General features: G+C 38.2%; 2 protein-coding genes and 2 non-coding genes across 4 annotated transcripts; all 4 read left to right on the top strand.

Annotated features, from left to right (window-relative positions):
- Positions 1–4,627: 4,627 nt before the first annotated feature.
- On the top strand, positions 4,628–4,734 carry LOC141669730 (small nucleolar RNA R71). The gene has a single exon (XR_012553994.1). It is a non-coding gene; the product is annotated as a small nucleolar RNA R71 (small nucleolar RNA).
- A 28,877-nt stretch (positions 4,735–33,611) lies between these two features.
- On the top strand, positions 33,612–55,536 carry LOC141665510 (uncharacterized). The gene is made up of 4 exons (XM_074471497.1): positions 33,612–33,860; positions 33,942–34,241; positions 52,758–53,009; positions 55,375–55,536. Exons 1-4 carry the CDS (start codon positions 33,612–33,614, stop codon positions 55,534–55,536), a joined length of 963 nt encoding a protein of 320 aa, XP_074327598.1.
- LOC141669672 (small nucleolar RNA R71) lies at positions 43,095–43,201 on the top strand. Its single transcript, XR_012553940.1, has one exon. It is a non-coding gene; the product is annotated as a small nucleolar RNA R71 (small nucleolar RNA).
- Positions 55,537–57,047: 1,511 nt separating the features above from the next.
- On the top strand, positions 57,048–57,515 carry LOC141665509 (uncharacterized). The gene has a single exon (XM_074471496.1). It carries the CDS (start codon positions 57,048–57,050, stop codon positions 57,513–57,515), a length of 468 nt encoding a protein of 155 aa, XP_074327597.1.
- Positions 57,516–72,089: the final 14,574 nt, after the last annotated feature.

Below are 72,089 nucleotides of genomic sequence, written 5' to 3'. Positions count from 1 at the left end.
CAAAAATTTCCACCGCTCCATGTGGAAACACAGTTTTGACAATAAAAGGTCCAGACCACCTTGATTTCAACTTCCCAGGAAAAAGTCGGAGCCGAGAGTTGAATAATAGAACTTGTTTCCCTGGCACAAATAACTTAGGATGTAGCTTCCTATCGTGCCACCTATTCACCTTTTCCTTATACATTTTGTTATTCTCGTACGCTTGAAGTCGAAATTCATCAAGTTCATTAAGCTGAAGCATTCTTTTCTTACCAGCTGCATCTAAATCCAGGTTCAATTTCTTCAATGCCCAGTAGGCCTTATGCTCAAGCTCCGCCGGTAGATGACATCCCTTACCGTACACCAACTGAAACGGTGACATCCCAAGTGGAGTTTTATATGCTGTTCTGTAAGCCCAAACAGCTTCATCGAGCTTTAAAGACCAATCCTTCCTTGACGGACAAACAACCTTCTTTAGAATGCACTTTATCTCTCTGTTAGACACTTCCGCTTGACCATTTGTTTGCGGATGATAGGCAGTAGCTACTCGATGATTCACATTATAACGCTGCATCATAGAAGTGAACTTACGGTTGCAAAAATGCGATCCTTCATCACTTATGATTACCCGAGGTGTTCCAAACCTTGTGAAAATTTGCTTATGAAGAAAATTTAGCACTGCCTTTGCATCATTTGTCGGTAAAGCTTTAACTTCGACCCATTTTGAGACATAATCGACTGCCAGCAAGATGTACTAATTATTGCAAGATGAGATAAAAGGCCCCATGAAATTGATTCCCCATACATCAAAGACCTCGACTTCAAGCATCACATTTAATGGCATCTCATCCTTCCTTGACAAATTTCCCACTCTTTGGCAACGATCACACCTTAAAACAAACTGATGAGCATCCTTGAACAAAGTAGGCCAGAAAAAACCTGCTTGCAGAATACGAGCTGCCGTCTTCTCACCTCCATAGTGTCCACCATAAACCGTGGAATGGCAGTCTCGTAATATCCCCTCCGTCTCACAGAACGGGATACATCTCCTGATGATCTGGTCAGCTCCCTGTCTAAACAAATATGGTTCATCCCACATATACCACTTCACCTCATGCAGAAACTTCTTCTTTTGAGCGGATGTCAAATTAAGCGGCATTATATTGCTGACAAGATAGTTTACAATATCTGCAAACCATGGTTCTTCCTCCTGAATTGCAAACAACTGCTCATCCGGAAAAGATTCATTGATTAACGTCCTATCTTGTGAAGTAGAATCGGGATTCTCCAACCTAGAGAGATGGTCAGCTACTTGATTCTCGGTACCTTTTCTATCTTTGATCTCTAACTCAAATTCTTGAAGTAAAAGCACCCAACGAATGAGTCTCGGCTTCGAATCCTTCTTAGAAACCAGATAGCGAATAGCTGCATGATCAGTGAATACTGTCACTTTCGTACCAAGCAGATAAGATCAAAATTTCTCAAAGCCAAAGACTATAGCCAAAAGCTCCTTCTCAGTAGTGGTGTAGTTCAATTGGGCCCCATTTAAAGTCTTACTCGCATAGTAGACCACATGGAAGAGATTTTTCTTGCGATGTCCCAGAACTGCACCTACCGCATAATCACTCGCATCACACATCATCTCAAACGGTTCTGTCCAATCTGGTGCTGTAATAACTGGTGCCGTGATCAAACTCTCCTTGAGAGTCTCGAATGCTGCCAAACATTCATCATCAAATTTGAAAGGCACATCTTTCTCAAGTAAATTACACAACGGCTTAGATATCTTTGAAAAGTCCTTGATGAATCGCCGATAAAAACCCGCATGACCGAGAAAACTACGGATTCCTTTCACCGAATTAGGTGGGGGAAGATTTTCAATGACTCCCACCTTGGCCTTGTCCACCTCCAGACCTTTGCTAGAGACCTTATGCCCAAGGATAATGCCTTCACGCACCATAAAATGACATTTCTCCCAATTAAGCACCAAATTAGTTTCCACGCATCTTTTGAGTACGGCGCGCAGATTATTTAAACATTCATCATATGAGTGTCCAAAGACGGAGAAGTCATCCATGAACACTTAGACGTTATTTCCAATCATGTCAGAGAATATAGCCATCATACATCTCTGAAAGGTGGCCGGGGCGCCACATAACCCAAACGAAACTCTACGAAAAGCAAATGTGCCAAATGGACAAGTGAAGGTAGTCTTTTCCTGATCCTCTGGTGCAATACAAATCTGATTATACCCGGAATAACCATCCAGAAGACAAAAATACTCATGTCCCGCCAATCTGTCAAGCATTTGATCAATAATTGGAAGAGGAAAGTGATCCTTTCTTGTGGCTTTGTTCAATTTCCTATAATCCATGCGTACTCTCCATCCTGTAACTGTTCGAGTAGGGATGAGCTCATTCTTTTCATTTGCGACCACAGTGATACCTCCTTTCTTAGGAACACATTGTACAGGGCTCACCCACGAGCTGTCAGAAATAGGATAAATGATGCCTGCATCTAGCCATTTCAGAATTTCTTTCTTCACCACCTCCTTCATGATAGGATTCAGTCTTCGTTGCTATTCCACAGTTGGCTTACTTCCTTCCTCTAGCAGAATTTTATGCATACAATATGAAGGACTTATCCCCTTGATGTCTGCTATGGTCCATCCTATAGCCGATTTGAATTCTCTCAAAATCCTTAAGAGCTTATCTTCCTCACTACCTGAAAGGTCAGCTGAAATAATAACAGGTAACGTAGATGAATCACCTAAAAAAGCATACCTCAAGTGTTCAGGTAATGGTTTAAGCTCCAAGGTAGGTGCTTCCTCTATTGATGGTTTGAGCTTCCCTTCAGCATTCTTAAGGTCAGAAGTACCAAGAGATTCAAATGGTATGTCGAGCTTTCGCTTCCATGGAGAAGCGTTCAGATATTGTAATTGCTCGTTGCTATCTTCATCATCGCTGTCAAAATCCCCCACTAAGGCCTTTTCCAATTCATCAGACATTAGCATGTGATCGAGTTTCGAAGTAACCGCAGAATCAATCACATCCACTTTTAAGCACTCCTCATCTTCTGTAGGGAATTTCATTGCCTTGAATACGTTGAAGGTCACATCCTGATCTGGGACCCGCATAGTAAGTTCCCCTTTTTGCACATCTATCAAGGTACGGCCAGTAGCCAAGAAAGGCCTCCCCAAGATTATGGGAATCTTCTTATCTTCCTCAAAATCCAGAATAACAAAATCTGCAGGAAAGAAGAGCTTATCCACCTTGACAAGCACATCCTCAACTATGCCCCTTGGGTAAGTAATGGAACGGTCAGCCAATTGTAGCGACATGTATGTGGGTTTTAGATCAGGCAGATCCAGCTTTTTAAAGATCGACAAGGGCATCAGATTAATGCTTGCTCCCAAATCACAAAGGCACTTGTCAAAAGTTAGATTGCCAATGGTGCAAGGAATGGTGAAGCTTCCTGGATCTTTCAGTTTTGGTGGTAACTTTTGCTGCAGAACAGCGCTGCATTCTTCCGTGAGAGCAACGGTTTCGAGGTCATCCAGTTTCACCTTCCTTGAAAGAATAGTCTTCATAAACTTTGCATAACTAGGCATTTGTTCCAGAGCCTCAGCGAAAGGTATATTGATGTGAAGTTTCTTGAACACCTCCAGAAACTTCCCGAACTGTCTATCCAGCTTTTGTTGCTGCAATCTCTTAGGAAAAGGTGGTGGAGGATAGAGCTATTTCTCCCCTGTATTAGCCTCAGGCAGAGTGTGTTCAACAGTAGTCTTCCTTGGTTCCGCCGCTTTCTCCTTTTGCTCAAATTCTTCATCTCTAACTTCAGCTTCGACTTCTTTTGCCTTTTCAGCATCAGCTACTTTTCCAGACCTTAAGGTAATAGCCTTGACTTGCTCTTTAGCTTTCTTCCTGCCTGGTACTTCCGTGTCACTGGGAAGAGTGCCAGGTTGACGATTGAGCACTGCATTGGCTAATTGACCGATTTGATTTTCCAAGGTCTTGATAGAAACCGCCTGACTCTTGCACAACAGCTTAAGTTCCTCAAAATCAGCACTAGTAGGTGCAGCTGTACTTCCCTGTTGAGGATATGATTGCCTTGTAGCATACTGCTGTGGTTGCTGTAATCCAGGTGGGTTAAATGTTTACTCACTCCTTGCTGATATGTTGGCTGAATAGCATTTTGATTATTCCCCCAGCTGAAATTTGGATGATTTCTGTTGTTAGGATGATAGGTTGCTGGCACAGGCTGCTGTTGTCGCTGATAATTATTCACATACTGAACAGATTCATTGACAAGAGAACACTGATCCGTAGCATGAGAACCTGCACAAAGCTCACAAACCATAGCTATTTGATTAACTCCATACGTAGCCAAAGAATCAACCTTCATTGATAGCGCTTGGAGCTGGGCTGCAATAGCGGTGGCTGCATCAACTTCCAGAATACCTGCTACCTTGCCTGACGTCATCCTCTGAGTTGGGTTTTGATGCTCATTTGCAGCCATCGTCTCGATAAGATTATACGCCTCAGTATAGCTTTTAGCCCATAAGGCGCCTCCAGCTGCTGCATCGAGCATGGGCCGAGATTGGGCCCCCAAACCATTATAAAAACCAGTGATTACCATCCAATCCGGCATTCCATGATGTGGACATTTTCTCAACATTTCCTTGTAGCATTCTCAAGCCTCGCACATAGATTCTGTAGGTTGCTGCGCAAATTGAGTAAGAGCACTCCTCATAGCAGCAGTCTTTGCCATTGGATAAAACTTCACCAGAAACTTTTGCGTAAGATCTTGCCACGTAGTGATTGACCCAGCTGGTTCAGAATGTAACCAGTCTTTAGCTTTATCCCTCAGTGAGAATGGGAAGAGCCTCAACTTGATAGCCTCATCAGTCATGCCATTATACTTAAAAGTGCTGCAGATCTCGACAAAATTCCTTATGTGCATGTTGGGGTCTTCAGTTGCCGCTCCTCCAAAAGAAACAGAATTCTGCACCATCTGAATAGTGCCCGGCTTGATTTCAAAGGTGTTAGCTTGAATAGCCGGATGAAGGATGCTTGACTGAATGTCATCAATTTTAGGCCGAGATAAATCCATAAGAGCTGGATCAGCTTGAACAATACGATCTCCCATGTTTACTGGTTCTTTCTGCTCAGTTCCTGAATCCGAATCCTCAAAATCTAACTTCTCCGGTGTATCAAGAACTTCGTCTTTCTCCTCAGCTGTATCTAAGGTCCTCTTGCGAGCACGAGAACGAGTTTGCATAAACGTTTGCTAAAGTACCTGAAACACAACCGAAAAGAGTAATTAACTACTACGTCCTAATCACTGAGTCCTAATGACCAATGATGGTAAGTACATAAACTAAACAAATACGCCGAGTCCCCGGCAGCGGCGCCAAAAACTTGTTAGGGCGAAATCACGCACTAATATTCACGCAAGTATACGCGTTCGCAAGTAATATAGAATACTTTCTAGTTCGTTCCCTCAGAGACTCAGACTAATTTATTGTCTAATTTAACTCACTCACCAATGTATGACTACTTCTCAATGTTAAGATAATAACACTTAAAATTGTTGATTAAATATTAACTATAATTAACTACTTAATTAACCACTTAACTAACACTTCAATTTATTAATAATAAAACACTCATGAGATCACAACTTCATTATTACTTCCTTCTATAGCCATTGTTATTACCTTTAGCATGTGACAATGATGATATTAATCGAATAACACAAAACTGATAAAAGCCAACTTTCATTGTACTAATACCATTCTACCAAACATCCACAATTAAGATAGAAGTTGAATAGTCATCAATTATGTTGAGTTCCTATATGTCTACAAAAATTGACAACACAACGATTTAAGCACAAGTTATTCCTTTTTGATTACATAGGGCAAATAAAACTGTTAGAGTTGCCCACTAATCATGCACAACGTACATGAACCTATGCTAGCATGGCAAGTTCTAAATCTCAAGATCCACCGTCGCTTCACAAGAAATTAACACCCTATCTTATATGTTCGCGACGCACATAAGACGAATACGCACAACCAATACTAGATATCATGCAATCATCACATACTAAAGTATTAAACAATTAACTAAAGAATTCCATAATAAATCCGTTGCAACCCCATGATCACGATTAGCCCATAATAGAACTTATCGCCATCATGGGTTCATATGAAATCATGATAAACAAACACAAGAAAATAATAACTAAACTGATTATATTAAAACAGAGTACGTCACAAGAGTAAATAAGTCAAAGCAAGAAAACTAGCATCCAACGTTACAACGAAACAAGAATCACAAGAATATATGCTTCCTCTTCGTTGCTGTGTGCTAAATCGGTCTTCTTCCTTATCTCCTTCGCTTCTTGCAAAACACAATCTAAAACATAATCTCCTCTTAATACTCTATGAAAACGTCTCAAATATACCTATATAATAGTCCCATAAAACTCAGATTACATAGAAGTTGGAAGCCAAACAGAAGTAGAAGTCTAAAATAATATATCTTTTTCCCCGACCTTGCGCGGCCGCTCAGCATTTCTGCGCGGGCGCGCAAGGCTGCTGCGCGGCCGCTCAGCATTGCTGCGCGGGCGCGCAGGACCCTTCTGGAAAAATTCCATGTTTGCTCCGTTTCTTCGCCGTAATCTGCCCGTTCTTTTCCTCTCGCAATGGTGAACACATGCCAAGGCTTATTCTTGATGATTCCTCCTTCGAAATGCAACTAATACCCTGAAATGCATAAACACTAGAAAAACGCATCAAATACACAAAATACTTGACTTCAAGACACCAATTTAAGCCATTTTAAGACGTTCTAAGTGGTATAAAATGCCACTTATCAATGCACAAGATAATCATTTACTAGATATAAGTTTAAAAGACGAAGTTACAAGATACTCCAATATACTTATATCTTTTCCGAATACTACTTGAACTACCACCGTTCAATGTATAAATAGTTCATCCCATAGATTAAGCTACAAGACAAAACTTGTATAGAATCAATCTTTAAAATATCATCAAAATAAAATTAAGTTACGAGATACTTCATTTGATGCAAACATCATTTTGAAAACTCGACCCTACCAACACTCAACAATCGTCCAACGGTAGCCTTTCTATCGAAGTGCTCTGGGTAGTATTGCAGAAATATCCAACTGGATGATGAACTCATTACGGGAGTTTGCCGCGCTAGGAAGACCACTCGCGATGATCAGTCGCAGTAGTGCAACCCCACCATTTTCTACATGTAGAGGAGAACCTGTCGGATTTACTTGTCAACCGAACACTGGACTCCTAAGGAATGGACCGTCTTAGCGGAACTTCCACGTCATTTGGGCCAATATAATAAGGTTGGGCCGGCGCCACTCGACCACTTACGCCACTCCTAGTTCAGATGAAATCCATGACTCTGAAATATAAAGCTCGTCCCCCCTTTCCCCAAGTAGAAACTTGTTGATACGGCTCCACCAAGAAGTCGTATCTAGTTAAAAAGGATAACTCATTGATATTTCCCAGGAGATGCCTGTTAATGGATTAACTTGTTTCAAGAATTTTACTTCCCTAGTGTTGGGTAAGTAATCAAAAACTCTTTTATCAAAATAGCAACCTTGTTGCGAATATAAAATATACCACAGAGCCGGATACCTCAGGTTTTGAGCGAGTATTTAAATCCCCTTCGAAAGGAGGATCTTAAATATAAAAATGAGTTTTGGGATCCGCCCTAACCTTTAAAATCATTTTGAAGACTCGAAAACATTTTTAAGAATGTTTGGAGTGATGCTGATTTAACAAAATAAATCAGTCCCAATATATTAGAAAATATCTGAATATTATTATTTAAATAATATTCCCATAAAGAATAATCTTTATAAAAATAATTGAAGTAGAAGTTTTAATACTTATACTTGAAATGAATATTAAATAACCAAAGATATACTTATACGAAAGTATTATCTTTATTTGAATAATCAAAAGTGAGTTTGATTATCGACACATTATTCTTTAATAAAATAAAGAATAATAATTAGTAAATAATCGGAGTCATAAGTCCTCGAATGAATATTCAAATAATAATATTCATTAAATAAAATAAACGGAGTCATAAGCCCTCGAATGAATATTCAAAATAATATTCATTAATAAAAATAAAGTTATCGAATAAACCTTATTCGATTCATAGTTTTGAAAACTATATCTATATATATATAAATATATATATAATATACTCGGGAACATCGACTCCCGGTTTTAGAAAATGTTCACCTTTGGGTCCCCTATTCTAAAGGTATATGCAATTACTGCTTATCTCTAGCATAGGTATTATGCAACTAATAAGCATTTGAATCAACAGATATATATCAAGATTACGAAACAGACATGCATATATACCATATCACATGCTCCAATATATCACAATATTTGCTAATTAACCATCATGCATCTATCACAAGATAATGCATATACATATGTATACATCACAACAACAGTATAACGGGTAGAAAACTTGCCTGAGTATTTCCGGATAGACTTAAGCTTAGAGTGGGTCCGATAACCTATGAACAACAACATAAGTCAAAATTCAACCCCGGTCGCTTAAGAAACTAGACTTTAACCAATCGAACCCTAACGTTCGCTTAGGGTCACTCCTACGCTTAACGAATCACATAAGTCATTCGAGTACCCTCGGCTCCACCATTTTTAATAAATTAACCATTAAGAATTTTAAGGCGATTTTTTCGCGAGTACTCTACCAACTGCCTAATCCACTTTACATAATTGTTTCATACTCCAATTAGTCATTTAAGGGCCTTAACCAAGGTCTCAAAGTAAAGTAAGGGGTAAAGGTTCGTTCGTGAAACGCCGTTACTTAAAACGGTCGTTTCTCCTAAACCGTAAATTGGATCTAAGCGAACCACATACCAAAACGAATCTTACAACATGATCTAGCTAAACATGAAAAATTTAAAGATTTTTCAGTGAGTTATCTGGTCCGAGATTCATGTACAACAGTCTAAGGAAAACGGGCATTACAACGGCTATATTTACGAGTTTTCCAAGTTTCTCACTACACCAAAACCTCACCAAACAACCCACAATTATTAACACATCAAAACCTCAACTACATAATACTATACCAGTCCTTATTCTCCAGATTCTTCATCTCAACCAACCACAATCAAGTTTTATTAACTATAACAAGATTCATTCACCAAATCACTCCAATTTCAAATCAAACTACTAATAATCAAAGATCATGCTTCTCATTTTGAAAACCAACCATCAAACTCACTAATAATAAAAGTAAAGGCTATGGTTTGAAGTTTATACCTTCCTTGGGAGGTGTTAAGTTGCTAGGAAGCCTTAGGGAGCCTCCTACAAGCTTGATCTTTCCAAAGAAATCAAGAACACAAAGTTAGGCTTTGAAGTTTCTAAAAGTACGATTGAAATAACTGTAAAGATGAGGGTCTTACCTTGCTTATTTGGATGAGACTTGTGAACAAGAGTTGTAGGCCATCTCAATAGCTTTCCAACGAGCTATAGAAGACAACATTTGAGTGAGTATTGAAGGAGATATGACAATTTGAAGTTGCTGGGTTTGTTTTGACCGAGAGCTTCTCTTCATGGGAGCAAAGTCAAATTTTTAGTTTTTGTGTTATGATATTTTGCTTGGTTGATTTCCTTTTTGGCTTGGCAAATTTTGATCTTTTACCATGATAACTTTTGCATGGCCAAGAATCAACCAACAACACACTTCTTTTTGTCATGCTTATGTCACCATGCTTGTGTCACCTTTTTAACACATGTCCTTTCCTTGGGGTTTGATGATGTCACAATCCTTGGCTTCTTGTACAAGCTTGTCTCTTGGTCGCTTATTTGTTTTACGGTTCGCTTAACTTTTGTTCTCGTTCGTCGTTTGAGGGATCATATCTGGGATCTTATTACTTGGGTTCCCCTAAACCTTTCTCAATATTTTATATTCCTTTTATGATCCTCTCTTATAATCCTTGAATTTAAATCATTTTAATCATGTTACCTTATACTCATTTCTTTCGGTATCTGGTGGATTTTCGGGAAAAATCAAAGTGTCCGGATTCGAATTCTAACGACCTTTACATACACTCATTTACTTTATGGAATACTAATACGATCTTAGAATTTCCATAAAAGTACTCCTATATAGCGTGGTCTGATAATTTTCCTTAATCAGCATCATCAGCAAAAGTCACTATTTATCCGTGTTTCAAAAATTCCAAAAATTGGGGTTATTACATTATTTATCGGATAATTAGTTATTATTCGAATCATAATCCCACTCAACAATCAATTACTCGTATAAATACGAGTCATTCACCTTTCTCGTATAATTATTGAGTTATTACGATTATTATTACAACTTATACGATTTAATCGATTATCGGTATTTAATTATTTATTATGAATAATTAGTACGATATTATACGAATAATTCACTATCGTCTGAATAATAATAATAATAGCAATAATCGAACTTATCGTTCAATTACTCGTATAATTACGAGTTATTGGCAATTCTCGAATAACTATCGAATCGCTATTATTACTATACCTATTCGATTAATTAATCAATTAATTAACTGTATTTAATATTTCGATACGAATAATTATTACGATATTCTTCGAATAATTATCGCTCGAATAATAATTTTAATTATCGAATCACTACTCGTATAGATACGAGTTACACATAATATTCACTAATTATCGGATTATTAATCATATTATTTAATCATTATTTATTAATTAATTACCTTATTATTAATTAATTACCTAATTATTAATTAATTAGATAACTAATAAATAATTAGATAAATAATTAAATAATTAAATAAATAAATTCAAATTTATAATTTACTAAAATAATTTAGAAATTAATAATACTATTTTTCAAAATTTAAAACTGATTTTTATTAAATTTTTAGAATTACTAAAACTAATTTCTAATTTTAGAAAAATAGAATAAATATTAAAATAACCAAAAACACAAAATCAGGGTTCAGGGTTAGGTTTTCAGGATCAAACCCGGGTCGAAACCGGGTTGTAAACCGGGTCGAACCCGGGTCGCTCAAGAACACCGCCTCGACTGCCCAGAAACCGGCGTCGGCGGCAATTTCCGGCGAGTAAAAATGGCGAGCAACTCGATTACTCCCTTCCCCAACTTCCAGCCTTCAACTGCAGCACCACAGACTCAAGCCTGGCGTCCCCATCGACCTCCTGCTTCGTCTTCGTCCAGCCCGACGCCGGAGCCGCGAAGAACAGCGGCGGCAGCGCCGCTTTTCCGGCGAGCACGAAATCGAAGCCAAAAACTACGAAACCGATGTCGTTCGACGAGAAAATCGACGATCTACTCATCTATATCGTCATAATCATCTAACAATCAACTAATTAAAGAACCTGAATTCAAAAATTAAACCCGAAATAACGACTTTAAAAATCGAGTAATCTATCAACAAAATCAACCACAGAATCAAGTAGAGAATTCAATAAGCTTCACATCCATTACTTACATGCTCGATTTGATGAACAGAAACGCCTTCAAAATTGGCTTTGATTCCAGGAACTCCAAGAACCCTAATCCCCCTTTTCTGAATTTTTCTGAATTTTTGTGATTAATTAATAATTAATTAATAAAAATTAGGCTATTTATACTATGAAAAATAATACCCCTAAATAAAATTAAGGGGCTAATTACACTCCTAATAAAAATATTTGGCCCTAGTTTTCATAATTTTTGGGTATTAAAATTTAATTTATAAATATTTTATATATACAATATATATGCCAAAAATTCCTAAAAATTGTGAATAATTCAAAAATACAAAGAAATGGTATAAATAAAAGTCCTATAGTTTTATAAAAACAAAAATGTGATTTTTGTGTGGTTTTTAACACTCAATAGGGTCCGGAAAAAGTCATTTTTCGTAAAACGAGAAAATTTATAAAATATCTAGATGTTCAGAATAATGCGATTGTAAAAGCCGTTTGATGAAAAATAAGGCCCATTATTTTATTTGAAATACTGGCTTTAAAATCATTGTTTGGGTTGCAAAACGTTTGTAATGAAACCTATGAATACGATATAAAACATTTGAAAAATACCTTAAAAATACAAAAATGATACGGAATACACATAACACATAACAATTAGGGTTTAACAGATAATCACACATAAATGACATATTAATACACATATTTTATTATAAATATGATATAATACAACGTAAATTTCCCGGTCGTTACATTCTTCCCCCTTAATAGGATTCTGTCCTCAGAATCTTCTACGAAAACAAATGAGGGTATTTTTCTAACATTTCACTTTCAAGTTCCCAGGTTGATTCTTCAACCATAGGATTTCTCCACAACACTCGCACTAAATATACAGACTTATTTCTCAACACTTTCTCTCGCCGATCTAAAATTCTTATCGGCTGCTCTACAAAAGACAAATCAGGTTGGATATCTATCGGTTCATACTCTATTACATGCCTAGAATCAGGATTATATCGCTTAAGCATTGACACATGAAACACATTGTGAATATGTTGCATATGAGGCGGTAAAGCTAATTTGTATGCAAGCTTTCCTACTCTCACTTAATTCCTGATATAAATCCTAACAGCCTTAAGTTCTGATATAAGTTCTGACTTCAGTAAGTTCTGATTTCCAGTAAGTCCTGATAAGTCCTGATATTAAGTTCTGAAACTAAACACAACAAATTAGACATGACATCACAATTATATCTAACAGGATCAGACCATTCTGCATGTGGTTTTGGGACTGATGCTTCATTTCCTGTAGCATCTCTCATAGGGACATGTGGACCTTTCTCAATACAGTCCACATATGCTTCATCTTGAGATAGCAGATGCAGGTGCATCTTCACCTTGCAATGGTGATAGTTGTCTTTATTCATAAATGGAATCTTTACTCTAACATCTTTTATGTTCATCTTGTTAGTTGTTGTGGTCTTTAAACTCTTTGTTCTTCAAGAGCTTGCTCTGATACCAATTGTTATTCCCAAACAATATAAACAAGAATTACAGAAGGGGGGGTTGAATGTAATTCTGGCTTCTTTTCGAATTTAAGAATGATTCTTCTACCAATAATAACTGTGTTTGATTTGCAAAGGTGCGGAATAAGAATATAACAGAAATCAAATTATAAAGCAATTAAATACAAGTATTTAAAAACTTTCCGGTGGATTAAACTTTTCCACCAGAGATATATATTAAGTAGAGAACCCTGTGAAACAGAATTGTTCACAGCTGCTTACAAGCTGAGGTACAAGAACTACAGAGAAATTCTTTACAAATTTTGCTTTATCTATTTCTCTAGTTTTTCTTGCTAACTTGGATTTTACCAAATTAATAAAATATGGTTCAACTTACTACCCTTGGTTTATATATCACCAAGTTACATAACAATAAGACAAGATAATAAGACAATCAATTTCGAATAAGTTCTATCTTTTCTTTAGTCTGTTGAATTAATTCTGGACCCAAAATCTTGCGTTCTCCAACTTCATCCCAATATACTGGTGATCTGCATTTTCTTCCATATAATGCTTCGTACGGTGGCATTCCAATGCTTGCGTGATAGTTGTTATTATAATAAAATTCAACCAAAGGTAAATGCTCATCCCAACTGCCATCGAAGTCAATCGCACAAACTCGTAGCATGTCTTCAATTGTTTGGATAGTTCTTTCACTTTGCCCATCGGTTTGCGGATGATAAGCGGTACTCATGTTTAATTTAGTTCCAAGGCTTTCTTGAAATTGTTTCCAAAATCTTAAATTGAATCGGGGGTCTCGATCAGATACGATAGATATTGGAACTCCATGTCGCATCACAATTTCCTTAAGATACAAGTGCACTAGCTTGTTAAGAGAAAATCTTTCATTAATTGGTAGAAAATGTGCCGACTTTGTTAGTGTGTCAATGATTACCCATATCGCATCATGATTTGCTTTAGTTCTTGGAAGTCATACCATAAAATCCATCGCTAGATGTTCCCATTTCCATTCTGGAATATCTAATGGTTGTAGTAATCCACTCGGACGTTGATGTTCCGCTTTAACTCGCTGGCATGTGTAGCATTTACTTACCCATTCTGCTATTTCCTTCTTCATATTCGGCCACCAAAAGTTTTCCTTCAGATCACGGTTTATTTTTGTACTTCCTGGATGAATGGAATACTTCGAACTGTGCACATCTCACAATATTTCTTCTTTCAGTCCTGCCACGTTAGGGATCCAGATTCTTGATGCAAAGCGTATAATTCCTTCGTTATCCTTCTGAGTTGTAATTTCTTCTCCCGTTAAGTCGTCATCTTTGAAAGAGATGTGTTCTAAGTCCAATCATGTATGATGATTTAGGAATAACTTTTATGTAATCTATTTTGATTTCATTGATATTAATAAAAGACTTGTTTTGGTTTTATTGCGGGCTTTATCTATTTAAGTGTTTAAATAAGATATACCATAGTTTAGAGTAAAACTTTTTATGGATTATGATGAGATCATAATAATGAGACCTAAAAGATGATAAGTCTAAACTTAAATATTTCCTGGTCGTAGGATTACTAACTGGTAATTAGTAATCCGCAAAGATCGGTACATACTATGTTTGCTTCATTATGAAGGATGTCTGTTCTCATAGACATTTGTGTGGTGACACTATAGCTAGTATGTAGGTGCTTATTATAGAATAAGTTCACTGAACATGACTCACACAGCTGGACAAATGATGGAGTTCACTCACGGGTCAGCAGTTGTTCACATAGTGATAGTTGTACAAGTATCCTTAGACTTGAGGTCATCATAGTCATCTTGTGTACACTGAACTATGCTTTGGTTTAGTTCTTAGTCTCCAGGGACAATTATAAGGGCTCTACTGGGTATAGGAATTTGTCCACGAAGATAGTGTATGATCAATAAAGGATCTACCCCTTCCAGTGAAGGAAGAAAATGTTCAATACTGATCCACTTATGCTAGTTCAGGAATCTCTGGCCAGAGTGAATGAAATTAGAAAGTAGTTTCTAATTTACATTAAATAGAACTAAGCATAGTGAATGGGAAAGCAAATGATTAAATAAGATAGGCTTGACACAAGTTCCATGCCTTGTATTTAATCGTGACATTGCAGGGTGGAAGGAATTGATTGTACGGTAACTATTCACTAAATAGGTTCTTGGAATTCTAAGCAGTGAATTTGTATTATCCGGATAGTCGCGATATGCTGAGAAGTATCCCTCACGATGTAGAATAAATATGATTAATTTATTAATTAATCATATTTAATAAATTAGAGAATTTATATAAATAATGATAAAATAGTTTTATTATTATTTATTTCTACTACCGGCTTAATATTGAACCTACTTGGTCACACCATAAATGAGAATGATTTAATGGTGGAGGAATTAATTAATAATGGCTGGTAATTATTTATTTGTGAAATAAATAATTAATTAGCAGATTTAAGTAGAAAAGGGATTAATGATTAAAAGGTGTTTTAATTATTAGTTAATTGGTTAATAAGAATAATCAATTAAAGGGTTAATAATAATAATATTTTATGGAAAATTTTCAGCTGAAAATTTTGCCTATAAATATACTATTATAAACCCTATTTGCCTCAACCCAAATAATTAACCCTAATTCTAAAGTAGAACAAGAGGGAGGCAACTAATTCTCTCAACCTCTTCCTCCTCCATCACATTGTACTCTTGGTGGATACCGGTGGAGTGCTTCACACTTGAGGAGCAGCTGCTAGGGATCTCCGCTCATCATTCTTGGATCGCTATTAAATACCTCCATCTTTCCATTAACATAAAGCTTCTTAAGGTAAACATACTGAACTACGAATTAAATAATATTTTTCGCATGGATCCCGCAGAGGGTTTCGGTTTTTTTTAAGATTTAAATTTACGTTTTCGTTGCGTTTATGTGCTAAAAACCCTTAAATCTTGACTCATCACTTCTTCTTGACAGCGGCGAATCTTCTCTAGTAATTCCTGTTGAAAAGTTATAGCGTAAATAGCTTCAGTAGATTCATTGGGAACACGAATCTCGATTTCCAACTTATCAAATTCTTTGGCTAATTCTTCACATGAAGTTAACAGATTCAATCTCTCTTTCTGGCTCAGCGCATCTGTCACAACATTCGCTTTTCCTGGATGATAACTGATCGTAACATCGTAATCTTTAATCAATTCCATCCAGCGGCGTTGTCTCACGTTCAGTTCCTTCTGCGTAAAGATGTACTTCAGAATTTTATGATCCGTGTAGTTTTTGAATTTCTCACCGTAGAGATAGTGTCTCCAAAGTTTCAACACAAATATGGTCGCTTCTAATTCCAGGTCATGCGTAGGATATTTTTGTTCATGAGGTTTTAGCTGTCTCGAAGCATATGCAATGATATTACCGTGCTGCATCAGTACACATCCTAATCTGCGGTATGAAGCATCGCTGTAAATGACAAAATTTCCATACTCTTTTGGCAATACGAGTACTGGTGCAGTTACTAATCGATTCTTCAGCTTTGGAAACTTTCTTCACACTTGTCATCCCATACGAACTTTTCACTTTTTCGAGTTAACTTGGTCAACGGCGTTGCTATTTTGGAAAAATCTTTGACAAATCTTCTATAATATCCTGCCAATCCCAAGAAACTTCGAACATCCGTCGGTGTCTTTGGCCTTTCCCAACTCAACACAGCTTCAATCTTCGCTGGATCGACTTGAATGCCTTCTCTACTGATGATGTGCCCTAAAAATTGTACTTTCTTCAACCAGAATTCATATTTTGAGAATTTCGCGTACAGTTGCTCTTTCCTTAGAATTTCCAAAGCTATCCTCAAGTGCTCAGCATGCTCTTCTTCCGTCTTTGAGTAAATCAAGATGTCATCGATAAATACAATCACGAATTTATCCAAGTATTTCTTGAATACCCTATTCATCAGATCCATGAATATTGATGGCGCGTTGGTCAACCCGAATGCCATTACAAGAAACTCGTAATGTCCATATCTAGTACGGAATGCAGTCTTGGGAATATCTTCAGCTTTAATCTTTAATTGATGATAGCCCGATCGCAAATCTATCTTCGAAAACTATGCGGCTCCTTTTAGCTGATCGAACAAATCGTCAATTTTCAGTAAAGGATACTTATTCTTGATAGTGAGCTTATTCAATTCCCGATAGTCAATGTATAGTCGCATGCTGCCATCTTTCTTGTTCACGAACAATACCGGTGCACCCCACGGAGATACACTGGGTCTTATGATACCTCGGTCTAGAAGATCTTGCAATTGCGTTGACAATTCCTTCATCTCGACTGGAGCCATTCGGTATGGAGCTTTCGAAACTGGATCTGTACCTGACGCTAAATCAATCATAAATTCAATTTCTCGATCTGGCGTTAACCTTGGAATCTCGTCTAGAAAGACGTCAGGAAATTCACATACAACTGGAATGTCTTCTATTTTAGGACTTCCCTTCTCGGTATCTAACACGTAGGCTATATACATCTCACATCCATGTCGAAGCAATCGTTTGGTCTGCATTACTGTCAGAAATTTCTTTCGTTGTTTTTCGCCTTTGAATATTACCGTTGCATTTTTCGCAGTTTGCAATCTCACTTTCTTGTTTGCGCAATCGATATGAGCATTATGACAAGCTAACCAATTCATTCCCAAAATAACGTCAAACTCTCCTAACATAAAAGAAATTAAGTCTACGGAGAAATGATGTCCGACTATTTCTATATCGCACACAGGACATACTCGATCTACTAGAACTTGGTCGTCATTCGCTAATTTTATAATTAATGTCTCGCCCAACCATTCAATTTTGCAATGTAACTTATCAAAGAATTCTTCAGAAATAAATGAACGAGTAGCTCCAGAATCAATTAATACTTTTGAATCTATGGAATTCACCAAGAGCGTACCTGCAGTTACACTAGGACTCTGCACTGCTTCTTTCATTGTCATGTTAAAAGTTTTTACTCTTGGTTGATTAGGCGGTTGTGGAGGATGTAATGCTAACACTTTCGGAATACTAGCTGTCATTGCTGGTCCTTTGCAATTCCTAATGATATGCCCTTTCTTTTCCACACTGGAAGCAAGTAATTTCTGCTATATTTCCCGTTGGACATTCATTAGAATAGTGCACTTTCTGCTTACATTTGTAATATGTCACATCCACTTTGATACATATGCCGGTATGTTTTCGACTACATGACTTGCAATACGGCACTAGGACTCTGACAATTCCCTGCTGGCTAGGGGCTTGGAAATGATTACCTGTTTTCTGGATACCTTGTCCTATCCTTTGAAAATTCAAATTTTTCCGGGCTTGAAATCCCGGCTTCCGGCTGGAGCGGTCTTAGAAACTTCCCTGTCCTCTTTCCTTTTGAGATCTTTCGCTTTCCCCTTCAATAATCAAGGCTTTCTGGACTACGGCGGTATACATTGTTAATTCAAAAACTGCAACTTGTCCACGGATCCACGATCGTAATCCTTCTTGAAACCTTTGGACTCATTTTTCCTCAGTATCCACTTGTTCTGGGACAAACCTAGCCAATTCAGTAAATTTGGCTTCATACTCTGTCACGGACATACTTTCCTACTTCAGTTCCAAAACTTAATCTGCATTTGATTTCTCACATAGCGAGGAAAATGTTTCTCTAAGAACAGCTGTTTAAACCTATCCCATGCAATAACATATTCACCCTCTAAAGCCTTCTTAGATTCCCACCAATAATTCGCTTCTCCTTTTAACAAGTAACTAGCAAAGTCAGTCTTCTGGTCTTCACATATCTTTACTAGCGCAAATGCTTTCTCTATTTCTTTCAACCAAGTGGTAGCCTTAATAGGATCTGCTGACCCATCATACTCTAGAGGTTTAATCGACTGAAACTATTTGAAAGTAACAATAGGTATAGCTGGTGGTATCTGGGGCTCAGGACGAAGTGGTTGTTATAACATTTGTTGTTGAATCTGCTGTTGCTGTTGCTGCATCTGTAGCTGCATTTGTAGCTGTATCATTATCATATGTTGCTGCATTAGATGGAACATCTGGTTCATGGTATCATTGGTCTGTTCTTCGGAATTGCTGTTGGAAGTCTCAGTCCTAGTCTTTCTCTTGGGTGTCATTTGCTGATAATAAAACAAGTGGTGTCTTTTTAACAGTTTATTAAACAATTGACAGTAGATAAGAAAACCATTTATCCTGTATTAATAAAATTTAGATAATAGTTCGAAGGAAGAAAACAGTCTACGTAATATAAAAACAGGAAATATAAACAGTTTATAAAAACAAAAAATGTAAACAGTTAAATGAAATGTTTGTTCTTTTCTTTTCTTTTCGACAGAATTTAAAGTACGAAAAGCTGTAAAACAATAAAGTAAAGGTAAATGATGTAAAACTGTAAAGACTGAAATTTAAATAAAGAAATTTGAAAAGTTCATTTTATATATGACACCAGCCTCAGGTGTAAGTGTTTGGTACAAAAAGTCTCGCTCTGCTGGTCATAACTGCGGCTACAAGTCAAACTAACTACTACAAGTCAAACTACTGCTACACACATACACACTACTCACTATGTCATACTAGGCTGCATCTATATATATCTGACCTCTGAAGTCGATCGTCTCAGAACCCTGGCGGAATACGCCTCAACTCATCTTGAAGTATCTGGACCAATGTCTGCGCTAAACAGAAAATCTTATAAAACTCCGCAAAAGAAGGCGGCCCCACATATGTCAAATCATCCAACTCTCAGGTAGCACTCATCAAAGCAGACTGTAACATCTGCCTCATCTTATAATCTGGCTGTAAGGCGGCTAACGGTCCTCGGTCTCTCTGATCAAATAATGCATAATCTCTCTACACTGAGCTTTCCAGTACTCAACGTCCTCTCTCATAACCCTGTACTCATGGTACGGTACCATATGTGGCTGTGCAACCTGTCCCACTGACTCCTGTGACGGAACCCTCGGCATCCCTGCACCCTGCTGTGGTAACCCCAACTTTAAATCCATATCATGCTCACCCATTCCCTCAACTGGGATCATCTGAAATATGTCTGGCTTTGGGGCATATACTGGTATAGGAGGTAACACTGGTGGTGGTGGAAGCTCTAGCTCAATACCCGGTATAAACTGATGTTCTACCGGAAGTGGAAGTGAGATCATCGGCTCAAAGAACTCCAATGGATCAAACATCTCTATAGGGTCATGAACTATCACCTGCACTGGGGATGCCGGCTCTTGTGGCAATGGTGGTGGAGGAGGAAGAGGAGGAAATATGAACTCAGATACTGGTGGCACAACTGGTGTGACTGGCCCGGTAACTGTCCTCTCAGAAGAAGCTGAATAACCTGACGACGCCATCTGATAATATACCAAAGAAAAAAGAAAGGTCACTAAATCATTCCTAACACTAATACTTTCTTATCCTAATCTTATCTAAATCCTAACACTACTCTTCCTAGTTGACTATTCCTATCCTATGTGATCTCCCTATCTTATCTTAACCCTAATGTGCTTGTTTTCAGGGACCAAACCTACAGCTCTAATGCCAAACCTGTAACGCCCTCCAGACCCGGGGTATAAGTCTGGGGGTTACTAGCTAATCACTAAACCTGTACAATCTGATTAAAAATAATAACGAAATGAATCTAAACCCCTTTAACACTAACCATGATCTTTTTTAGGTTGAAGTATGAAAACAAGAGCCACTAACTACTTTATTACAAACCAAATTCAAAATCTTACAAACTCTCTTTATTACAAACCATTGTCTAACCAGTTTTAAACTAAGTTCATCTTTTATTCAAACACACTCGCTAACTATCTACACTCCACCTGTTCGGGCAACTCAAAGCTTTCTTCCTGGATTGGGATCAACACCTTGGGTATAAGAGGATCCCGAGGCTTGACCCGCTTCTTTACCACTCGAGTCCTGATGGGTTTCATATTCCTTTTTAACTGAAAACAATAAGGTGAATAACAACAAAAAGGGGTGAGCTAGAAATTGCTCAACAAGTCCGCAAAATATAAACAATGTTGAAGCAGTTTAAATGAATCGGTAACCTGGGTATATCTGCAAAGATATAACCCCGCGAGAATAGAAAGAAGGCCATTGCAGGCGAGTACAAATGAACTAAACTAGACACAAGTTCACATCTATATCCTGGTGATCAGCCAGGATACAATGCAGATCTATATCTCCCTATATATATCAAGTCGGGTACCCAAGCTCTATGACCCATCTCAAGGCACCGGTCATGTTCCGGTCCTTAGGATCAAGTAAAACTTAATCCCCAAAATATCGCTATCCAGTCCATACCATAACAACCGGAACAATCGGTATGCTTTGATATATTCTAATCACCAGAATATATCAATATAAGTGAGTAACAAATGGAATATGAATAAGGAATTCAAGGAAAAAGGAGAAATCAAGAATCGAAATGAAATATGAACAAGAGAATAACAAGTGTGTATCAGTGTTTATGAACAAGAATCAAAAGAGTGCAAGCATGACAAGAATCTGAAGAAATATCACTATTCTGAAATTAGAATAGGGGAAAAACTTGCCTTCTGCGCGACTTACTGGAAATATGTCACCTTCTTCTATCACCGACTCAACCTGCCTTGTTGGTTTAGCTTCTGTTAGAGAAATAGATTGGTTTAGTCATTTCATACTTCAATTACGTCTTGAACCGACTTCACATCGTTCCTAATATCTACCCATACGCTTATGACTGACTCGTATATTATATATTAGCAAGTAAGACTCGATTAACCACATAATACACATAAGCACATAATCATTTTTATAGTTAAAATAATTTTTAGAATTAAAATCGACTCGCTGATCGCTCAACTGATCATTATCTGATTCGTTCCCTATTTTTCGGAATTTTTTGGACTCGTCTCGGCACGCGATTCGGCTTATAATCAAACAAATAACAAATTCAAATAATTTTTAGAAAAAATTAGGTTTTAATATTATTTTTAATGAAAAGAATTCATCTTTCTGAGTCAAAAGGGCTTTCGTTTGTCAAGGATTTTGCGAAGATGGCAACGCCACTGACCAAGTTGACTCGAAAAAGTGAAAAGTTCGTATGGGATGACAAATGTGAAGAAAGTTTTCAAGAACTAAAGAATCGGTTAGTAACCGCACCGGTACTTGTATTTCCAGATGAGCATGGAGATTTTGTCATTTACAGTGACGCTTCATACTACGGACTAGGATGTGTACTGATGCAACATGGGAATGTAATTGCATATGCCTCAAGACAATTAAAACCTCATGAAAAGAAATATCCTACACATGATCTGGAATTAGCAGCGATCGTGTTTGCATTGAAACTTTGGAGACACTATCTTTACGGTGAAAAATGTGAAATCTACACGGAACATAAAAGTTTAAAGTACATCTTTATGCAGAAGGAACTTAACATGAGGCAATGACGATGGCTAGAATTGATTAAAGATTATGATGTTACGATTAGCTATCATCCAGGGAAAGTGAACGTTGTGGCAGATGCACTGAGCCGAAAATAAAGATTGAATTTGTTAACTTCATCTGAAGAATTAGCCAAGGAATTTGACAAGTTGGAAATTGAGATTCGTATTCCCAATGACTCTACTGAAGCTATTTACGCAATGACTTTCCATCCGGAATTATTGGAAAAGATTCGACGATGTCAAGAAGAAGTGATGGGTCAAGATGACAACTTAACGGGAGAAGAAATCACCACCCAGAAGGATAACGAAGGAATTTTATGCTTTGCATCAAGAGTCTGGATCCCTAATATGGTCGAGCTGAGGAAGAGATATTACGAGGTGCGCACAGTTCGAAATATTCCATACATCCGGGAAGTACAAAAATGTATCACGAACTGAAAGAAAACTTTTGGTGGCCAAATATGAAGAAGGAGATAGCAGAATGGGTAAGTAAATGCAAAACATGCCAACGAGTTAAAGCGAAATATCAATGTCCAAGTGGATTACTGCAACCATTGGATATTCCAGAATGGAAGTGGGAACATCTAGAAATGGATTTTATGGTAAGACTTCCAAGAACCAAAGCAAATCATGACGCGATATGGGTAATCATTGACAGACTAACGAAGTCAGCACACTTTCTACCGATTAATGAAAGATTTTCACTCGACAAGCTAGTGCACTTTGTTAGGCGGAAAGACACGCGCTAATAATTCACGCAAGTATACGTGTTCGCAAGTAATATAGAATAATTTCTAGTTCGTTCCCACAGAGACTTAGACCAGTTATGTTTAATTAACACTTACTCACCAATGTATGATTACTTCTGAATGTCAAGACAATAACACGTAGATTTGATTAACTAATTATTAACTATAATTAACTACGAGAATTAAACATTTAATTGACACTTAAATTAATAATATTAAACACACATGAGATCATAACTTCATTAATACTTCCGTCAATAGTTATTGTTATTACCCTTAGCATGTAACGGTGATGATATTAATCGAACAACACGAAACTGATAAAAGCCAACTTTCGTTGTACTAATACCATTCTATCAAACATCCACAATTAAGATAGAAGTTGAATAGGCATCAATCATGTTGAGACCCTATATGTCTACAGAATTTGACAATATAACGATTTAAGCACAAGTTATTCCTTATGATTACACAGGGCAAGTAAAACGGTTAGAGTTACCCACTAATCATGCATACACATACATGAACCTATGCTAGCATGGCAAGTTCTAAACATCAAGATCCACTGTCACTTCACAAGAGATTAACACCATATCTTATATGTTCGCGACGCACATAAGACGAATAAGCGCAACCTATACTAGATATCATACAATCATCACACACTAAGGTATTAAACAACTAACTAAAGAATTCCAAAGTAAATCCGTTACGACCTCATGATCACGATTAGCCCATGATAGAACTCATCGTCACCATGGGTTCATATAAAACATTATATTAACACACAAGAATAACTAATAAAAATACTTATTAAAACTAGAGTACATCACAAGAGTAATAAGGTTCAAAGTAAAGAAAACTAGCATCCACTGATACAACGAATAAAAGAATCACAAGAAAACTATACTTCCTCTTCTTCGTTGTGATGTGCTAAAACGGTCTTCTTCCTTCTCTCCTCGCTCCTTAATTGATACCACGATTTATCACACGTGAAACATCTCTGAAAACTACTTATATAGAAGCCCCACAAGTCTCAGCTATCTCAGAAGTCGGAAGTCCAACAGAAATAGAACTCTAAAAATCAGAATTTTATTTCACGACCCTGAGCGGCCACCCAACAATCTTGAGCGGGCGCCCAGCTTCCTGAGCGGCCGCCCAGCCAGGCTGAGCGGGCGCCCAGCACCTCACTGGAAAATTTATTATTTTGATCATGTTTTCTGCTGCGTTCTACTCCTAACTTCCCACTTGCAATGCCAAACACATACCTAGGCTTATTCCTGATGAAATCTCACCACGAATGCAAGTAATACCCTGAAATGCACAAACACTAGAAAAATGCATCAAATACACAAAATACTTGATTTCAAGACATCAATTCAAGCCATTATAAGATGTTCTAAGTGGTATAAAATGGCACTTTTCACACCCCCAAACTTAAATCGATGCTTGTCCTCAAGCGTCACAGACTCAAAAATAAAACAAAAACATGCATGAATGCAATCTACATGAAATGCAGCGATCCCCCTCACAACGACTAAACCAACCAACTCATGACATCTCAACAAATGCAAATAGGCAAATAAAGATCAATCAAATCATGCAAACTAACATACAACCAGAAACATGGTGTGTGCGGATGCTTAACAGATATGCTTCAAAACTAGATCAATTATCATAACTCGACTATCCTCAAGGCAATCACATGATTATACGAAGAATAAATTCTAGGCACAAAATGACTTATAACACTTCAGGATCACTGGAGCTCATTACGGAATCATGCTTTTTATTCAACACAACAACAAATGCTTATTTGACCGTGCAATGAGTGAGGTCCACAAAAGACTTATGCAATGGCATCCATTTAGTGAGCGTTAGGTTAGCGGATCCCAGACTATAAAAGCCTTAGGTCACTAGGCACAAAGTCCCCTAAGAAGTTAATAACTCGAATACCAAAGAGCCCACTCGTGATCAATTATGCATTAACTCTTTTTTTTCTTTTTTTTTCTTCTTTTTTTATCTTTTTTTTATTTTTTTTCTCTTTTTTTTCAAATTTCTGGGCAAGTGTGTTTCGCTCCATCTTGCTCAACCCTAGACTACTCGCATAAAAATACGAGCCGGCTACCAGCCATTTGACGCCTAGCCACAATTAGCAATGAATTTCAATTTTTACTCCAATTTTTTTCTTTTCATGCCTTTTATCATTAAGAGCCTATCATAAATTCTAAGCATAATCAATAGATTAACCTTAAAAACCATCAAGCCATGACAACAACCTAGTCCTTAAGCATACTCTAAGACTTAGTGAAATTACAAGTGTTTCTAGCATGCATGTCAACCTACAAGACTCAACATCACTCTAATGCTATCACTACAGTCATATCAATATCACAAATCAATCGGTAAAGCAACGCAAAAGGGATCATGGTATATGCATGAGCTAAATGACATGATAAATAAAGCTATAAAATAAAATAAAAAAACTATATGGCAAAAATATGCAATTATATGAACTAAACTATCATGAATATGCAACTACATGACACACACACAAAAATATTCCTTAACTACCACCCCCAAACTTAAAATCTTCACCGTCCCCAATGAAGGTAGTAGAAAGGAACACAGGGTATACCTACTCAGAGAAATCATCATCATCACCCTCAGAGGGTGGAGTATCAGTAGGCGGATAAGCAGAGTCCTCTCCAAAAATGGGCCACTGGATGTCAGCTCTAAGGCCTCTGAAAGCAGTCCCAAGTGCAAGGGTGAGCTCCTCAGCGAACCTACTCTACGTCTTATACATTACATCCATCCTCCTCGACAGCCTCCTATACTGGGCATCAGCCATCCCAGCACCCTCCTGAGCTCTAGAAGAGCCTGCCTCATCACGCCCCGGCCTAGCCATGGTAGTACCAGCTGTTGGAAGTCCTCCTAGAAGATGATAACCCAACCCATGCTCCTCGGGCTCTCCACCTGTCTACTCCTGCATCGCATTCAAAGTCGCTGAATCAATAAGAGCGGCCGACATCTGCAACTGCTCGTGAGAAGGCCAATGAACTCCCACTGCTCGGCATAGCTTCGTGACAATAGATGCATAAGGGATGTTAATGTGCTTCGCTCCCCTTAAAAACTTCAAAATACCTTGGTAGATGAACTCACCAAGGTCCACATAATACTCCTCATTCAAAATACCCCATAACAATCTTGCTCGGTCAACTGTAACCTCATGTGCATGTGAAGTAGGCAGAATATTAGCACAAATAAAGGCATTCTATGCACGGGCATACCTATTCATCACAATCGCCGGAAAAGAACGATACTCGTTATTTCCCGTCTTGAACTTCCACACCGTGCCCGGTTGACAGAGAGTAGCACAAATCAAATCCAAATCAAATTCCTCGGAGGGCTTCTCATTCCAATTCTCCTCCGTGGACTTCTGCCGTCGCTGTCCAATCACACGACGAATCACCTCCGGATGATAATCCACTGTAAGCCCACGAACAACAGTAAACCCATTCTTTTCAGCCTTTGCGTTCGCATAAAACTTGCGAACCACGTTCATCGGAACCGCCTCCGGTGACACATAAAAAGAAATCCACCCCATTTCAGCAATCATCGACAACAACTCACCATCCCTCCCCGATGGTAAGAATCCCCTCTCCTTCAAAATCGGCTTAGCCAGAAGCCTAGTATACCCCTCCTCAGCAGCCCTATCAAACAAATGAGGTCTCGCAGCAGTTCCCCTCGAAGAATCAGCAGTAGGAACGGTGCTGCTGCTATCAATAGTTCGGGATCTCTTGGGTGCCATTGAAGACTGAGAGAAAGTGTTTAAGAGTTGTGTTTTGAGTTTAGGAGAGAGTTTTAAAGTTGAAAGTATGTGGGAGTGTATATGGCAGAGTTGTATGTATATATAGGGTAGGAATTAGGGTTAGAAATTGAATAGGAGTAGGTTTGTGAGGAAAAAAATATGGGTTATAGGAAAAGAAATCGTGGGATTGTGTTTTTATTTTTGTTTTTCTGATTTTTTTGGATTTTTCATAAGGCAAAAATTTTTTCAGACAGTCGGGGGTTGGGGGTTGAGCGGCCGCTCAGCAAAGCTGCGCGGACGCCCAGAGGGTGTCTGGAAAAAAAATTTCTTGCCCATATATTTCTGATTTTTTTGTGTTTTTGGATAGGTTACTAACTTCTAAGGGTTCCTATAGTCACATTACTTGGGTTGCCTCCCAAGAAGCGCTTCTTTTACGTCATTAGCTTGACGTAGAGTACCTTGCTCAAGTTGACAATAAAACGGCACTAACCATTTCCCGGTTTTCTGTGTCCCCATAGTAATGCTTCAAACGCTGACCATTAACCTTGAATGCTTGGCCCAGATCATTCTCAAAAATCTCCACCACTCCATTGGAAACACAGTTTTGACAATAAAAGGTCCGGACCACCTTGATTTCAACTTTCCAGGAAAAAGTCGGAGACGAGAGTTGAATAAAAGAACTTGTTTCCCCGGCACAAATGACTTAGGAGATAACTTCCTGTCGTGCCACCTTTTCACTTTTTCCTTGTACATTTTGTAGTTCTCATAAGCTTGAAGTCGAAATTCTTCAAGTTCATTTACCTGAAGAATTCGCTTCTTCCCAGCTGCATCTAGATCAAGGTTCAACTTCTTCAACTCCCAATAAGCCTTATACTCAAGCTCCGCAGGTAAATGACATCCCTTACCATAAACAATTGGAAATGGGGACATCCCAAGTGGAGTCTTGTATGCTGTTCTATAAGCCCAAACAGCTTCATCGAGCTTTAAAGACCAATCCTTCCTTGACGGATAAATAACTTTCTCTAGAATGCGCTTGATCTCTCTATTAGACACTTCAGCTTGACCATTCGTTTGCGGATGATAGGCAGTAGCTACACGATGATTCACATTGTAGCGCTGCATCATAGAAATGAACTTACGGTTGCAGAAATGCGACCCCTCATCACTTATGATTACTCGTGGCGTTCCAAACCTTGTGAAAATCTGCTTATGAAGAAAATTCAACACTACCTTCACATCATTCGTCGGTAGAGCCTTGACTTCTACCCATTTTGAGACATAATCGACTGCCAGCAAGATGTACTGATTATTGCAGGATGAGACAAATGGTCCCATGAAATTGATTCCCTAAACATCAAAGACCTCGACTTCAAGCATCACATTTAATGGCATCTCATTCTTCCTCGTAAGATTCCCCACTCTTTGGCAACGATCACACCTTAAAACGAACTGATGTCCATCCTTAAACAAAGTAGGCCGCAAAAAACCTGCTTGCAGAATACGAGCTGCTGTCTTTTCACCACCTTAATGTCCACCATAAACAGTGAAAATGGCAGTCTCGTAATATCCCCTCCATCTCACAGAATGGGATACATCTCCTGATGATCTGGTCAGCTCCATGTCTAAACAAATACGGTTCATCCTACATGTACCACTTCACCTCATGAAGAAACTTCTTCTTTTGAGTTGTATTCATATTAGGAGGCATTATATTGCTGACAAGATAGTTCATAATATCTGTGAACCATGGCTCTTCCTCCTGAACTGCGAACAACTGCTCATCCGGAAAAGATTCGTTGATTAATGTCTTATCATGTGAAGTAGAATCGGGATTCTCCAATCTAGAGAGATGGTCAGCTACTTGATTCTTAGTACATTTTCGATCCTTGATCTCTAACTCAAATTCCTGTAGCAAGAGCACCCAACGAATAAGTCTAGGCTTCGAATCCTTCTTTGAAACCAAATAGCGAATGGCAGCATAATCAGTGAATACTGTCACCTTTGTCCCAAGCAGATAAGATCAAAATTTTTCGAAACCAAAGACTATAGCCAAGAGCTCCTTCTCAGTAGTGGTATAGTTCATTTGAGCACCATTTAGAGTCTTACTAGCATAGTAGACCACATGAAAAAGATTATTCTTGCGCTGCCTAAGAACTGCTCCCATCCCATAATCACTCGTATCACACATCATCTCAAAAGGCTCTGTCCAATCAGGTGCCGTAATAACTGGTGCAGTTATCAAACTCTTCTTGAGAGTCTCGAATGCCGCCAAGCATTCATCATCAAATTTGAAAGGCACATCCTTCTCGAGCAAGTTGCACAGCGGCTTAGATATCTTCGAGAAGTCCTTAATGAAATGCCAATAAAAACCCGCATGACCAAGACAACTACGGATTCCTTTCACAGAATTAGGTGGTGGGAGATTTTCAATGACCCCCACCTTGGCTTTGTCCACCTCAAGACCCTTGCTAGAGACTTTATGCCCAAGAATAATGCCTCCACGCACCATAAAGTGACATTTTTCCCAATTGAGCACCAAATTAGTTTCCACACACCTTTTGAGCACCGCACGAAGATTATTCAAACATTCATCATGCGAATGTCCAAAGACGGAGAAGTCGTCCATGAACACTTCGACATTATTTCCAATCATATCAGAGAATATAGCCATCATACATCTCTGAAAAGTGGCAGGTGCGCCCCATAAGCCAAACGAAACTCTGCGAAAAGCAAATATGCCAAATGGACAAGTGAAGGTAGTCTTTTCTTGATCCTCTGGTGCAATACAAATCTGATTATACCCCGAATAGCCATCCAGAAGACAATAATACTCATGACCGGCCAACCTGTCAAGCATCTGATCAATAAATGGAAGAGGGAAGTGATCTTTTCTTGTGGCCTTGTTCAACTTTCTGTAATCCATGCATACCCTCCATCCTGTGACTGTTCGAGTGGGGATGAGCTCATTCTTCTCATTAGCTACCACAGTTATACCTCCTTTCTTCGGTACACATTGCACGAGCTTCACCCAAGAACTGTCAGAAATAGGATATATGATTCCTGCATCTAGCCACTTCAGAATTTCTTTCTTCACGACTTCTTTCATGATAGGATTAATTCATCGTTGTTGCTCAACAGTCAGCTTACTACCTTCCTCTAGCAGAATTTTATGCATGCAGTACGAAGGGCTGATCCCTTTGATATCTGTGTTATGGATAAAAAGCTAAGGTTATTATTTGCTGTATTTATTACTAAGATTCGGGAGCTCAAGGCCTTTGATGGCTGCTCTCGTGTATCGTAGCTTAATTCTGCCTTTACGAGATGCCTACGTATCTCTGTGAATTAGAGAATCAAGCCAAAAAATGTAGTTCTGATTTGTGGGGTGAGGCCCCTTATATAGATGTGGGAGTCCTTGAATTGGACTTGGTATAGGAGACTTGGTGGACAAGCCTCTGAATTAGGATAGACTTAGGAGTCCTAGGAAGTAGGAAGTTGATTCCTTATCCTTTTAGGTCCCCTTGAGGCTAATCTATAAGGATTTATATCCTTATCGGGACTCTTCTCAATAGCTGATTTTTTCCTTATTAATTAATTACGAAATTAATTAATAATCAGGGCTTTTGGGCCTTTTTTATTCCACCAGGCCTGATCTGGTCCATCAGGCTTAACCTTTCTGGTCTGAATATTATACATCTTATCATTGGGCCTAGCAGCCCATTAATTATTAAATCAGGACTTATTTATCCCTATCATTTGCCCCCCAACTTTTGGGAAACATTGATTAGGTTTCACGGAAGTTAAATCTATTCGTCCCCTTATAGGGTTTCATTTTGCGTAAAGTGTGGAGCGACCTACACATTTACAATGAATCTTCCTTTTATTCAGAAATTATCTTAATTTCCAGGAATTTTTCCCTAATTTTCTGGGATTTTCCCTAATTTTCTGGGATTTTTCCCTAATTTTCTGGGATTTATCCTTAATTTCTGGATTTTTCCCTTAATTTTCTGGGATTTATCCTTAATTTCTGGATTTTTCCCTTAATTTCTGGAATTTATCCTTTATTTCTGAAAATATTAACATTTTTCAGAAAATTTTTAAGGAATTTTTCCTATTTTCCTGGATTTTTTCCCTAATTTCAGGGATTTATCCTTTAATTTTCTGGATTTATTCCTTATTTCTGAAAATATTAACATTTTTCAGAAATTATTTAAGGAATTTTCTTATTTTTCTGGATTTTTTCCCTAATTTATGGGATTTATCCTTTAATTTTCTGGATTTATTCCTTATTTCTGAAAATATTAACATTTTTCAGGAATTATTTAAGGAATTTCCTTATTTTTTTTGTAATTTTCTAGGATTTTTTCTTCTCTTTTTCTTCCTTTTTTCTTCCTTTTTTCTTCCTTCTCTTTTTTTTTTTATACAATTTTCGACCAGGAATCCATTCGACCAGGATCCTGATCGAATTAACCTCCATACTGCCCTGGTCGACAGCCTTTCGAGCAGGAGTATTTCGAGCAGAAGTCCTGGTCGAATTTCGGCCAGGATTTCCCCCCCCCCCTTTTTTTTTTTGTCGACTAGGAAGTTTTCGACTAGGATTTTCGTCCCTTTCGGTCAGGATCTCCATTTTTGACCGAATTAACCATTATCTTGTGCCTTGATCGAAGCTTTTTTGAGGAGGATTGATTCGACCAGGAATGTATATTGTCTCCTGGTCGACAGGGTCAAGGAACTAATTCTATTCTGGTATTTTGGTCGAAGGAATATCATTTTCGACCAAGAATTTTGGTCAGAATTCCTTTCTTGACCGAATTATCTTCTTTTATCAGCCCTAGTCGAGGGAAATTCGAACTCAGAACATTCGACCAGGATTTCTCTGTGCTTTCTGGTCGACAGGGCCAAGAACATATGCATGTATATAAATTTTTGTACACACTTGGATTTAGGCCCCTTATGCTGGGCTAAAACTTGGGCCCATTTTAACTGGGCTTATTCTCTTGCTGGGCTTTACAGGCCTTTCAATTGGGCCTCTAATTCTGGGCTTTCAATTTGGGCCAACGTTTTGGGTTCAGGCCAAAATTTTTTTTTTTTTTATCTTAGTGGGACTTCTTTTCCACCCCTAAAATCATTTGGGCCTCTTTCAACACTTGGGCCCTTAACTGGGCTTTTGTTTTCTAAACCCAAACTCCAAATTACTCTAGGATTGTTTCTGGATTCTTCCAGAATTTTCAAAAAAAAACTCAAGTTTTCTTTCTTGAATTTTCCAAGGATTTCATGATGCTTCCAGAACCTTCCTTTTTTGGGCCTGAATGGACTTTTCTAGGCCTAATTTCCTCCTTTTCCTCCTATATAAAGGTGGGGGGGGGAGTGTGCTCTCACTCACACTCTTCACCCTTTACTTCATTCATTTCTAAAACTCTCAAATCTTTCTCCTCTTTCAACTTTCCTCCCTTAGCTTCCAGCCTTCTTTTCCAGTCTTTACTAAATGGCTGACAAGAGTTCCGAGAGGGCGGCCAAGATAGCCTCGGCTTCAAAACGAGGTAAGGATATCGAGATCCGCTCTTCATATATGTCTTTAATTGATATGATTAACACTAGGGGGATGAATATCCCTCTACTGCACATCTCGACTCTTTTAATCATTGTAATACTTGGCACAACATAGATTTCAATAAACTAAATGCTCGCTATAACGTCCTTCCTCCTCTTAGATTAGTTCCAGTCTCTGGTGGTGACCGTACTTGCCACTGGAGACCCGACACTCTCTTCATTTACACAGATGCCCTTAATGCTGGGCTTAGGTTTCCTTTTCACCCTTTTATTCCTCATCTTTTGGCTGATTTACAAATCAACCCATGTCAGCTTCCTCCAAACGCCTGGAGGAACATTCTATGTTTTATGGTCTGCTGTCTTAGGGAGGGCTTTCCTCTTTCTGTAGCTGTTTTTAGGAAGGTCTTTCAGTGTTATAATAGTTCTTCCAGTATCTGTGGCTGGGTCTATGCCAAGCAAAGGCCCAAAAGCAAACATATCTTTAACAGCGCCTCTATTCCTGATAATAATAAAAATTGGAGGAATAGTTTCGTTGGGTTACGTTGGGAGAATGGTGACTGGGGCACACTTTTTCGATCTTCCTTCGGGAAGGTCAGTGATGGTAGCCTCAAATCCATTCACCTAACTCCTGAAGAAACTATTATCTATAATGGGCTTACTCAGGATGATGGCACTACCACCAGCTGGACTCTCTTAGAGGAGTTTTCCCTGATTCACGTGGGACTATCCTCTGTTTCTCAACAGGGTATTTTTCTTCCCTTCTTTAATTTATTTTATTTCATGCATTATTAACATCACTCATTTTGTCTTTTGCTTTGTTTTGCAGCTGCCAAAGAGACTAACGAGGACAACGTTCCTCTGGTTGAAGAGACTGCTAGGATGAAGAAAGCTCGGCTCGCAGGCCTTGACACCCGGGGAAAGGCGACAGAGCCTATCTTCTTGAGAAAGCAGAAAGAGCCTATGGGGGAGGCTCCAACTGAAGGAGTTGGGGGCCATAGTGCTCCTATCACTGCTGCTGCCCCTACTGCTACTGCCACAGGCGCCTTCCAGCCTCTCTGGGGATTCCGCCGAGGGGACACCGTGGTTGGTTCCACGAAACATGCTTGGGATTGGTCCTACCATAGCGTGACTCCAAAGGACTTTACTGATGTGGTGGCCACCCCTGACCTTGAGAGGATTAAGCTCATGGGAGCCCAATCTCTGGCTTCGGTATGCCTTCTCTCTTTTAAATTTATCTTTCATTCTTGTAGCATTTTCTTGCCTTATACTTCGTTGATTGCTTTGTTTCAGTCTAACGCCTATTTTCAAGGCGCCGTGAGGCAAGCCGAGTCATGGAAGCGGGCTTCTGATAAGGCCGACAATGCCCTCAGGAGGCAACAGAAGAAGTATGCTACCCTGGAGAAGAAACTCAAGCGCAAGGAAGAAGAACTCGGAGAGTCCAACGCCGAGCTAGTGGTACTTCGGGCGGAGAAGGATAAAGCTATAGACAACTATCTGGACTCGGAGGAGTTTGCCCAATCCATGAGGATTAGGGATGATTCAGTCTTTCCCGGGTTTTTTAGGATTGGTTGGGACACGGCCCTTGGGACCGTGAACGAGGCTTGTCCTGATATTAACCCGACGGACTATGTCTGCCCTGATGACGAGGCTTTGCTACAGAGGTTTCGATCCCGAGTAGTTGTCTTGGATCATGTTTCTCAGGATCCACTCCTTCCCCCTCCCGAGTCTTCTTCCAGACCAGCTGAGGACGATAGCTCTTCTTCCTCCTCCGAGACGACAGAGACATCCAGCGAGAGCGGAGAGGACGATGATATGGATGCCGGGGGTACTTCAGCTCCTTAGAGCTTTTTCAGCCCTGCGTGGCTTTCTGTTTTTTATCCTATTTTCGAGACTTTAGTTATCGAATTTTTGTAATATCTATCAGATCTATTTCATTTATCACCTTCTATGCTTGCATCCATGCATTTGATTTTTATTTGTTAGGCCACAAACATACTTTGAAGAACTCATGAATTTTGTAAAATTGTCTGGGATTCGTCCCTTACACAAGTAATAATAAACTTCGTAATAAAACTAAAACATATAAATCCTAAGCAAGCAAAGCTTCAAGATGCTTTTCAACCTACTCGCCATCCTGACGAGTGAGAATCGTATCCGGCTGCCCTACACATAGTAAACCTTCAGGTTTTGTGCATGCCAAGTTCTCGGGACTTCAAATCCATCCATAGTCTCTAGCTTGTAGGTTCCTCTACCTTGAACACTCTTGACTCTGTACGGCCCTTCCCAATTCGGGGCAAGCTTCCCTTTTTGTCCTACACCAGATGCTTCTATCTTCCTCAAGACTAGATCGCCTTGTTTAAAAAACCTTTCTTTAACCCTTAGGTTGTAGTAAAATGAAGCCTTTTTCTGATATTCTACTATCTTTGCATGTGCCTTATCTCGCACTTCATCGATCAGATCCAGGGCTAACCTCTGCCCTTCCTCATTTTCTTCTGCGTTGAAAGCCTGAATCCTTGGAGAGGAATGTGATATCTCCACGGGAACTACTGCTTCAGCCCCATATGCCAACATGAAAGGAGTTGCTCCTGTCGTGACTCTATAGGTAGTCCTATAGGCCCATAATATGGGAAGTATCTCATCCACCCAATTATTTCTTGACTTCTCGATCCTCTTCTTTAGTCCATCCAGGATTATCCGATTTGCTACCTCTGCTTGCCCATTGGCTTGCGGGTGAGCCACAGAGGTGAATCGTAATTCAATTTCATTTTCTTCACAATACTTCTTGAATTCCTCATTGTTGAATTGTGCTCCATTGTCAGTGACGAGGATACGGGGAATTCCATATCGGCACATAATGTTTTCCCACAGGAATTGTGCAACCTGCTTAGTAGTGATTTTGGCCAAGGGTTTGGCTTCGATCCACTTGGTGAAATAATCAATGGCTACAATCAGAAATTTCCTTTGTGCCGTGGCCATAGGAAAAGGCCCTAGAATATCCATCCCCCACATGGCAAAGGGAATAGGCGAGTTGATAGAGGTCAGCATCTCGGGGGGTTGTCTAACAACTGGTGCATGCTTTTGACAGCGATCACACTTCTTCACATATTCCTTGGCATCAGCCATCATTTATGGCCAATAGAAGCCTAAACGGGTTATCTTATGAGCCAAGGCCCTGCCCCCCAAGTGCTGCCCACAAATACCTTCATGTACTTCCTCAAGAGCCAAGCGTGCCTCGTCGGGCCTGAGACACCTCAAGTAAGGAACCACGAAAGATCTCTTATACAGAATTCCATCTATCAAGGAGTACCTTAGTGCTCGAATAGTTAACTTCCGTGCCTCAGTTGTATCACTTGGCAACCAACTGGTCTGAATGTGAGCCTTGATGGGATCAATCCATGACGTCCCCAAGCCTATGGGAGCCACAAGCTTAACATCTATGCTTCGTGTCTTCAAAACACGGAAGTACACACTTCCTAAACTTTCTTCAATCTCAAACGAAGCGAACTTTGATAGCGCATCTGCTTTAGCATTTTCTTCCCTTGGAATGTGTTCAACATGGCATTCATTAAATTGGGTCATCACAGCCCTTACTAGGCGAACATACTTAGCCATCGTATCATCCCTTGCCTCAAATTCTCCCTTTACCTGGGATATGATCAGCTTCGAGTCTCCACGGACCTTTAAGTTTTTGACTCTAAGTGTCCAAGCTAGACCAAGGCCAGCAATCAGGGCTTCATACTCTGCTTCATTGTTTGTGGTTGGGAAGTCTAGCTTCATAGCATACTCAATTAGGAATCCATCAGGGCTTTGCAAAACCAACCCTGCTCCACTGGAATTTGTTTTTGATGCTCCATCAAAATAGAGAACCCAATATTCTTTCTCCTTATCCCCATTGTCGACTCCCTTGTCTTGAGGTATGGTATCTTCCTGCCCCCCGACTTCTTGGTTGGGTATGGTACATTCCACCACGAAGTCAGCTAGTGCCTGGGCTTTTATGGTCGTACGTGGCTTATACTTGAGATCGAACTCTCCCAACTCTATTGCCCACTTAATCAGTCTCCCACTTGCCTTAGGACTGTGAATGATGTTTCTCAGCGGCTGATTTGTTAACACTTCAATCTGGTGAGCTTGAAACTAAGGACGCAGCTTTCTTGAAGCCATTACCAAGGCTAAAGCGAATTTCTCAATAGTTGAATAATTCAACTCTACACCATGCAAGATTTTGCTGACATAGTATACGGGTTTCTGGACTTTCAGTTCCTCCTTAACCAACACCGCGCTCAAGGCGCTTTCTGAAACAGCCAAGTACAAGAATAAAACTTCACTCAGAACTGGCTTGGCCAACAACGGGGCCTGGCCCATATACTTCTTTAACTCTTCAAATGCCTTCTGATTTTCCTCACTCCATACAAAGTCTTTAATGTTCTTTAATGACTTGAAGAATGACAAGCACTTGTCTCCTGACTTGGAGATGAATCGTCCTAGCGCCGCAACCCTTCCTGTGAGCTTCTGTACATCCTTGACAGTTTTTGGTGGTTCCATATCCAGGATTGCCTTTATTTTATCGGGGTTGGCCTCAATTCCCCTCTTTGAGACCATCAATCCCAAGAATTTTCCCGATCCTACTCCGAAAGCACACTTCGTTGGATTCAACATCATATTGTGGTACCTTAGGACCTCAAAAGCTTCCCTCAAATGGGTTATATGATCAGTCTTTACTAGACTCTTGACTAGCATGTCATCAACATAGACTTCCATAGTCTTCCCAATAAGATCCTTAAAAATTTTATTCACCAACCTCTGATAGGTGGCTCCTGCATTCTTGAGACCAAACGCCATAACAAGATAACAATAAACACCAAAGTCAGTGATAAATGATACCTTTGGAATGTCATTCTTATGCATTTTGATCTGATTGTATCCGCTAAATCCATCCATGAAACTCAGCATCTCATGTCCAGCAATGGCATCAATCAAAGTATCAATTCTAGGCAGCGGGAAACAGTCTTTGGGGCATGCATCATTCAGATCAGTGAAGTCTATACACATCCTCCACTTTCCATTAGCCTTCTTCACCATTACAGGGTTTGCTAACCACTCCGGAAATTGAATCTCCTCAATGAAACCAGCCTCTAAGAGCTTTTCTACTTCCTGTTTTATAGCCTCCTGTCTTTCCGGGGCAAAATTTCTTTTCTTTTATTTCACTGTCTTCCGGCTTGGATCCACGTTTAGCTTGTGAGTAATTAACTCCGGGTCTATGCCTGGCATATCAGCTGCTGACCATGCAAACACATCACTATTTTCTTGTAAAAATTTCACTAACTTCCCTCTAAGAGGCTCCTCTAACGTGGCTCCAATGAAAGTCATCCTCTCAGGATTCTCGGGGTCTAAAGGAACCGAAACCAATTCTTCTGCTGACCTTCCTCTATTCTCATCATTTTCTCGAACATCCATATCTTCAATAGGAAGAACCTGCCCCCCGACTCCATCTGCCCTCAAAGAGGCCACATAACAGCTTCTAGCCATTTTTTGATCTCCTCTCTCTTCTCCAATCCCGTTTCGGGTGGGAAACTTCATGACTGAATGGTAGGAAGAGGGGACTGCCTTAAAGGCATGTATCCCTGTTCTCCCCATGATAGCATTATAAGTTGAACTAGCCTTTACCACCACGAAATCCAGCATCTGCGTTGCTTGCCTTGGTTCCGTACCTATGGTGGTAGGCAATTTGATTATCCCTTCCACAGGACATTCTACTCCAGCAAATCCATATATCGGCATGTCGGTTGGTGTCAACTGGGAGTCGTTATACCCCATTCTTAGAAAGGTGTCGTGGAGCAAGATATCCACAGAAGCACCATTATCCACAAGGACCCTCTTAACCGGGCTATTTCCTATTATCGGTGTTATGACCAGCGGGTCGTCATGGGGAAACTTCACACCCTCTAGGTCGGAATCATCAAAAGCCAATGTTACTTCTGTCCTGGCCCTCTTCGGGGCTTCTCCAACAATATGCATAACCTCCCTAGTATATGCCTTTCTGGAATTTTTGGACAATCCAGCAGCAGTTGGACCTCCAAAGATCGTGTTTATCACTGGCCCTCGAGGGCGTCGCGGTCCTCCAAAAATTGCATTTACAACCGGCCCTCTAGGTTGGGGATTCCGCCCCTGATCGTCTTGGTCTCTCCTACGATCTTCAAAGTTCTTCCTTCCATTATTATTTCTGTCCCCTCCATCTCCAGTATACTTGTTCAATCTTCCTTTTCGAATCAAAAACTCAATTTCATCTTTCAATTGCCTACACTCATCGGTGTCATGGCCAACATCTTTGTGAAACCTGCAATACTTGCCCTTATCTAGCTTGGCGGGATCAGCCTTCAAGGGCTTAGGCCAGCGAATATCTCTGTCTTTCTCAATCTCCATCAAAATCTGACTTCTGGGAGCATTCAGCTTAGCGTATTCAGTGAACTTTTGCCCAGGTCCTCCCTTCTTGGGGGTTGAATCAGGGTTTTGTTCGGTTCTAGGATATTTGTCCTTAGCGATATACTCCAAATCAGTTTTTCGTTTCTTGCCTCCAGTGGGCTCATTACTTACTACGGTCTTCCTCATGCTTTCTTCAACCTTGATATACTTCCCTGCCCTCTCTTGGAGTTGCAACATGTTTTCTGGGGGACGTTTGGCCAAGGACATCTTGAAAAACTCATCCCTAGTTCCTTGTTGCAGTGCTATCATGGCTACCTTATCATCAAGGTCTGGGACTTTTAAAGCCTCCTTTGTAAAACGATTCAGGTAATCCCTCAAGGATTCCTTAGCTCCCTGCACAAGACTCATAAGAGATGCTGAACTTTTCTCATGGACTCTTCCACTGATGAATTGCTTAATAAAAGCCTGACTTAATTCTCTGAACGATCCAATAGAATTTGGGGGTAGGCGACTGTACCACCTTTGAGCCATACCCGACAGGGTTTGAGGGAAGGCCCGACATTTTATAGCATCATTCACGGGTTGCAGCAACAGTGCATTAGAGAATGTCCTAACATGATTAGCGGGGTCTCCCGTGCCATCATAGGCTTTGATAGTGGGCATCTTGAATTTCCTTGAGATATGGGCATTCATTATCTCTTCTGTGAAGGGTGGAGTTGGATCGTCAGGATCTCCAAGGGGAAGGAGATTGCTTGGATCAGTTCTTGGGACAGCAGCCCTTCTTCTTACCGGACCATCCAGGTCTATGATAGGAGGAGGATTTTTCCCCCTAGGAGGTATGTGGGGTCTGGTGGCCTGGTGAGCCTCCAAATCACGCCTCAGCCTTTGGATTTCAGCCTCATGAGCCCTGATCCTTTCCTGCACTACTTGGGGATTCGCCCCTGGGGTGCTTTGGGGGCGTTGCCTTCCATCGGCCATTGGCTCTTTTCCAGGACGCCTCCTTCTCGGGGCCACTTCATCATCCGAAGATTTGGAGTCTCTCTCAGTGTATGGACCAGAAAATTCCCGATCCTCAGGGATAGGACCCAAACCTCGTATATAGGGGGCGACCGCCCTCGTGCTTCGCTTCGCCCAGCATATCCGCTTCCTCCAACCTCAGGGTGAAGGGGCATCCCATAAGGGGGGTTAGTAGTAACAATAGTTGAATATTCATACCCGACGGGTCGAGAATTCACAGGTATATGTATTTGTTGAACTTGAGGATTCGTACCTTGAATCGGGGGAGTTGTCCCTTGTAGCTGGGGTTGAGTTGCCCCTGTCTGGGCTTCCTCCTGAGTAGATGCATAAGTTGAATGGGGAGGAACCTCCACGGTTGATGAAATCACCTGGGTTGTCTCTAATGGTGTTCCTTCCTCTATAGCTCCAATTGTTCTCCGTGTTCTCTCCATGGTGGTTGTTGTTTTCCCACAGACGGTGCCAAATGTTATGGATAAAAAGCTAAGGTTATTATTTGCTGTATTTATTACTAAGATTCGGGAGCTCAAGGCCTTTGATGGCTGCTCTCGTGTATCGTAGCTTAATTCTGCCTTTACGAGATGCCTACATATCTCTGTGAATTAGAGAATCAAGCCAAAAAACGTAGTTCTGATTTGTGGGGTGAGGCCCCTTATATAGATGTTGGAGTCCTTGAATTGGACTTGGTATAGGAGACTTGGTGGACAAGCCTCTGAATTAGGATAGACTTAGGAGTCCTAGGAAGTAGGAAGCTGATTCCTTATCCTTTTAGGTCCCCTTGAGGCTAATCTATAAGGATTTATATCCTTATCGGGACTCTTCTCAATAGCTGATTTTTCCCTTATTAATTAATTATGAAATTAATTAATAATCAGGGCTTTTGGGCCTTTTTTATTCCACCAGGCCTGATCTGGTCCATCAGGCTTAACCTTTCTGGTCTGAATATTATACATCTTATCATTGGGCCTAGCAGCCCATTAATTATTAAATCAGGACTTATTTATCCCTATCAATCTGCTATAGTCCATCCGATAGCCGATTTGAATTCTCTCAAGATCCTCAAGAGCTTGTCCTCCTCACTACCTGAAAGGTCAGATGCAATAATAACAGGTAAAGTAGATGCATCACCTAAAAAAGTATACCTCAAGTGTTCAGGCAGTGGTTTAAGCTCCAAAGTAGGTGCTTCCTCAATAGATGGTTTGAGCTTTCCTTCAGCATTCTTGAGGTCAGAAGTACCAAGAGATTCAAATGGCATGTCTAGCTTTCGCCTCCAAGGAGAAGCATTTAGATATTGTAGTTGCTCATTGTCTTCCTCATCATCACTGTCAAACTCCCCCATTAAGGCTTTCTCTAATGCATCAGATATTAGCATATGATCAAGTTCTGAAGTTACCACAGAATCAATCAAATCCACCTTTAAGCACTCCTCATCTTCTGTAGGGAATTTCATCGCCTTGAATACATTGAATGTCACATCCTGATCCTGCACCCGCATAGTAAGTTCACCTTTCTGCACATCTATCAAGGTACGACCTGTAGCCAAGAAAGGTCTTCCCAAAGATTATGGGGATCTTCTTATCTTCCTCGAAATCCAAAATGACAAAGTCTGCGGGGAAGAAGAGCTTATCCACCTTTACTAACACGTCCTCCACTATGCCTCGTGGATAGGTAATAGAATGATCAGCCAATTATAGAGACATGTAAGTAGGATTTGGATCAGGTAAATTCAACTTTTTGAAGATAGAAAACGGTATCAGATTGATGCTTGCTCCCAAATCGCACAGGCACTTGTCAAAAGACAACTTGCCAATGGTACAAGAAATGGTGAAGCTACCTGGATCTTTAAGCTTTAGAGGTAATTTTTGTTACAGTACAGCACTGTACTCTTCCGTTAGAGCAACGGTCTCAAGGTCATCCAGTTTCACCTTCCTTGAAAGAATACTCTTCATGAATTTCGCATAACTAGGCACTTGTTCCAGAGCCTCAACGAAAGGTATGTTGATACGAAATTTCTTGAACACCTCCAGAAACTTACCGAACTGCTTATCCAGCTTTTGTTGTTGCAATCTCTTAGGGAAAGGTGCTGGAGAATAGAGCTGTTTCTCCCCTGTATTACCCTCAAGCAGAGTGTGTTCAACAGTAGTCTTCCTTGGTTCCGCCGCTTTCTCCTTTTGCTTCTCTTCTTCATCAACAACTTCAGCTTCTCCGTCTTTCGCTTTTTCAGCATCAGCAACTTTTCCAGACCTTAAGGTAATAGCCTTAACTTGCTCTTTAGCTTCCTTCCTACCTGGCACTTCAGTATCACTGGGAAGTGTGCCAGGTTGATGATTGAGCACTGCATTGGCTATTTGATCGATTTGATTTTCCAAGGTCTTGATAGAAACAGCCTGACTTTTGTACAACAACTTGAGTTCCTCAAAATCAGCACTAGAAGGTGGAGCAGTACCTCCTTGTTGAGGATATGATTGCCTTTGAGCATAATGTTGTGGTTGCTGGAATCCAGGTGGATTAAACTGTTTACTTACGCCTTGCTGATATGGTTGCTGAATAGCATTCTGATTATTGCTCCAGCTGAAATTGGGATGATTTCTGTTGTTAGGATGATAAGTAGCTGGCACAGGCTGCTACGGTCGCTGATAATTGTTCACATACTGAACAGATTCATTAACAAGGGAACACTGATCCGTAGCATGAGAACCTGCACAAAGCTCACAGACCATAGCTATCTGATTGACTCCATGGGTGGCTAAAGAATCAACCTTCAAAGACAGCGCTTGGAGCTGCGCTGCAATAGCTGTAGCTGTATCAACTTCCAGAATACCTGCTACCTTCCCAGGCATCATCCTTTGAGTTGGGTTTTGATGCTCATTTGAAGCCATAGTTTCAATAAAATTATAAGCCTCAGTATAGCTTTTGGCCCACAAGGCGCCTCCAGCTGCTGCATCGAGCATTGGCCGAGATTGGGCCCCCAACCCATTATAGAAACCAATGATCACCATCCAGTTAGGCATACCATGATGTGGACATTTTCTCAACATCTCCTTGTAGTGCTCCCAAGCTTCACACATAGATTCTGTTGGTTGTTGCGCAAACTGAGTAAGAGCACTCCTCATAGCTGCAGTCTTTGCCATTGGATAGAACTTCACTAGAAACTTTTGCGCAAAATCTTGCCAAGTAGTGATGGACCCAGCTGGTTCAGAATGTAACCAGTCCTTAGCTTTATCCCTCAGAGAGAATGGGAAATGCCTCAGCTTGATAGCCTCATCAGTCACACCATTATATTTGAAAGTACTAAAGATCTTGACAAAATTCCTGATGTGCATGTTGGGGTCTTCAGTCGCAGCACCTCCGAAAGAAATAGAATTCTGCACCATCTGAATAGTTCCCGGCTTGATTTCAAAAGTGTTGGCTTGAATAGCCGGATGAAGGATGCTTGACTGAATGTCATCAATTTTAGGCCGAGAAAAGTCCATAAGAGCTGGATCTGCCGGAACTATACGATCACCCATGATTACTGGTTCTTTCTGCTCACATTCTTTATCCGAATCTTCAAAATCTATCTTCTCCGGAATATCAAGAACTGAGTCTGTCTCCTCAGCCATATCTAAAGTCCTGTTGAGAGTACAAGAACGTGTTTGTATAAAGGCTCGCTAAAGTACCTGAAACACAACCGGAAATAATAAGTAACACGTCTTAATCAATGAGTCCTAATGACTACTGATGGTAAGTACATAAACTAAACAAATACGTCGAGTCCCCGGCAGCGGCGAAAAAAAACTTGTTAGGAGGAAAGACACGCGTTAATAATTCACGCAAGTATACGCGTTCGCAAGTAATATAGAATAATTTATAGTTCGTTCCCACAGAGACTCAGACTAATTATGTTCAATTAACACTTACTCACCAATGTATGATTACTTCTCAATGTCAAGACAATAACACGTAGATTTGATTAACTAATTATTAAATATAGTTAACTACGAGAATTAAACACTTAATTGACACTTAAATTAACAATATTAAACACACATGAGATCATAACTTCATTACTACTTCCTTCAATAGTTATTGTTATTACCCTTAGCATGTAACGGTGATGATATTAATCGAACAACACGAAACTGATAAAAGCCAACTTTCGTTGTACTAATACCATTCTACCAAACATCCACAATTAAGATAGAAGTTGAATAGGCATCAATTATGTTGAGACCCTATATGTCTACAGAATTTGACAACATAACGATTTAAGCACAAGTTATTCCTTATGATTACATAGGGCAAGTTAAACGGTTAGAGTTACCCACTAATCATGCATACACATACATGAACCTATGCTAGCATGGCAAGTTCTAAACCTCAAGATCCAGTGTCGCTTCACAAGAGATTAACACCGTATCTTATATGTTCGCGACACACTTAAGACGAATAAGCACAACCTATACTAGATATCATACAATCATCACACACTAAGGTATTAAGCAACTAACTAAAGAATTCCATAGTAAATCCGTTACGACCCCATGATCACGATTAGCCCATGATAGAACTCATCGTCCCCATGGGTTCATATGAAAACAAGATAATAATACACAAGAATAACTAATAAAAATACTTATTAAAACTAGAGTACGTCACAAGAGTAATAAGGTTCAAAGTAAAGAAAACTAGCATCCACTGATACAATGAATAAAAGAATCACAAGAAAACTATGTTTCCTCTTCTTCGTTGCGATGTGCTAAAACGGTCTTCTTCCTTCTCTCCTCGCTCCTTGATTGATACCACAATTTATCACACGTGAAACGTCTCTGAAAACTACTTATATAGAAGCCCCACAAGTCCCGGCTATCTTAGAAGTCGGAAGTCCAACAGAAATAGAACTCTAAAAATCAGAATTTTATTTCACGACCCTGAGCGGCCGTCCAGCAATCCTGAGCGGCCGCCCAGCAATCCTGAGCGGTCGCCCAACTTTCTGAGCGGCCGCCCAGCCAGGCTGAGCGGGCGCCCAGCACCTCACTGGAAAATTTATTATTTTGATCATGTTTTCTGCTGCGTTCTACTCCTAACTTCCCACTTGCAATGCCAAACATATACCTAGGCTTATTCCTGATGAAATCTCTCCACGAATGCAAGTAATACCCTGAAATGCACAAAAACTAGAAAAATGCATCAAATACACAAAATACTTGATTTCAAGACATCAATTCAGGCCATTATAAGACGTTCTAAGTGGTATAAAATGCCACTTATCACACTTATATCTCAAGGAAATTGTGATGCGACATGGAGTTCTAATATCTATTGTGTCTGATCGAGATCGCCAATTTAATTCAAGATTTTGGAGACAATTTCAAGAATGTCTTGGAACCAAATTAAATATGAGTACCGCTTATCATCCGTAAACTGATGGGCAAAGTGAAAGAACTATCCAAACAATCGAAGACATGTTACAAGTTTGTGCGATTGATTTCGAAGGCAATTGGGACGAGCATTTACCTTTAGTCGGATTTACTTACAACAACAGCTATCACACGAGTATTGGAATGCCGCCTTACGAAGCTTTATATGGAAGAAAATGCAGATCACTAGTGTATTAGGATGAAGTTGGAGAACTCAAGATTTTGGGTCCAGATTTAATTCAACGGACTAAAAAAGATAGAACTTATCTGAAAGCGACTGGATGCAGCGCAGAGTCGACAACGCAAATATGCAGATCAAGATAGGAAAGATATGGACTACCAAGAAGGAGAGCATGTGCTACTCAAAATATCGCCATGAAAAGGATTGACTAGATTTGGTAACAAGGGTAAATTGAAGCCACGATACGTTGGTCCATTTGAAATCTTGAAGAAAGTCAGAAAGTTCGCTTTTGAGTTAGCCTTACCGCCTCACATGTAGCATATTCACAACGTGTTTCACGTGTCCATACTTAAGCGATATAATCCTGATTCTAGACTTGTAATAGAATATGATAGTTTACTATTTTTAAACAAAAGGTTGGTATCGGAGAAAGCTATGCAGGTAAGCTTAAAGTTCACTATTTTTAAACAAAAGGTTGGTATAAAATACATGATAGTGGTTGGCACGCCAATGGTTATTCTTCATATAAGCTTCACCTTTGCTCCTCTGTGTACCAACTCTTCACTATCAACTTGGATACACGATTACCTACCCTGCTTACACATAGTGATGTACAAGTCAGATTGTAATTTTATTATTTAATTAGTTAATTAGACCAAAGCTAGAAGACACATTTTGTGGGATTTACCAAAGCCAGAAGACTTGCTAGAACCAGGTAAGAGTACAGGCGTAATGTGCTAATTTTTCCTAAACTTGAGGTGTTAGATATAAAAAGAACTATCCAGTAAATTTGTTTATTTCACTTTTAGTATTTTGGAAAAATAATTATCGAGTGACACTTACTAAACACTTACTGAACATATATAAACTTGGTCAACTATCTTGATATTATCACATCTGTCTACAGACTTTAAAAAAATAATAGAAATACATAACTATTGATTCTTATTCTTTTTTTATACATATAGTGATTGGTGAAAGGTTATGGGTTATCTATTGTAACTTCTGGGAAAAATTACAGTTGTATTATATTATACTTATAATAAATTATGTGTGCTAATGTGTTATTTATGTGTAATTAGTTGTAAAACCCTAACTGCTACGTGTTACGTGCATTCTGTATTATCCGGGTATTTTCAGGGTATTTTTCAGATAATTTATTTTGTATTTATAGTTTTCCTATCAAAGGTTATACGACCCGAATCATCTTATAGCTGATATTTCAAATAAAATAATGGGCTTTATTTTTCATCAAACGGCTTGTATCATCGTGTAATTCCGAACATCTAGGTATTTTATAATTTTCTCCTTTCGCGAAAAATGACTTTTCCGGGCCCCATTGGGTGTTAAAAACCCCACAAAAATCACATTTTTATTTTTATACAAGTGTAGGACTTTCATTTATACCATTTCTTTGTATTTTTGCATTATTCATAATTTTTGGGAAATTTTGGCATATATATATTGTGTATATATATAATATTTATAAATTAAATTTTAATACTCAAAAATTATAAAATTAGGGGCCAATTAATTTTAAAAGATATAAATTAGGGCCTTAATTTTAATTAGGAGTATTAATTTTACTACTATAAATAGCCTAATTATTATTAATTAATTAATTAATTAAAATTCAGAAAAATACACAAAATTCTCTGCAGCCGGGTCGGGTAGAACAAATTCGGGTCGAGGATTCAATCATTGATTTTGATCGGATTCCTGTACCAAATCAAGCAGTTCGAGTATCCAAATCGAAGGTTTCGATCTGTTCTTTCTGTTTTTATCATCAATTTCATGTTTTATTGCATCGTTTTTTTATTTTTCGATTTCTAGGGTTTATGTTCAAATTAGGGCTTTTTGATTCTAGGGTTATTATGATGTTTTGATGATTGATATAGCTTCCTGATGTTATTTGCAATCGATTCATGGTGTTTAATTGAACAAACGATTCCAGGATAGTAATTTTCGATTATTAGGGTTTATGTTCAATTTTCAAATTATACCTTCGTAATTTTGGTGAATATTTGGTTCTTGAAATGTTAGGGGTTTGATTGTATGTGTTCTTAGCTTCAATTTGCACTATAGAACGTTTAATTTCATGTACAAATGAAGAAATTCGATATTTGGCCGGAGTTGATGTCGGTTTTGATCGGAGATGAAGATTCCGTGATGTTTATGGTCTGTTTTGGATGGAGATGAATTGCTGAAGTTGATTGGAATAGAAACCCTGTGAAAAATGAACCAAACCAAGTCGTTTTTGGCCTGAAAATGAAATGCTGGAATCTGCTCCGGTGGTTGGATTCTGGGCAAAATCCGGCATATTTTTCACGACCCGTTTGACCCGTTTGTCAACCCGGTTTTAATCCGTTTTGTCAGATATTTTGTTTCTGACAAGTGTTTCTGGAAAATAATTTTTATTTTATTTTTATTAATTATAAAAATCAGTTTTATTTAATTTATAAATTGATTAATTATTTATTTAATTGATCTATATTATAAATAATTCTGAAATATTTTCTCAAAAAAATCAAATTTAATTATTTTCATAAGTATTTATTATTTATTTATTATTTATTAATTATTTAAAAATGATTAATTATTTTGATAATTAATCAAATAATTTTCAATAAATCATAATAAATTCATTGTAACTCCAAAAATTATAGAAAACTCATTTTTAATTCTGATTTTTTCCAATTAATTATTTAATAATTATTTAAAAATATTTTTAGGGTTTAATAATTAGTAATAATTATCTATATTGAATAATAAATTGATTTGTGTATGTTTAATTGATATTAATTAGACCGTTTATCTGATTCGAACGAAATGAAAGCTCTTTGACTAAGAAAAATGAATTATTTTCATTAAAAATAATATTAAAACCTAATTTCTTCTAGAAAATAGCTGACATTTGATATTTATTTGATTATAAGTCGAATCGCGTGTAGTGACGAGTCCGATAAATCCCGAAAAATATGAAACGAGTCAGATAATGATCAATTAAGCGAACAACGAGTCAATTTTGATTCTAAAAATTATTTTAAACATAAGAATGATTATGTATCTTATGTGCTTATGTATATTATATGGTTAATCGATTCGTACTTGTTAATAAATAATATACGAGTCAATAATACGCGTATGGGTAGACAATAGGAACTACGTGAAGTCGGTTTGAGGCGCTATTGAAATACGATACGACTAAATCAGTCTATTTCTTTGATAGAAGCCAAGCTAGTAAGGCAGCTTGAGCTGGTGATAGACGAAGGAGAAATATTTGGAGTAAATCGCGTGGAAGGCAAGTTTTTTTTCCCCTATTCTAATTTCAGAATAGTGACATTTCTTCATATTCTTATCACACGCTTGCACTTTTTTATTCTGATTCATAAAAACTAGTACACAATTGCTATTATCTTGTTCATATTTCATTTCGATTCTTGATTTCTCCTTTTCCTTTGAATCCTCTTTTCATATTTCAATTGTTACACATATACATTGGAATATTCTGGTGATTAGAATATATCAAGGCATACCGATTGTTCTGATTGCTACTCCATGGACTGGATAATGACGTTTGGGATTAAGTTTTACTTGATCCTAAGGACCGGTAAATAACCGGATCCTTGAGATAGGCCGTAGAGCCTAGGTGCCCGACTAGATCTATATAGTGAGATATAGATATGGACTGTATCATGGCTGATCAGCAGGGTATAGATGTGAACTTGTGTCCAGTTTAGTTTATTTGGTATTCTCCAGTAATGGCCTTCTTTCTATTCTCGCGGAGTTATATCTTTGCAGATGTACCGAGATTACAGATTCATTTAAATTGCTTTAACAATGTTTATATTTTACGAACTTGTTGAGCAATTATTGGCTCACCCCTTTTTGTTGTTATTCACCTTATTATTTTCAGTTAAGAAGGAATATGAAACCTATCAGAACTCGAGTAGTAAAGAAGCGGGTCAAGCCTCGGGACCCTCTCATACCCAAGGTGTTGATCCCGATCCATGAAGAAAGCTTTGAGTTGCCCGAACAGGTGGAGTGTAGATAGTTATTGTGTGTGTGTGTGTTTGAATAAAGATGAACTTAGTTTAAAACTGGTTAGACAATGATTTGTAATAAAGAGAGTTTGCAAAATTTTAAATTTGGTTTGTAATAAAGTAGTTAGTGGTTCTTGTTTTCATACTTCAACCTAAAAAGATCCTGGTTAGTGTAAAAGGGGTTTAGATATATTTCTTTATAATTGTTATTCAGGTTGTACATGTTTAGAGATTGGCTAGTAACCCCCAGACTTATACCCCGGGTCTGGAAGGCGTTACATCTATGATGAGCTGCTATATATATCATTTAATATTTGACTTTTTTTGTTGCCATTAGAAGATTTAAATAAATTAGATAGTAAGTATATAGTAACCACCTAGTATTTACATTATCTTATAATAAATTGTGCATGATGTATCTGATAATTGATTGATTTGCTATAAGTATGGTTAGTCAGTGCTCCTCTTAATTATGCCCCTAGTTAATTCTACGGAAAATACACCACATTTGCAGCTATGTGTAAAATGATTTAAAAATCATCTATGGCTTGAGTTTTGTGAAACACGATAAGTCTCTATTAGAAGCCTAACTTAACCATTATTTCACACAATAATTCTTAATAATAGCTTCACTTCATTTGTCATGTATCATTTCTTTTCTGCTTATTGCTTAAGCTGCGTGAAGCAATTAAGTGAATAAAATTTTTTATTTATGTACTTGTGAGGACGCCATGGTGTATAAATTTGAATCGAAGCTAACTTTGTTGTACTTATTTTCCTCAAGCATCATGGGGGAGATGTGAATGCCACAATTTCTACTGGACACACAGCACTACAGTTGAGTGCGGTGCATGGAGCTGTTCAGGTTGCAGAGTTATTGCTCCAAGAGGGTCCCAATGTTGTTGTTGCTGATATATATGGATATCAGTTTTATATTTCTTTTAATATTCATATTCTAAAATGTATTTGCAGAAGATATCCTTTTTTACTAAGTCAAGCTTTACCAAAAGTCATATCAGTACTCAGATGTATACTTTTCACTATAAACCAGAAATTCCTCCAACTATTTCGAAAGACATATGTACTCACTTGAGGATTTAATCAAGGTAATTGATAAGTGGATTTTATATCCACTTGGAACGCTTCATATCGGCTTAAGTTGGATATTTTGGACTCAAGTATGTGGTGTTTTGATATGTTTTGTGTTTAATTATTACAGGGTGCTAGTCAGGAGGAAGAACTGAGTTTTACAATGATTTTATGCTAATATGAGGCCAGGAATGGAATTTCGGAAAATTGCACGAAGAAAAGAGCGCAAAATAAGAAAAATCAGAGTTTCTATCAGAAGTCAGGCGCGCCCGCGCCTGAAGCAGGGCGGCCGCGCCAGGAGTTCCAGCAAGGCAGCGCACCCGCACCCAAGGCAGCGCGTCCACGCCCAAGGCAGCACGTCCGCGCTAGTCTGTTTTTGCGGAATTCTGTTTCTCTTATAATTCCAATTTTCTGAGAGTCCGGGTCCACTTGGGGCTTATATATAAAGATAAAAAGACATTTTTAAGAGAAAGGAAGAAGGGAGTACATTAAGAAGACCTAGAGCACACGAGACACCTAACGAGAAGAAGAATTAGTTTTATACTTTTATATTCTTCGATTTAGGCGATACTTTTGGATGCTTGTTTTTGCTTTGTTCTAAACCCTATTACTTTTATATTCTATCGTAGTATTCTGAACTTATTTATTACCATATTTTTATTGGAACCCATAGTGATGATGTGTTCGATCATGAACTAATCATTGTCATGGGGTTCTAGAGGATTTATTTATGGATTTCAATAGTTAATTGTTCTAATTCTTTAGTGTGTGGTGATTTATGATTTCCTAGTTTGGTTGTGCTTATTCGTCTTTGATGCGTAGCTAACATCTAAGATTGTTTATTAATCTCGATTGAAGCGACAGTGAATATAGAGGTTTAGAACTTGCCATGCTAGCATAGGTTTATGTATGAATTGACATGCATAATTCGTAGTGTTATTTTAACCATCTTACACACCCTATGTAATCATAATAGATAACCTGCTCTTCAACCGTTATGTTTTCAAATCTTATAGACATATAGGGTCTAAGCATAATTGGTGTCTACTTAACTTCTATCTTGATTATGGATGCTTAGTAGTAGGGTATACGTATATCGAAAGATAGCGTATACTAGTTTCGTGTTATCTGATTAGTTATCATTACCATTGCATACTATTGATAAAGACATAAACTTTGAATGAAGTAATTAATGAAGTTAGAATCCCATGTTTTATTCTCATATAAGTAATTCACTTTTAATCTCTTAGTTTAAGTTTTCTAGTATAATTTCTTAGGTAGTTAACCAACTCAAACTTGTTACTTGTCTTAGCTGTGAACGATAATCATACATTGTTGCATAAGTGTATAATCTAAACTTAACCTAAACCAGTCTCTATGGGAATGAACTCGACTTAAATCTTATAATACTTGTGATCACGTACGCTTGCGTGTATTTTCACGTGTGTTTTAGTACGAACAAGTTTTTGGCGCTGCTGCTGGGGATCGGTGTTAAATTTTAGTTTATGTTCTTGACATCAGTGGTCGTTAAAGTTCACTGACTCGGATTCCGGCATAATTCAGATGGTGCAGAACTCAGTCCAATTTGGGGGTTCTCCAACGGAAGATCCCAATATGCACATTAGAGATTTTATCGAGATTTACGACACCTTCAAGTTTAATAATATTTCGGAAGATGCTATGAAACTGAGACATTTCCCATTCTCTTTGAGGGATAAAGCTAAGATCTGGTTGCACTCTCTACCACCAGGTTCTATTGCGACATGGGAGGATCTTGCTCTAAAATTTCTTACTAAATTCTTCCCTATGGCAAAGACAGCTGCAATCAGGAATGCTCTTACTCAATTTGCGCAGCAATTGGGCTTGGGACCGATACAAGGAGATGCTTAGGAAGTGTCCTCATCATGGAATGCCTAACTGGATGGTGATCAATTGCTTTTATAATGGTTTGAGAGCACAGTCAAGAACTATGCTCGATGCAGTATCAGGTGGAGCTTTATGGGCTAAGAGCTATGAGGAAGCTTATGAGCTGATTAGGATGATGGCTGCAAATGAATATCAAAATCCAACAAAGAGGCTACCACAAGGCAAGGTAGCAGGAATTCTGGAGGTAGATATAGCTACAGCTATCGTTGTTCAGTTAAAGGCGTTGACTATGAAGGTCGATTCTCTAGCCAACTATGGTGTTCAACCGATAATGAGTGTTTGTGAGGTTTGTGCAAAATTGCATGCGACGGAGCAATGTGCTATATCTAGTGAATCAGCTCAGTTCGTGAGCAACTTTCAGAGGTTGCAGCAACTTGTTCCTGCTACTTATCATCCTAACAACCAAAATCATCCTAACTTCAGCTGGAGAAATAATCAGGGTGGTATGCAACAGCCTTACCATCAGTTTGGAAACAAGCCTTTCAATCCTCCTAGTTTTCAGCAACAGTTTACACCAAGGCAACAATTTTAGCCATAGGGAATGCAACAACAATATCATGGAGGTGCTGGTCCATCTTCTAATAAAAAAATTGAATTGGAGGAGTTGAGGCTTATGTGCAAAAGCCAAGCGGTTTCTATCAAAACTTTGGAGAATCAAATAGGGCAGATTGTTAACGCCTTATTGAACCGACCTCAAAGAACTCTTCCGAGTGACACAGAGGCTAATCCAGGAAAGAGAGATGTCAAAAAACAGCTTAAGGAAATCACTTTAAGGTCTGAAAAGGTCGCTAGCCCTCAAAATGAAGAAAAAAAAGATTCTGAAAAAAAATATCCATAATGCAGGCACGCCCGCGCCCATAAGCAGCGCGCCCGCGCCCTCCCAATATTTAGAAATTGAGATTTTTGATGATTCTGCTGAGAAAAAGGATGGAGAAGTTGAACTGAATAAGAATGCTGTTGAAAACACTCCTCCAGTTCAGAATACAGGAGTCAAGCAAGTCTATCTTTCACCTTCATATCCTAAAAGACTTCAGAAGCAAAAGTTCAAAAAGCAATTTGCTAAGTTTTTGGAGGTTTTCAAGAAGTTGCACATTAACATACCTTTTACGGAAGCTCTAGAACAAATGTCGAGCTTTGCCAAGTTCATGAAGGGTATTCTATCTCGGAAGCTAAAACTTGAGGAGTTGGAAACAGTTGCTCTAATGGAAGAGTGCAGTGTTGTTCTATAATAAAAACTCCCTCCTAAACATAAAAATCTAGGAAGCTTCACGATACCTTGTACCATTGGCAATCTATCTTTCGATAAGTGTTTGTGTGACTTGGGAGCTAGCATCAACATCATGCCCTTATCTGTCTTTAAGAAACTTGGTCTGCCTGATCCTAAACCGGTAAACATGTCTTTACAACTGGCTGACCGTTCTATCACTTATCCGCGAGGTGTAGTGGAGGATGTCTTGGTTAAGCTGGATAAACTCATCTTCCCTGCTAATTTTGTCATTCTGGACTTAGAGGAAGATAAGAAGATTCCCATTATCTTGGGAAGACCATTTTTAGCTACCGGCCAAACTCTGATCGATGTGCAAAAGGGTGAGCTTACAATGAGAGTTCAGGGTTAGGATGTGACTTTTAATGTCTTCAATGCAATGAAATTCCCTACTGATGAAGAAGAATGCTTTAAAGTAGAGTAGGTAGACTCTATAGTGACTTCGGAGCTTGATCAAATGCTAAGGACTGATGCTTTAGAGAGAGCCTTAACAGGGAAATCTAATGGTGAAAATGAAGAAGGGTCAAAACAACTTCAGTATTTGAATGCTTATCCATGGAAAAGGAGAGTGGATTTGCCATTTGAGTCTCGTGGATTAGCAGATCTAAAGAATTCTCAGGAGCATCTGAAGCCATCTCTTGAGGAAGCTCCCACACTTGAGCTCAAACCACTGCCTGATCACTTGAGGTATGCGTTTTTAGGTGATGCGTCTACTTTTCCTGTTATTATCGCATCTGACCTTTCAGATAGTGATGAAGACAAAATCTTGAGAATTTTGAGAGAGTTTAAATCAACAATTGGATGGACTATAGCAGATATCAAGGGAATCATCTCTTCTTATTGCATGCATAATTTTTTGCTTGAGGAAGGAAGTAGGCTAAATGTTGAGCAACAAAGAAGACTCAATCCTATCAAGCAGGAAGTTGTGAAGAAGGAAATTCTTCAATGGTTGGATGCAGGAATCATCTATCCTATTTCTGACAGTTCATGGGTGAGCCCGGTACAGTGTATGCCTAAGAAAGGAGGCATTACAGTTGTTGTTAATGAAAAGAACGAGCTCATTCCTACTCGGACAGTCACAAGGTGGAGAGTATGCATGAACTATCGAAAGCTGAATAAAGCCACAAGGAAGGATCACTTCCCTCTTCCATTCATTGATCAAATGTTAGACAGGTTGGCTGGTCATGAGTATTATTTTCTTCTGGATGGGTATTCGGGCTATAATCAGATTTTTATTTCCCCAGAAGATCAAGAGAAGACCACCTTTACTTGTCATTTTGGCACTTTCACTTTTCGTCGAGTTTCTTTCAGACTTTGTGGTGCACCTACTACTTTTCAGAGATGCATGATGGTCATATTCTCTAATATGATTGGAACTAATATGGAGGTGTTCATGGATGATTTCTCTATATTTGGGACTTCATATGACGAGTGCTTGCATAATCTTGACTTGGTGCTGAAAAGATGTGTTGAGACCAATCTGGTGCTCAACTGGAAAATGTCACTTAATGGTGCAAGAGGGTATCATTCTTGGGCACAAGGTGTCTAGCAAGGGACTTGAAGTGGATAAGGCCAAGGTGGGGGTTATTAAAAATCTTCCTCCACCAATCTCAGTTAAAGTAGTCCGCAGTTTTCTTGGTCATGCGGGTTTCTATCGGAGATTCATCAAAGACTTCTCCAAAATCTCTAAACCCTTGTGCAATCTGTTAGAGAAGGATGTTCCTTTCAAATTAGATGAAGAATGTATAGCTTCTTTTGAGAGCTTGAAAAAGAGTTTGACTACAACACCGGTTATTACTGCACATGATTGGAATGAGCCCTTCGAGATAATGTGTGATGTTAGTGACTTTGCAGTTGGAGCAGTTCTGGGCCAGAGAAAGCAGAACATATTCCATGTAGTTTACTATGCTAAAACCCTTAATGGTGCTCAGCTGAATTACACTACTACAGAGAAGGAGCTTTTGGCGATTGTCTATGGTTTTGACAAATTCTGATCTTACTTGGGAAAAAAGTGACAGTTTTCACTGATCATGCTGCTATTCGATATCTGGTCTCGACGAAAGATTCAAAACCTCGTTTGATTTGATGGATTCGAGCTAGAAATTAAAGATAGAAAATGTACAGAAAACCAAGTAGCAGATCATCTCTCATGACTGGAAGATCAAGGCAATATTTCCCAAGATAAGACGTTAATCAATAAATCTTTTCTCGATGAGCAACTTTTTGGGGTGCAAGAAGAAGAGCCATGGTTTTTAGACATTGTGAACTATCTTGTGAGTAATGTTATTCCCCCAGTACTCTCTTATGCTCAAAGGAAGAAGTTTTTACATGAGGTGAAGTGGTATCGATGGGATGAGCCGTTCTTGTTCAGACATGGAGCAGATCAAATGATCAGGAGATGTATTCCGTACAGTGAAACGGAGGGTATTCCGCGAGATTGTCATTCTACTGTTTATGGTGGTCATTATGGTGGAGAGAAGACAACTACCTGTATTCTTCAAGCGGGATTTTTATGGCCTTATTTGTTTAAGAATGCTCATCAATTCGTGTCAAGATGTGATCGCTGCCAAAGAGTTGGAAATATGTCCAAGAGATATGAGATGCCTCTCAATGTTCTTCTTGAAGTTGAGATTTTTGATTTTTGGGGAATCGACTTCATGGGGCCATTTGTCTCGTCATGCAATAATCAGTATATTCTTTTGGCGGTGGATTATGTGTCTAATTGGGTTGAGGTTAAGCCTTGCCAACCAACGATGCGAAGGTGGTGATAAATTTTCTTCGTAAGCAGATATTCACACGTTTTGGTACTCCAAGGGTTATAATCAGTGATGAGGGATCGCATTTCTGTAATCACAAGTTCACTGCATTAATGGAAAGATATCATGTGAATCATCATGTTGCCATAACCTATCATCCTCAAACTAATGGGAAGTTGAAGTTTCGAACCGAGAGATCAAGCGAATCTTGGAGAAGGTTTTGAGTTCGTCAAGGAAGGATTGGTCGTTGAAGCTAGATGAAGCTGTGTGGGCCTATAGACTAGCATACAAGACTCCTCTAAAAATGTCACCATTCCAGTTGGTGTATGGGAAGGCATGTCATTTGCCTGCGGAGCTAGAGCATAGAGCGTATTGGGCTTTGAAGAAGCTGAATCTGGACATGGCAACTGCTGGAGAGAAAAGAATATTTCAACTTAATGAACTCGATGAGTTCCGACTTCAGGCTTATGAGAACAACAAGGTATACAAGGAGAAGGTCAAGAGATGGCATGATAGAAGGTTAGTGCGCAAGTCATTTGCGCCTAGTCAGCAAGTTCTATTGTTCAACGCTCATCTCCGACTTTTTCCAGGGAAGCTTAAGTCGAGGTGGTCAGGTCCGTTCATTATCAAAGTTATGTTCCCATATGGAGCTGTGGAGATTTTTGATAAGCATCCATACCAAGCGTTCAACATAAATGGTCAGAGGTTGAAGCATTACTATGGTGATACGGTGAACCGTGAGGTGGTGAGTGTCGTTCTTTCAACAACTTGATTCGAATATTCACGTCAAGCTAGCAACGTAAACCAAGCACTTCGTGGGAGGCAACCCATGTTTATTGTATAGTAGCTTCGATAAGGAAAAAAATTGAAATTTTCCAGAAGCACGGCGCGCCCGCGCTGGAAGCGGGGCGGCCGCATGAACCCCTTGGAAAAGAAAAAAAGAAAAAAAATCAACATAAAACCACTCCTTGCCTAAAAATTAACCTAATTCTACCCTAATTATATATCCTAAACACTTCTAAACCCTACCCATCCCTTTACCTATCCTATATATATATACATATTCTCCCATATACACACACATCTCCTATTCTCAAAACCCTAGCTTCTTCTACACACTACTCACATCCTAATCTCTATTCTATTGTTGATATGGCACCTAAGAGAGCAAGAACCGCTGGGAGTACTAGCACTCATCCCTCGGCTACCAAGGTACCTAGCATGGGTGGCGTGGTGAACAGATTTTCTTCTCCGAAGGCACAAACATAGTTTACTAGGATGATGTCTAAGTCAATTGCGAAGGAGAGGGATTTTTTGCGCATGACGAAGGATGGGAAGCTTTTGAAGATGATTATTGAGTTCGGATGGCAGACTTTCTGTAAGACACCCGTTGCGGTCCCGATGAGCATTGTGTGGGAATTTTATGTGAATGCTAAGGCGGATAAGAATGGGTTTTTTATGGTTCGTGGGTTGACGGTTGATTATACTTCTGAGGCTATTCATAGGGTTATCAATCAACCCGCGAGGAAGCCTACTGCTGAGGATTGGGTGCAAAAGACAAGGGAGGATTTTGATCTGGATTATATTGTGGCTGAGTTGTGTGTTCCTGGGACAGAGTAGAAGTACAAGGCGGGCACGAATGAGCCACTTACTTTTCCTTCTTCGTGTATGAACAGGTATGCTAGGGTGTGGAACCTATTTGTGTGTGCAAATATCATGCCATCTTTGCACTCGCACGAGGTTATTGTGGATTATGTTATTTTGCTATGGGGGATCCTGAATGAAGAGTATGTGGATCTCAGTTTTGTGATTTATCAGAGCATGTTACTTTTTATGCAAGAAGGGACCACATGGGCAATTCCTCATGCCTTCATTATTACGAGGTTGTGCAATATGGTTGGTGTTAGGTGGCCTGAGCTTGAGCAGCTATAGATGCGGAGTGCTCCCATTGATAGCTCGACGATTCAGCAGCTAAAGGAGTGGTAGGGTGGTAAGGCCGACGAGAAGGGTTTGGGCTACGCATATGATCATTTACCAGATGGTCGGCCAGCTGATCAGACTTATGTAGGTGGTTCTTCTCAGGCACGTCAGGCAGCCACTAGAGCCTCTCATGGAGCCACTCGATCTTCTCATGCTCAGCAATCAGGGGAGAGTTCTGGACTTGGAGATGCACAGTACAGGTGATTGATTAGGCGTATGGATGCGATATATGACATTCACAGTCATTTTGCAATAAATTTGACACAGGCTTTAAGCACTGCTTACCGGGCCACTGGTGTCGAGGTCGATTGGCCTCTTTCTGGAGCTGATTCTGTGTACCCTCCACCTGATACTTCACCTGAGGAGGGTGATCTTTCTGATGACTAGGTATGCCTTGTATCCTTATTATTGCCTTCAATGGGGACATTGAATATTTTAAGTTTGGGGGTGATAATGTAAGGATTAGTAGTGTGTGTTGTGTTCATATAGATTCATATTGCATGTTTAGTGTAGTTCATTCATATTTTTGCATGATTTCATATTTTTGCATGATTGTTAATATAGTTGTTTGCATTTTGTTTTTTGCATGTTTTCTTCGTGTTTGTATGTGAGTCCATGTAGTTGCATTTGCATGCATATACATGATCCCTTAGGATGAGCTATTTCTGATTGGTAGGATGATGTTGATTTGAGTGTATTGATGTCGAATAGAGAGATGATTAAGTCCTAATAAATTGATTTGCATGCCCAGAAACAAAATTCATTCACAAGTCTTATAGGTTGCTTTTGAACTAGATCATGATCATACTTGTTTGTTTGTTGGAATTTAATCAGTTGGTTATACTTAGAATTTGTGATATTCCCATAATGATGAAGTAACACTGATTTTTTTTAACTGGAGAAAAACTTGGATATCATTGCTTATTGTGAATATAGCTAGGCGTCAATTTTCTAGTAGCCGGGTCATATTTTTTATGAGTAGTCTAGGGTTGAATGAGATGGAGCGAAACACACTCATTGAAAAAAAAAGAAAAAAAAATATGTGTTGTTATATGTTTATGCAGAATTGACCAAGAGTGGGCTCTTTAATACTCGAGCAATTAAGTTCTAGGGGATTTGTGCCTAGTGGCCCAAGGCTTGTATAGTCTGGGATCCACTAACCTAACGCTCGCTATATGGGTATTATTGTATAAGTTTTTTGGGACCTCATTCATTGCACGATCAAATAAGCATTCGTGTTTATTTATTCACTATAATAGCATGATCCTTGTATAACTCTAGTAAAGATGAAGTGTTGTGAGTCATTATGTGTTTAACGCTTATTCTATTTATAAACTTGTGATTGTTTTGGTGAAAAATAGGATATGGTTATCGATCTAGTGTTGGGAGTATATCTGTTAAGCATCACACACACGCACGTTTCTGGGTTGTAAGTTGATTTTTGGGATTTAGTTGAACTTTGTTTCGAATAATTGCATTCTTAGAAACATTTCTTATTGATTGGTTATAGTTAGTCCGAGGGGATCGTTGCATTCATGCATAAGTTATGCTTTTAGTTTCGAGTCTGTTTATGCTTGAGGATAAGCATCGATTTAAGTTTGGGGATGTGATAAGTGGATTTTATATCCACTTGGAATGCTTCATATCGGCTTAAGTTGGATGTTTTGGACTCAATTATGTGGTATTTTTGATATGTTTTTGTTGTGCAAGACATGCCTGTACTTTAACAAGACTAAGTCAAATTGACAACCTGTTAGGTCTCAATGTGTTTGTAGAAGGGGGGTTGAATACAAACAGTACCAAATAATCGAATAAATGCGGAATAAAAAAAAGTGAAACAAAATTCAAGTTAAATAAAAATATTATTAAACTTGAAAGGTGTTACAATAACTGTATCGATTACAAGGTATTAATCTTAAATCAATTATCACAAATCTAGAATAAATTCGACATGAACTTTTTCTATTTTTGCAATAATTAGAATCAAATGCTAAACGCGATTTGAGATTAAGTTCTAGGGATTTTGATCCGCTAGATTGTTACACAAGAACAAGAGAATGATTTCTAGTTGATTGGATTTAACTTTGCAATCTAGAAATTGATCTTGAATTAAGCAGATAAAAAATTGAATGTTTTAGAGGCGGCTGCTTTTCCTTTCTGCTTGTTCTTGGCTTCTATTTTTTCTGGATGATTGAGTTGCTGCTGCTCTGCTTCTTTTTAATCAACAGCCGAATAAAATTGAACTGGCATGACAATCCTATAGCTGGCAAGACTTTCGGTAGGACAATGGATTGAACTAGCAAGACAATCTGAATGAACTAGCATGACAATCAGAATGAACTAGCAAGACAATCATCCTCCTAGTGTAACTTTCGGTGAGACTATTGAAAATGGCCTAGCATGACAATCGGTATGACAATCCTGATTGTCATGCTAGTTCATTTTCAATTGTCTTGCTGATTTAATGCAGATTTTAATCCAATTAAAATTCTGAAAATCATTAATATTAATTCAGAATTAATTAATCAATTAATTCAATTAATCAATAAATTAATCTTTGCAGATATAATTTATTTTCTTAATTAAATTATATGACTTAATTAATTAATAGAGAATTAAAACTAATCTTAAGCAGCAACCATTCTTCTGAAAATCTTCTGATAATCACAGTCAATTATGAATCAATTCCACCACTTCAACGTTGACACTCGATGTACTGTCTGGTTCATGAGTGACTAACTTCCGTGACGTTTCTTCATGTCTTGACTTTGACACTTTGATTTTCTTCAGATTAAATCCTTGTAATTAATTGATACCCTGACGAGATCTCTGTCACTTGATTAAATCCACGATCTTGATTTATATCACTGAGGCATGATCAACTTCTTGAACTTCTTCCAGTGAATTAACTCCTCAAGTCTGTAGATGAACCTTGTTTCTGAATCCTTTGACAGATATTACTTTGCGAGATCTCTCTGACGGTAGATCCACTATTTACTTATTACATTCTTATTTGAGTTGAGTTGAATCCTCGAATATACAAATAGGCTATGACATATGACTTACACAACCCTAGGTAAGTTGTATTGTAATCTTAGTTTGCATTTTGTATTGTAACATTTAAAGTCTGTAAAAATGTCAAAAGAGGAGATTGGAGTCTTTTTATTTAAACAGTATCAAGCCTAAGAATTCTATTTGGAAGAAGATCAAGAAGATCATGCCTTAGAAGAATTATGAAAAAGCTTGGAGTTGAATAAATCTGTTTTGGGAAAAATATTCTAAGTCAAGATCTCTCCAAGTCACAGATTTAGTGTTATAGAAAAGTCATTCGAGAACTCCAGAATGACTTATAGAGAACTCAAGAAAGCTACTAGAGGACTCAGAGATATCGACAAGCCAAATTGAAGACATGAAGATTGGAGATATCAACAAGTCATTTCTTCACTAGAGAACCAAGAGTTATCGGCAAGTCTACATTCATTAGAGAAATCTGAGTTATCGATAAGTCAAGTTCCACTAGAGAACTCAGAGATATCGATAAGTCAAAATTCACTAGAGAACTCAAAGACATCGACAAGTTAAATTTTGACTAGAGAACTCTGAGATATCGACAATTTAAATTTGACTAGAGAACTCTGAGATATCGACAAGTCAGGAAGCCACTAGAGAACTAAGAGTTATCGATAAGTCAAAGTGAAGATGTGAAGACTAGAGATCTCGACAAGACAAAATTCTCTTATAGAGAACTGAAGACCTCTACAAGCCAAACTAAATATAGAGTACTAGAGATCTCGATAAGCCAATATACTTAAAGAGATATCAAGTGTTCTATAGACCTAAACTGGAGATCTCGAGGTACAATCTCAAAGTACAAAGTTGCAGATCAGTTCAATATCCAAGATAAACAATCAACAAACAATCCAACAGCTGGATTGACAAGTCTACAAAAAGCAGCTTGAAGAATGTGCAAGATCAATGGTAAAGATTAACTGACTGAGGAAGATTAAAGTGAACACGGGATGCTAAAGATATGCTAAGCCAGAAGTGGAAGATCTGCTTTTCTATAAATAGAAATGACAAGTGACAGTTTAGAAAAGCTAATAGCATATCTTATTACACACTCTGTAAATCGGTAGTTAACTAAGGTATAAAGTTAACACTGGTCCTTAGTCAGTTGTAACAATTTAGATCAAATTTCTTGTAACACTCTCAAGGAGAAGCTAAGCTCTTTATCAACAAAGAGCCTAGAAATTTTGTAGCAAAACAGTCTTAATTTTAATATAAAATTAAGTGAGTTTTGAAGATTTGTGTTCTTTATTTTCTGCAAGCCCAAATTATGCATGAACACATTTCACTACAAGAATTAATTTACTTTGTTCAACCATAACATTCAAAAAAAGCTCAAAAATAGTAAAACACATTCACCCCCCCCCCCCCCCCACTCTGTGTATTATTCATTTCCTAACAAGTGGTATCAGAGAAAAATCTGAAAATAAACAGATTCAAGATCTTGGAAGAATGAATACACAGAAAATCAGTAGCATCAAAATTCCTACCTTTGACAAAGCTAACTACACTCTTTGGAAAAAGAAAATGATGTTATTTATCAAGATGGCAAATCCATTCTACATTCAGATCCTCAAGAATTGAGGAATCTACAAATGAAGACAGGATTATCCCAGCTCTTTATGCTCCAAAAGATCCTGCTGAGTATACTGATCCTGAAAAAGAGAAAGTTTCCCTGGATAGCAGCTTGCAATTAATTTTGATTGAGTCACTTTACAATGTAATGTACAACAACATTGTCAACTGTGACACTGCCAAGCAAATATGGGAAAAGATTGAGATACTCTATGAGGGAACTGAGGAAGTTAGATCAAAAGATCAGAAGAACTCAAAGCAAAAGGGATGAGCAGAATTTCCAAAGATGGAAGATTTCTGAATGTAAAAGCTGGCTCATTTTCAAAATTCAGAATTGAAATGTTAGATGGTTATCCAAAGCAAGAAAGACTCAAACTAATAGAAGCTTTAACAGGGACTCCAATCATAGAGGAATTTCAAATTCTTGTATATTTAAAGGACCTCAATAGAGAAGAATCAAAAGTTCCAGTCTTTGTCTAATGCTTGTAACTACCCAACTCAAAATCATATAATGTACATTGTTGTAATTGTATCAATTTTTATATCAATCTTGTTTTCCATTATAACTTGGGGTTAGTCTTGTTAACATGCATAAAAATTGTGTTCAACAATCTTCTCATAAATTGGGGGAGATTGTTGTGCAAGATATGCCTGTACTTTAACAAGACTAAGTCAAATTGACAACCCTAAGTAAGTTGTATTGTAATCCTAGTTTGCATTTTGTATTGTAATATTTAAAGTCTGTAAAAATGTCAAAGGAGCAGACTGGAGTCTTTTTATTTAAACAGTATCAAGCCTAAGAATTCTATCTGGAAGAAGATCAAGAAGATCATGCCTAAGAAGAATTATGAAGAATCTTGGAGTTGAATAAATCTGTTTTGGGAAAAATGTTCTAAGTCAAGATCTCTACAAGTCACAGATTTAATGTTATAGAGAAATCATTCGAGAACTCCAGAATGACTTATAGAGAACTCTGGAAAGCTACTAGAGAACTCAGAGATATCGACAAGCCAAATTGAAGACATGAATATTGGAGATATCAACAAGTCATTTCTTCACTAGAGAACCCAGAGTTATCGACAAGTCAAATATTACTACAGAACTCTGAGTTATCGACAAGTCAAATTTCACTAGAGAACTCAGAGATATCGACAAGTCTAAATTCACTAGAGAACTCTGAGTTATCGACAAGTTAAATTTGACTAGAAAACTCTGAGTTATCGACAAGTCAACAAGTCACTAGAGAACTCAGAGATATCGATAACCAATGTGAAGACATGAAGTGAAGAGATCTCGACAAGCTAAATTCTCTTATAGAGAACTCAGAGACCTCTACAAGTCAAATCACCTATGGAGTATTAGAGATCTCGATAAGCCATTATACTTATCGAGATGTCAAGTTCTCTATATGCCTAACTGGAGATCTCGAGGTAAAATCTCAAAGTACTAATTGCAGACCAGTTCAATATCCAAGATTAACAATCAACAAACAATCCAACCAGCTGGATTGACAAGTCTACAAAAAGCAGCTTGAAGAGTGTGTAAGATCAAAGGTGAAGATTAACTGATAAAGGAAGATCAAAGTTAACACAGTATGCAAAGATATGCTAAGCCAGAAATGGAAGATATACTTTTCCTTAAATGGAATGATAAGTGACAGTTTACTAAAGTGAATGGCATCTCTTATTATACACTGTGTAAACCAGTAGTTAACTATCATATAAAGTTAACACTGGTCCTTATTAGAAGTAACAATCAGATAAGAAAATCTTATATTTCTCTCAAGAAAGAAGCTAAGCTCTTTATCAACAAAGAGCCTAGAAATTTTGTAGATAAACATTCTTAATTTTAGTATAAAATTAAGTGAGTTTTGAAAGAACTGTGTTATTCATAGTTGCATGTTTAATTTCTGTTTTAACATATCTTACTACAAGATTTGATTTACTTTGTTCACAACCATAAAAGATTCAAGAAAAGCATAAAAATACAAAAACACATTCACCCCCCTCCCTATGTAATTTATTACCCAATAAATGGTATCAGAGCAAAATATGAAAGTAAAAAGATTTAAGATCTTGGAAGAATGAATACACAGAAATTAGTAGCATCAAAATTCCTACTTTTGATAAAGCTAACTACACTCTTTGGAAAAAGAAAATGTCGCTGTTTATCAAGATGGCCAATCCATTATACATTCAGATTCTCAAAAATGGGTCATTCACTCCTATGGTTAGAGTTGAGGAATCTACAGATGGTGATATGGTCATTCCAGCTCATTATGCTCCAAAAGACCCTTCTGAGTACACTGAGCCTGAGAAAGGAAAAGTTTTCCTGGATAGTGGCTTATAGCTGATATTGATAGAGTCACTTGACAATGTAATGTACAACAACATTGTCAACTGTGACACTGCTAAGCAGATCTGGGAAAAGATTGAAATACTCTGTGAAGGAACTAAGGAAGTTAGATCTAATCAAAGAAGGATATTGATTTCACAGTATGAGGGTTTCATGGCTAAGCCAAAAGAAAGCATCACTGATGTGTTTGAAAGGTTTAACAAGCTGATAAATGACTTGCAGTTGCATGACAAATACTATGAAGCTGAAGAAGTGAACTTGAAGTTTTTACTTACACTCTCTGACCATTTGGAACAGAAAATTTTAGCAATCAGAGAAGGGAGAGACTTGAGCAGAATAACACTGGAAGTTCTATATGGAATTCTAAAAACATATGAACTAGAAATGATTCAAAGGAAATTATTGAGAAATGGTCAAGGGCATGTTGTATATGGTTCAAGTGCTTTAATTGTCAATGAAAACTAGACCTCTAATGATGAGCCAAGATCCCAAATTCCAGTTGCCTCCGCAAGTGAGCAAAGAAATAATGATTCACGGGAACAAGTAATTCTGGAATTGGAAGAAGTTGAGTTCTACACCCTAGATGAACTTGATCAGTCAATGGCCTATCTCGCAAGAAAGTTCTCTAATATTAGAATGAAGAATCCAAGATTCTTCAAGGGTAAAGGACAATCATTCAATAAAGACAACATCTGGAAAGCAAAAGAGAAGTACACATCTTATATAAAAAATGGTTACAAAACTGGATCTGTTGACAGATCAAAGATAAGGTGCTTCAACTGTGATGAACTAGGCCATTTTGTTACAGAATGCAAGAAACCCAAGAAAGCAATGAAAGATAAAGTTATCTTGAACTAGAAGCAAAGTATGAAGCTCTTTTGAAGAAACACCAAAGCCAGGCTTATATTGCAGAGGGAAAAAGTTGGGATGGCTCTGATAATGATGAAGATGAGGAAGTTGGAAATTATGCACTTATGGCCTTGGAGCAAGGAGAATCATCCTCATCAAAATCACAGGTACCAACTCTCACTACCATTGATTTAAATATGAGTCAATATAAGGAAACTGTAGAAAAGATGAGCACGGAAATATTTTACATTCATACAAGTATGTTTGCTGCTAATGAAGAAGTTAGTTGACTGACAAAAATAAATAAGAAGCTTGAAAATGAGAAACAAGAAGCTGAACTATTGTTGGTAAAGCTTGAAGCTGTAAGACAAGAAAATGCATATCTGAAGAACAAGCTCAAGTGTGCAAGTGAAATTGAAGCAGTGCTAAGGGAGAAGCTGGAAAAGAATGAGGTGAAGTTGAAGTCCTTCAAGAATGCATCTGAGTTGGTTGGACAATATCATGAGAAAAACAAGCCATGTGCAAATATTGCTATTGGTCTTGATTATGATGCCTTGAATAGAAAAAAGAAAGATATAGGTGACAAAGGGAAAACAACAGAAAATGAAAATGTTCTAGTAATGCTGAAAAAGGTTGTTTCACCTATGTTCAAAGCATATGAAGTTAAATTCAGTGAAGAAGAGTTAATTATCAAGCAAGAAATTGCTGATGAAGATCATGAAAAGAAAAATACAGAAGCAACTTAATCTTATAAAGTGGAAGAGAAGCTCATAAACAACCAAGATTATGAAATCGAGTATGGAATTCTGTTTACTCACTTTAAATTGAGTATCCGTGTCAAAGAAACCAAAACTGAAGATGCAAGAAAAAAGAAGAAAAATAGAAATGGGAAAATTGGGATAAACAAAAGCAACAATTTTGCTTATATTATAGATGCTCCAAGAAAGAAATGTGAGAAATGTGGCTCTGTGAATCATCTAACTCACCTTTGTAAGAAGGTTGTTAGCAAGCCACTTGAAGGAGCCTGTAAATACAATGAAGTATATGCAAATGATCCATACTCATTCTGTGACAAGTTTGACTGCATTCCTTGCAACTTGAAAGTAATGAAAGTTGCCACAAGCTGAGAGTAGATCTTAAAGAAACAAAAATTGGGTCTACAGTAGATCGGGAAAATGCACAACAGTCAATGAATTCTATTTTATCTGAAAAACTCATTCTACTTCTGTTAAATCAGTTAACAAGAAGAAAGTGCCCAACACTATTTGGGTTGCTAAACACACTTAAAACTCATTATTTGTAGGGAAAAATGAAGAAGGTCATATGGATCATAGACAGTGGATGCTCCAGACATATGAAAGGTGATAAGGCCCTGTTATCACAGTTTGAGGAGAAAGCTAGCCATTTGGTGACCCGTTGGAGACAACAGCAAAGGATTCACAATGGGATATGGAAAGATTGTTTCTGGAAATGTTTTCATTGATGATGTAGCACTGGTAGTTGGTCTTGAAGTGAATCTTCTCAGTGTTAGCCAATTTGCAAACAAAGGTTTTGAAATTTTATTCAACAAAGAAGAATGCACTTTTATCAGCAAGAAAACTGCTGAAGTTGCTCTAAAAGGAGCAAGAAAAGGAAGCTTGTTTATTGTAGACTTGGACTCAACAAATAAGGATGGTATCTATTGCTTCTATACCAAGGCATCAGAAGGAAAAAGCAAGCTATGGCATAAAAAGTTGTCTCACTTGAATTTCAAGGCAATTAACACCTTGGTCAAAAAGGAGTTAGTAAGAGACATGCCTAATATATAGTTTGCTCAAGTTGAAGTTTGTGAAGCTTGTCAGAAAGGAAAAATGAAAAGTTCAACTCACAAGTCAAAAACTGTGAATTCTATAAGTGGACCATTGCAACTTATTCACATGGACTTGTTTGGGCCAGTAAATGTCTTATCAATTTCAAGCAACAAATATGCACTTGTGATGGTGGATGATTTATTAAGATATACTTGGGTAGAGTTTATGCACTCTAAAGATGAGACTCCATACATCATAATTGAGCACATAAAGAAGATATAGAAATAGGCTGAAGATCAAAATTGTGTAAAGAGGTTGAGAAGTGATAATGGAACAGAATTCAGAAATGCAACATTAAGTGAATTCTACAAAAACAAAGGCATTGTTCAAGAGTTTTCTACTGCTATAACACCTCAACAAAATGGGATAGTTGAAAGAAAGAATAGAACATTGGTAGAGGCTGCTAGAACAATGTTGCAAAATGCCAAGTTGCCAACAAGTTTTTTGGAGGAAGCTATTAACACTGCATGCTATACTTAAAATAGATATCTTATTAACAAGGCCCATGGAAAATCACATTACTCAATCATGTCTAAGAGAAAGCCTACTTTAAAGCATCTTCGTGTGTTTGGGAGCAAGTGTTACATATTAAAAGACAACTCTGAATATGTGGAAAAATTTTACTGAAAGGTTTTTGAAGCAATTTTTTTGGGATATTCATTGGAAAGAACTGCCTACAAGCTCTATGTAATTGATCAAAAGAAGATTATGGAAAGCACAGATGTGACTTTTGATGATGACAAGTGTCCAGGCTTGGAATGCCTTGATGAAAATGAAGCTGAAGCCCTTGCATTTGAAAACCTCAACATCAACAGTGATTCTGATGAAGAAGATGAAGTTACTACACAACAGATGATGAATGAAGAGACTACTAAACAGGAAAATCATGGGAATGGAAGCTCATCTCAAACACCTGATTTTAATAGCACAAACTCAGGGACAGAAAGAGAAAAAGGATCTATAAATCATACCAATGATGAAGAAAATAATGAAGGCACAAGTCAACAAACTCATACAAGGAAGTGGGATAGAAGTCACTCTAGAGAATCAATTATTGGTGATCCTACTGGTTGTGTGAGAACTAGAAGTGCAGCTGCTAATGAGTGCCTACATGCATGCTTTCTGTCTCAAGTAGAGCCTAAAAAAACTAAAGACGCTCTAATGGATCCTGATTGGATTTCTTCCATATAGGAAGAGTTGAATCAGTTTGAAAGGAACAAAGTTTGGGAGTTAGTTCCTGCACCAAAGAACATAAGTATTATTGGAACAAAATGGGTGTTCAGGAACGAGATGGATGAAAATGGTACAGTTACTAGAAACAAGGCAAGGTTGATTGCTAAAGGCTACTCACAGGAAGAAGGAATTGATTATGATGAAACCTTTGCTCCAGTTGCAAGACTTGAAGCAATAAGGATTTTTCTAGCATTTGCTGCACATTCAAATTTTAAAGTGTATCAAATAGATGTCAAAAGTGTCTTCCTAAATGGTGAGCTAGAAGAAGAGGTTTATGTGCAACATCCACCTGGCTTTGAAGATCCAAATTTCCAGATTTTGTGTATAAGTTACTCAAGGCTCTATATGGACTAAAGCAGGAACCTAGAGCTTGGTATGATACATTGTCAGAATTCCTAATTAAACATGGAGGAAATATAGACAAAACTCTCTTCTATAAGAAACATGGTGATTATATGATCCTAGTTCAAATTTATGTGGATGATATCATCTTTGGCTCTACAAATGAAAAGCTTTGCCAAAGATTCTCCAAGCTTAGACAAAGTGAATATTAAATGAGTATGATGGACGAATTAAGTTACTTTCTTGGACTACAAGTCAGTCAAAGAAGTGATGGAATCTTCATCAGCCAAACCAAGTATGTTAAGGATTTATTGAAGAAGTTTGGTATGGTTGATTGTTCACCTGCATCTAAACCTATGTCTACAGCAACAAAGTTGGATGAAGATAAGAAGGGAAAAAGTGTTGATATAACAAGCTATAGAGGGATGATTGGATCATTGCTTTACTTAACTGCGAGTACCAGACATCATGTTTGCTACATGTCTGTGTGCAAGATTTTAAGCAAATCCAAAAGAATCACATTTGATGGCTGTAAAGAGGATTTTTAGATATTTGAAGGGGACTCCAAACTTGGGATTATGGTATCCTAAGGGAACTGGTTTTGAAGTTGTTGGCTACACAAATGCAGATTTTGCTGGATTCAGGGTTGACAGAAAGAGCACAAGTGGAAGATGTCAGTTTCTTGGACAAAGACTTGTATCCTGGTATAGCAAGAAACAACAATATGTGTCAACTTCTACAGTAGAGGCTGAATACATAGCTGCAGGATGTTATTGTGCTCAAGTGCTTTGGATTAGAAATCAACTAATGGACTATGGCCTAGTGTTACACAAAATTCCAATTATGTGTGATAATACTAGTGTTATAACTATAGTGGCTAATCTAGTTAATCATTCTAAAACAAAGCACATTAATGTAAGGTACCATTTTATTAGAGAGCATGCTACAAATGGTACTATTGAGCTCATTTTTGTTCCAACAGAAAAACAATTAGCTGACATTTTTACTAAACCTTTGGATGAAGCAACTTTCACTAGACTTGTAGGTGAAATTGGAATGCTCAACTCTTCATCCTAAGGCAAGAACTCAGCTAATGTGTTGCAGCAGATTAATTTCTAGTAAATCAAAATTAATTTGATTTAATTGGAAATTATCTGAAATATGAATTATAAATATTTCAGAAATCTCTGCATATTTATTTTTCAAAAACAAAACTTTCAACTTGGAATTTTTCATATTCTAAGTGAACTGCTCAGTTGTTAATTTACTTCTTTAATATGTAAAATTAACACCAGGAAGGATTAAATTGATCAAAAGTATGTAGAGAACTGAGTTCTCGAAAAGTCTAACTGACTTATCGACAAGTCATTTTAAGACTTCTCGAGTGAGTTCTCGATAAGTCAATTTACTGACTTCTCGAGTGACTTCTCGATAGACATTATTATGACTTATCGATAAGTCATTGTAGAGTTCTCTATAAGTGTAAACTTACAGAGTTCTCTACAAGTATTCTTTTAGACTTATAGATAACTCAGAACTAAAATAATTTAATTCAATAAGTTATTTTGGTAAATTACTTTTGGCAAAATTATTCTGATTTTATTTTGAATTTATTTAAATAAAAATTGGAATCAAATTCAGTCCGTTTATGGACAAACTGGGTATTTATTTGACATCTCGATAAGTTATTTTTGGTTCTCTAAAAGAGTAATTTAAAATGACTTCTCAATATGTAATTCTTTTTCAAATTGACTTCTCGATAAGTATAACCAAAACGTCCATTTTTGATTTCTCAATAATTCATTTGCTTTTACTATAAATACCCAGACATCTCGATACATATACATACTTACATCTTTCGAGAACTAAAGTGACCTAGCTTTTCAATCCAAAACCGAATTCTCTCTCGTTTTCACTCCTTTCTCACTAATTTTTCTTACCCACTAAACTTCATACTCATAACAATGGCATCCATCAATAATGTTCCTTTCATCCCCAAAGAGCTAACTTTCTTGCATTTTTGGATGCAAACCAAACACCTGAGGTTTTCCAATGTTTTGTCAAGTTCCTGTCTGAGACCTACTTTGTAGGTGCTC

This window comes from Apium graveolens, chromosome 6, assembly GCF_009905375.1.
Source record: "Apium graveolens cultivar Ventura chromosome 6, ASM990537v1, whole genome shotgun sequence".
In the NCBI taxonomy this organism is placed as follows: Eukaryota; Viridiplantae; Streptophyta; class Magnoliopsida; order Apiales; family Apiaceae; genus Apium; species Apium graveolens.
Note: the sequence above shows the minus strand (reverse complement) of the source record. Positions and strands in the feature narration are given on the sequence as shown.

Excerpts from the sequence above, each read along its gene's own strand:
- LOC141665509 (XM_074471496.1), top strand. The coding sequence starts at position 57,048 with ATGTCACCATTCCAGTTGGTGTATGGGAAGGCATGTCATTTGCCTGCG.
- LOC141665510 (XM_074471497.1), top strand. The coding sequence starts at position 33,612 with ATGGGGGAGGCTCCAACTGAAGGAGTTGGGGGCCATAGTGCTCCTATC. Across the intron at positions 33,861-33,941 it reads GAGCCCAATCTCTGGCTTCG|TCTAACGCCTATTTTCAAGG; the intron begins GTATGCCTTCTC and ends GCTTTGTTTCAG. Across the intron at positions 53,010-55,374 it reads CGATAATGAGTGTTTGTGAG|GTGTTCATGGATGATTTCTC; the intron begins GTTTGTGCAAAA and ends ACTAATATGGAG.